Source organism: Cannabis sativa, chromosome X (genome assembly GCF_029168945.1).
Source record: "Cannabis sativa cultivar Pink pepper isolate KNU-18-1 chromosome X, ASM2916894v1, whole genome shotgun sequence".
NCBI classification, from domain to species: domain Eukaryota; kingdom Viridiplantae; phylum Streptophyta; class Magnoliopsida; order Rosales; family Cannabaceae; genus Cannabis; species Cannabis sativa.
In genome coordinates, this window is record NC_083610.1 from 75571647 (window position 1) to 75643735 (window position 72089).

The following is a 72089-nucleotide window of genomic DNA, read 5'->3' on the forward strand; positions in this document are numbered from 1 at the left end:
CTGAGAACTTACTAAAAGTGGACTAAGCAGACCGAACTCTGACTGAACCACTATAATTTATATTGTCTCTTTTATATTTCTGTATATTTTGTCTATCTCGTAGCCCAGACTTTGAGTACTCGCAATTCTAAGTGAGTACTTGCATAACTAACGATGATTATTCTTATCTAAACTTGAATACTCACCCTTTTTGGTATTATCAAAATTTCTCTGACATTTGGCGTCGTTTGTGGGAACCTATTTTAATAAAGATTTTTGGAGGAGAATTGAAATGGCTACGAAACAGACAAACAAAAACAACAACATTGGCACATCAATGTTCCAATTTTTGAAGGGGGAGCAACCCTCTTGGGTGTTGTTATGGGAGGAGTAGGGCATGCCAATGTGACTCCCCTTAACTTGTTTCCTCGATTCTCAAGCCATGGTGGAGAAACCTCAACACCAGCAGCTACTATGGGACAATTTCTACCGATAACACCTACCTTAGCCTCTGATGGCATCATCCAACTGATAACTTGACAATATACAGCAATGCAGGAGCAAATTTAGGCACTATAGGTAGAAATCGCAGGAAGAAACCAAACTCGTGCACGACATCCACCATGGGTCCCACCAAGTCGTTGCATAGATAACCATGTAACTAATGATAATAGGCATCGTAGTTATAAAACTAGTGTTCCTCGTAACCACAAGGAACATTCTAGGGAAAACAACCCTGATGGACTCAATTTGAACCAGCCTGTTTGGGACCCCACACGTCGTAAAAGGCCTACTGACCGTAACTCGAACCAGCAACCTAGTCACAAGGAACAAAGGCCGCAAGGAGAAGATAATGGTCGATGCAACCCATGCAATCGTGCACAAACTCAACTTGAGGTGAATGACTATGAGTCTCAATCACTGTCCTCAAGGTCTGACAATCGCACTCTTAGCGCTTACACCACGTCATAATTAGTTTTTACAAGACTATGATGGAGATATCGTGTGCATAGAGGTGATCTGAAAGATCGCCTCGATGAAGCATTTCTCGCACATTCCTAGACTCTAAGGAAATGTGACGTAGAGGAGGAACCTTGTGATCCCCTGTTGGCCAATCAAGGTGTCCCACTCAGAGGGCAACCCCCTACGCATGCAAACAATGCAAAAAATGTCGTCAACCTACCACTTGCACCAGATGTGCTCAACGATGTGGGGGTACCTAAAAAGATAGTAGCAATGGCTACTTTACCAACAGGAAACCAAGTCGTATCTCCTAACAACCCCATCCTTCCAAGAGGAATTGATCAATAGAATCTCTTGCGAGCTCTGAGAATGATCGAGCAATAGAGAAAGCCCATTTACAAATTGCATGAAACCTTGCCCTTCATGGAGGAAGTGTGGCAAGCTCGACTCCAAAAGGGTTTCAGACTCTTCAAGTCGTTGAAGTATAAAGGTACGACCAAGCCCATCAACTATCTTGATAAGTTTAACACTATTATGGAGGTTGATCAAGTCCCTCAATTGGCTAAATATCAAATTCTTGCTACAAATTTGGAGGATAACACACATGGCTAGTTTAGTCAGTTACCAGAAGCATCAATTTTGAAGTGGGAAACATTCGTGGACTTGTTTCTGACCCATTTTCAAGCAAACATGACCTACAAACTGCCTTACACCACTTTGGCAAACATTAAACAAGAACAAGGGGAAACCCTACAGGATTATTTCCAGCGCTTTAATCTCAAGGTTACAAAGTTGGAGAAGGCCCCTAAGTCTTTGCTAGTGTGCAAGCTCATCATAGGGGTATTTCCATGAATCGACTTTTTGAAAGAATTATAGACATGACGTCCTGAGACGTTCGTTGAATTCTTTGCCATGGCTGAGTCTCACAAAAGAATCGAGAATTCATTAGCAGAACTAGAGAAAGATAAGGAAAAGAATCGGTCTTCAACAACCAGGGCACGTTCCAGGAGTCTGCAAGGAAAATCTCGAGAGGACGCAATCCAAGGTGCAGCCCAAGATGTAGCCCCAAAAGATGTCAAAGCCAGAAGCTAGCAAAGTCCCCAATAGAAAAAGAAAGTTCACCCAAATGCAAAGGGGGTCCCCGATTTGTCAACTTCACCGAGTTAAGAATCCCTCACAACTGCATATATGCTATTGAGGAGCATACAGACATTTTCAAAAAACTGTCCTCCATTAGGGGAAACCGCAACAAGAGGGACCCGCAAAATAATTTGTAAGTATCATAAAGATATTGGCCATACAACCTTGGAATGCTGGTTTTTGCATGATGAAATCGAAGAATTAATTCGTCGATGTCATTTTGGCCAATATAAGAAGGAATGTAAAGCCAATCCCCAAATGAATAGAGCTAACCAAGATAAAGATGCAAGTGGTTCTAGGGCTCCTCACAAAATTTTGACCATCATCGATGGACCCCACATTGGTGGAGACTCGAGGAAAGCTCAGGATTGGTATGTGAAGGAAGCCAGAGAGAAACCACTGACAAATGTGAAGGAATGTGATGACATCACATTCATGGAAAGTGATGCGAGTGGGTTCACCACCCTCACTCGGATGCACTAGTGATTGTCACGAATATTGGAGGCAACAATATGCACCGCATCTTGGTGGACAATGGTAGTTTAGTCAGTATACTGAATTTATAAGCTTTTAAGCAGATGGGGCTACATGAAAAAAAATTTGAAACTAGTGACCTCGAGCATTTATAGTTTCATGAGAGATACTATCGAGTTAAAGGGAATGATCAAACTACCCATAACACTCAGAGAAGCGCCTATAACAGTGAAGTCCATGGCAGACTTTGTAGTAATTGATCAACACTCAGCTTATAATGCAGTGATAGGCCACCGCATTTTGAAAGAGATGGAGAATGTATTGTTAATCTACCATCTCACGATGAAGTTTCCTACGCATGCGGGTGTAGGTTCAGTGAAAGGAGTCCAGTCTAATTCAAGGGAATGTTACAATATTGCACTCAATATCGTAGAAAAGAAGAAATTGAGTAATATTATTTACATGATCAAGGCTCCACCACCTCGATATGAGTCATTCAGAATTGAGGAAGTACCCCATGTTGAGAAACCTGATATAGATCCCAAAATCCTCAATTACACGAACACTGCACAAGCTGCTAAAGAAACAATTGAGGTACCTATTGATCCTTAAATATTTCAAAATTTTTGAAGGTTAGATCTAAACTAATTATGCAACATTGAGAAGGGTTGATTACCTTCCTCAAGTAGAATCTGGATGCTTTCGCATGAAAATACTAAGATATGGTTAGAATATTGTCTGAGATCATGTGTCACCACAAAATGGACCCCGCGAGGTACCACTCTTTCAATAAAATTAAAAGTGTATTACACAGGAATCAACCATTCGTATGTCCAAGCGTTAAAAGAAGAAGTTGATCGCTTACTCGCATGTGGATTTATTAATGAGTCATTTTATCCGAATTGGTTTTGCTAATCCCATCTTAGTTCCAAAGCCTAATGAATCTTGGTGCACTTGTGTCAATTTCACAGATTTGAATAAAGCTTTTCTTAAAGACAACTTCCCATTACCAAGCATTGACCAATTTGTTGATGCAACTGTAGGTCATGTATTGCTCAGCTTCATGGAAGCATACTCGGGATACAACCAGATTTTGATGTATGAGCCAGACCAAGAGCACACCTTTTTTATCATAGATTGAGGTTTGTACTGTTATAAAATTATGTCTTTTAGTTTGATAAATGCATGCACAATATATCAGCAATTAGTTAACATGATGCTCGTAGATTTTCTAAGAAAGACCATGGAAGTATATGTCAATAACATGCTTGTCAAATCTCAACACGCGATCGACCATGTTGCTCATTTGGATTTGACGTTAAGAATCTTACGCCAGTATAAGATGCGACTCAACTCACTCAAATGCATCTTTGGCATAGGTTCTGGGAAGTTTCTTGGTTTCATGCTAAACCAGCGAGGCATCGAGACCAACCCCGCCAAAATAAAAGCTTTAGTAGAGATGCGATCTTGTACAAAGCCCAAAGAACTCTAGAGACTTACTGGTAGGGTAGCTTTAAACCGCTTTGTGTCACATTCATTTGATAAATGCAAAGAATTTTTTCAAATTTTAAAAGGTAATAAAAAATTTCAATGGACTAACACATGTGAAGAGGCTTTTTAGGCTCTAAAATTGCAACTGGTGCGCCCCCAATACTCTCCAAGCCGTTGCCTGGAGAGGTATTATCAATTTACCTCGCAGTATCTAACTATGCAATCAGTTCAGTGCTCATTCGTGAAGACCACAACACACCATCTATTATGTCAACAAACATTTGCTTGACGTAGAATCATGTTATCCTCAGATGGAATAGCTAGCCTTCACACTCATCATAGCTTCCAGAAAACCGCGACCTTATTTTTAGGCTCATACAATTGAGGTATTGACTAATTATCCTCTTCAACAAGTATTGGCCAAGCCTGATACATCTGGACGCCTTCTTAAATGGTCAATTGAGCTCGATCAATTTGACATTCGGTATAAATCGTAATCCGTGATAAAAAGCCAAGCCCTTGCTAATTTTATACTTGAATTTCCTTGTGAATAATCTCAGAAGAGCGACTTGATCTAGAAGTCCACAAAGGTACAAGATGGCTCTTTATGTCGATGGAGCCTCAAACACTGAAGGATCAGGTGGAGGAATTATGTTGATAAGGTCAAACAAAATTAAAGTTCATGCGGCTTTAAGATTTGAATTTAATGCTTCTAACAATGAGGCCACAATCGTAGGTTTAAAACTTTCTCTTAAAATGAAAGTCGAGTATCTCAAAGCTTTTAGTGATTCTCAGATTGTTGTTTGCCAAGTCAACAAAGACTATTTAGCCTGAGGTGGTTGCCTTACCAAATACCTCGCCTACACTTGCGAGTTATTGCCCAAGTTCAAGAAGGTTGTTGTTAGTCGAATACCTTCATGAGCTTACCACTCTCATGAAGATACTTTGGCCCAACTGTCCTCAACACGCAAATTTGAATTACTAGATGTCATTCCTGTTTAAATTCTTAAAAGGTTAACCATTGATCGAGAAGAAGTTATACAAATAGACAATGATAGTCAGGTCACGTGGATGACCCCTATCATTGAATTTTTAAAAATGGGGAAGCTCTGTGAGGACAAGAATGAAGCCAAAAAAGTACGTTATCAAGTGGCTTGATATGTTATCTATGATGAAAAACTACACCATTGAAGTTTCAATCAGCCACTCTTGAAGTGCATCGATAGAAGTGAATGCGACTATATTCTCCAAGAGGTGCACAGAGGCATATGCGGTAATCACACTACTAGAAATTCCTTGGCTTTGAAAATTATGTAACAAGGGTACTACTAGCTAACGCTTCGTGCAGATTTGGTCAATTTTGCCAAGAAGTGCAAAAGATGTCAGCGTATCGCGATGTATGTTCATTGTCCACCAAGTAATATGAACTCTATCACCAGTCCGTGGCCTTTCGCAATTTGGGGTATTGATTTAATTGGAGAGTTGCCCAATGGCAAGGGAGGAGTTAAATACGTCATTGTCGCAGTTGATTACTTTACAAAATAGGCTGAAGCAGAAGCACTCGCTACCATAACTGCTACCAAACTATGCGAGTTTATTTTTGGAGCTATAATATGTCGTTTTGGTATTCCTTGCAAACTAATTTTTGATAATGGTAAACTGTTCGATTGTAAGGAGATGAGATCTTTGTGTGAAGAGTTAGGAATCTAGAAGGCATTTTCTGCAGTCACTTATCCCCAGAGCAATGGACGAACCGATGCAGTCAATAAGATAATCAAACACATCATCAAAGGGAAACTTGAGGAAAGAAATGGTGTTTGGGCAGAAGAGTTTCCAAAAGTAATATGGTTGTACAATACGTGTAATATCCCGATAAGCCTAATGGTAAATAATTAGGGTTTATATTTATATTATGAATTAATCAGGTAATAAGTGGGATTATGATCCTACTAATTTATTTCAGCATAAAATTTAAATTTTGCTATAAGTGAGTAAATAATCGTAATTTGTTAATTACGGAGATTTATATAGCATGTGTGAATGTAATATGAGCTATATGTGGAATAAAAATATTTCAGGTTCGGCGACCCCGGAGACTCAATAAGTGGATATATAAGCGTAATTTGTTAATTACGGGGATTTATTTGAAATACGTGGATATAATATGAGTTATTTGTGAAATAAAAATATTTTCAAGTTTGGCGACCCTGGAGACCCGATTGGAGGCCAAAAATGTCACAACAGTTTTAGTTAGAAATATTGATGAGATTATTGGGATAAGTTGATTTTAGAAATATCGGGGTATTTTAGGGTACTCGAAGTTGACCAAATACCCTAAAAATAGAGATTTCTTAGTGGCTAAGAAATAATAAGATAATTATTAATAATAAAGTTTTTATTAATATTATTATATTATTATTAATATATTATATTATATTATTATTATTATTATTATTATATTATTATAATATTATTTATATATAAGTTAACGTAAGTTAACTTTTATATATATATATATATTAAGTTATCAGTAAAACAGAACAGAACGAACGACGAACGAAACCCTCGTTCTCCCTCATTCGATAAAACCTTCTCCCCTTATATCTATTTTCTTCAATTTTCAATCCAAAACTTAGCGATCTAAGCTCTGGTAGTAGCAGGATAGCAAATCTTTGAAGAGGGAAAGCTTAAGGGCCGAGATCATCGGGGATAGTTCTCCACTTGGGTTGGTCGAAATATATGAATCTGGATTAAAGGTAAGAAAAGTATATTGTACTGAATAGTACGCTGTATGTAATACAATTAGTATTGTTATGAATTGATCAATATTGAGATATAGTTAATATTGTTATATATAGAAAAGTATATTGTACTGCATAGTACGTTGTATGTAATACAGTTAGTATTGTTATGAATTGATCAATATTGAAATATAGTTAATATTGTTATGTATTGAAAAGTATATTGTACTGCATAGTACGTTGTATGTAATACAATTAGTATTGTTATGAATTGATCAATATTGAGATATAGTTAATATTGTTATATATTGAAAAGATTGATTGGTTGAGTATTGATAATGTGATAATATTATGCATGTGATATGTGGGCTCACCTGATTAGGTGATGCAATTTTTCTGGTAACGTACTGGGCGTAAGTACAGGCGTTGGTGATATATGATGAGTACCGAGTGTAGGTACGGGCTCACCTGATTAGGTGATGCGATTTTCTGACGACGTCTTGGGCGTAAGTACGGGCGTCGGTGACATGATAAGTACGGGCGTAGGTACGAGCTCGTCTAATTAGACGATGCGATATATTGGTGCCCATTGTGGCACGGGCTCACTCGATTAGGTGATGCAATTATATGATATATGGTGCAGGTTTTTAGGCATAGGCTCACCTGATTAGGTGATGCGGTTATGCGACATATGGGTGCCGTGCTATGGCACGGGCTTGCTGATTAGGCGATACAATATAAGATCATCGCATTTAAGCATCGACTTGCACGATTAGGCGGCATGATGTCATGAAGATGGTTGCTTTATAAGGTAACATATATATTATTTATATGATTAAATGAATATGAATTCCATTATTGGTATAATGGTTTTGTATTACCAAATATCCGTATACTAATGTTTATTCGTGACGGATGCCGGTAATGATTTGGATTTCATCTTATGAACAAAGTGTGATGGTTTGATTCTTATTGTGTATAAATGACAATATTCAAATAATAAACTATATGATTGTTATTATTACTTTTCTTCTTTGAGTCCTTGTGACTCACGGGTGCTATGTGGTGCGGGTAAAGGCAAAGAAAAGCTAGATCAACCATGAGGTGACGGTCTTCTCCAAAGAATGTACATATTGACCTCAACGCTGCGTCTTGCCGAGTTGCCGTGGAGTTGTTTTGAATTTGGTTGTATCTGCTTTGTGTATTTTGATTTTTTTATATTAAAATGGTTGTCGTATATATTTTTTTTAGCAAAACTTTTTATAACGGGGATTCCGGAACACACTTTTTATGCCGTTATAATGTCTGTTTTTAGTGTTTTATTTTAGTCAAGTTTTAAATATTATCAGAGTTTTTAATAATTAATTATTCTATTAGTATTAAACTAGTTTATAAAATCACACACGTGGCGTCCCTATAGATTAGGGCGTTACAACTTGGTATCGAAGCGACCATGGTTTTAAAGGTCCCGAAGGCGGTCGAATATGTACATTTCTTTGCGAGGACAGTCAACTCATGGTATACGGTAAGTATTTATATTATTTGCTATTGGATTACTCGCATAGGCAATTATAAAGTATGTTGGGAAAAGTAGCATACTGATAATTTTGATAATAATATGTGTATGGTATATGCATATTGATATTGATATCCGTCTGAGTTTTAAATAGTTAGAAGAAATATGTGATAAGTTATACAGTAAGGGCAATCAAATAGTCTGATTAGAGAGCTATTTGGGCTCAGGGCAAACAATATGGAAGACAATTATTTACTGCCATAATGCGGGAACATGTAAATTACATTAGACGGGATATGATTAGACGACAAGGAGAAAAAAATAAATGCGAGATTTGAAAAGATAACGAGCTCATCTTATGTCTGTTTTTATACTACCGACACTTCCTGTTGTACCACTAAATGTGGTGGAATATATGAAGCCAACTTACTAGTAGATCAGGAAGCAAAAATTAAATGATCCACAAGTTATGGGATAGAACGAAAGGTTCTAGGGTGACCATGATAGTGGTCAAAGTGAGTATAAGAGATGGTGACCTTATCTTGAGTGTTCAAGATGCAAAAAGGTGCCATTTGAACAAATGTAGAGCCAGATCTTGTTTTATTGTGGGGTAGTGGGTCATCTGAAAAGAGCCTGCCCACAGTTAAGAAAGATTGATGTTAAAGAAGAAAAGTGTACAGATCTTGCCCAAGCGCCAGTTATGATTCAAGGGGACCCGAATATCGGTCCTTCTGTGACTCAAGTTAGAATTTATGGGCAATATTATAATTGTTATTGATATTAAACATTGTACATTTAGTTAGAGACATCAAGAAATCTGAATGGACTGTGCATGTATGTTATTTAGTGGTAACCCATTTAACAGGGTAGACAAATTAGAAAGATGACAATATGAGTTAAATTGTTGATATTCCCTAGTGGAATATAGAAAATGAGCAGTTAATGGAGGCATCGATTTAATTGATTCAAATAACAAAATCTTTTGTTTAGAAGTGATCTAGCGTTACCAAAGGTGGGGCAATTTATGAGTAATGTTTGGAATCCTAGATGAATTGAAGGTGACGATTGTGTAGTAATTTTGAGATTATGTAGGAGTGGGACTACCTATGTTAGCAAGAAGCATCTTGTTTTGGTAGCTCACCATGACGGAACTCCATGGTTGAGTGTCCTTGACTTGGGGTGGTTTCATTTAAGAAAATTTCCCATGAAGCGTGCGAGTAAGAGCAAAGTATGTTAGAAACACTTGGATTGGTCCGTTGGACCAGTCGTCAGTCCAGGAAACAACTAGAGTGATGCAGTCATGTATAAAAGCCATTAATTCGTGGGAATAAGGGCCCAATGGAGGCTTAAAGCAGTGACGTTACTGAGGTAACGTATAAAAGAACATCAGGAAGAGTAGTGGTATCACTAAGGTAAAGAAGATTACCTAAATTACTTAAGGTGATACGGTAATGATGGAGAGTACTTTATAATTGACTAGATAGTCAATATGGTATATAAGGAGACCATTGACATTCTGGGAAAAGATTACTTTATTGTGCAATTATGGAAAGGCATACTCACCCAGAATGGAGAAAAGCTTATGAATTGAGATGCAATTTAATAGACACGTAATTGAGTGATTGGTGGATGTTGGATCACAAAGTAGGTTGTTTATTAAACAACGAGTTATATAATTGAGTGTAGAATAAGTTTTGAAGTGGTTAACGAAGTATGAAGATAGTGATGATTGCAGGAAAGCAATGGTATCATATGAACCAGGGAGTGAAACCTTAGTGGTGATGATGAAAAGAAACTTCAGGATCAAGGAATGATCTTTAATTAATTGTTATTAGTTGAGAATTCGGGAAATGGGTATTTCCAGTTTAGTTGTGGGTACCTGGTATGAGCAGTGTTGCCTCTACTGTATATATTTAATCAAATTACCTTATAATGGTGGTTAATCGTAAATGATTGGAAAAAAAAAATTAATTAAAAGTTCTGTCAATTCAAGGGAAATTGATACAAGTTAAAATAAGTGGAGATGAACAAGATTTAAGTTGACAATAAGATGGGAATTCCTCGAGTTTAAGTGAACAAAAACCGATGAGGAATTGCAAGAGGTTTATGAAGGGAGTGATAGCAATTGAATTTTATTAATGAAAGAATGAAAGCAAGAAATATAATTAAGAACGACAAAGAAACATCTACTTTCTGATAACCCACCATGAGTTTACTTTGGAGTTAAGCATATTTAAGTTGGGGTAATCTCAAGATGGGAAATCCTTCGGGGAGTCACCCCGGGAAGTGTATGAGTGAGGACAAAGTACGCTAGAAAGATTCATATTAGGATGCAAAATCGGTAGTCGTTCCAGAAATTATTAAGAGGAAGTGATGTGTTAATAAGCAGAAATTTACAAGGTATTGAGACAAGTAAGTGGGTGGAAACAAGAAGTGCTCTAATTGAATATCTATCAGAAATGAATACTTAACTTGTTACTAAGTTAAGTCAGTAGATCAGCTTAGGAGATCTCATAGAAGGAATAGAAAGACATAATTATGAATTATGTACTATGGGATCTTATGATTTTGACCGAGTAGTAACGATTGGACATACAGAGTTAATATGTTGTCTATCAGTGTAGACAATTTATACTATAAATGAGAATACAAAATTCATACAAAGGAATAGTCTAATCTTGTAAAATTCCAAGGTTGATATTTTTGGCTATGATGTTAAGAATTAAAGAAGGTTATTGAGAACCATGGAAGTTAAAGCGAAAATAGTATAATGCTTTATTCTTGAAAGGTGGGTAACCTGTGAAGATCAATAGAATATTAGAAGTATACTGTGAGCATATTTGATAAAGGTTAGAATATCTTAGAATAATATCTTCCCTTATGAGGTGTTTATTTAAAAAGTGATAATTAAATGTACCACTGGTTAGGTACCTTAATAAGTGTGGTACAAGAGAAATATTATATACATGTTCACTGGATTAAATAGGCTAGATAGCCTATTAGCTAGCCTTAACTTCTGCGTCGTCCGGAGTATATAATGTGTTTCATGTCTCCATGTTGAGAAAATATGAATCAGACTCGACCCATGTTCTTAGTTGTGACGATGTTAAACTTCAGACAAATTTATTATATGAGGAAAATATCTTGTCCAGGGTTTGGACTAGAAAGATGAAATTAGACAATTCTACTAGTTAAGAAAGTGCTATAAAAAAACAGCAAGATAGAAGTAGCAATTTGAGAATTAGAATCATAAATATGGGGGTAATATCCCGAATTGTTTAAATAAATTTCGAGGACGAAATTTTTATAAGGAGGGGATGGTTGTAATATCCCGATAAGCCTAATGGTAAATAATTAGGGTTTATATTTATATTATGAATTAATCAGGTAATAAGTGGGATTATGATCCTACTAATTTATTTCAGCATAAAATTTAAATTTTGCTATAAGTGAGTAAATAATCGTAATTTGTTAATTACGGAGATTTATATAGCATGTGTGAATGTAATATGAGCTATATGTGGAATAAAAATATTTCAGGTTCGGCGACCCCGGAGACTCAATAAGTGGATATATAAGCGTAATTTGTTAATTACGGGGATTTATTTGAAATACGTGGATATAATATGAGTTATTTGTGAAATAAAAATATTTTCAAGTTTGGCGACCCTGGAGACCCGATTGGAGGCCAAAAATGTCACAACAGTTTTAGTTAGAAATATTGATGAGATTATTGGGATAAGTTGATTTTAGAAATATCGGGGTATTTTAGGGTACTCGAAGTTGACCAAATACCCTAAAAATAGAAATTTCTTAGTGGCTAAGAAATAATAAGATAATTATTAATAATAAAGTTTTTATTAATATTATTATATTATTATTAATATATTATATTATATTATTATTATTATTATTATATTATTATAATATTATTTATATATAAGTTAACGTAAGTTAACTTTTATATATATATATATTAAGTTATCAGTAAAACAGAACAGAACGAACGACGAACGAAACCCTCGTTCTCCCTCATTCGATAAAACCTTCTCCCCTTATATCTATTTTCTTCAATTTTCAATCCAAAACTTAGCGATCTAAGCTCTGGTAGTAGCAGGATAGCAAATCTTTGAAGAGGGAAAGCTTAAGGGCCGAGATCATCGGGGATAGTTCTCCACTTGGGTTGGTCGAAATATATGAATCTGGATTAAAGGTAAGAAAAGTATATTGTACTGAATAGTACGCTGTATGTAATACAATTAGTATTGTTATGAATTGATCAATATTGAGATATAGTTAATATTGTTATATATAGAAAAGTATATTGTACTGCATAGTACGTTGTATGTAATACAGTTAGTATTGTTATGAATTGATCAATATTGAAATATAGTTAATATTGTTATGTATTGAAAAGTATATTGTACTGCATAGTACGTTGTATGTAATACAATTAGTATTGTTATGAATTGATCAATATTGAGATATAGTTAATATTGTTATATATTGAAAAGATTGATTGGTTGAGTATTGATAATGTGATAATATTATGCATGTGATATGTGGGCTCACCTGATTAGGTGATGCAATTTTTCTGGTAACGTACTGGGCGTAAGTACAGGCGTTGGTGATATATGATGAGTACCGAGTGTAGGTACGGGCTCACCTGATTAGGTGATGCGATTTTCCTGGCGACGTACTGGGCGTAAGTACGGGCGTCAGTGACATGATAAGTACCGGGCGTAGGTACGAGCTCGTCTAATTAGACGATGCGATATATTGGTGCCAGATTGTGGCACGGGCTCACCTGATTAGGTGATGCAATTATATGATATATGGTGCGGGTTTTTAGGCATAGGCTCACCTGATTAGGTGATGCAGTTATGCGACATATGGGTGCCAGGCTATGGCACGGGCTTGCCTGATTAGGCGATACAATATAAGATCATCAGATTTAAGCATCGACTTGCCTGATTAGGCAGCATGATGTCATGAAGATGGTTGCTTTATAAGGTAACATATATATTATTTATATGATTAAATGAATATGAATTCCATTATTGGTATAATGGTTTTGTATTACCAAATATCTGTATACTAATGTTTATTCGTGACAGATGCCAGTAATGATTTGGATTTCATCTTATGAACAAAGTGTGATGGTTTGATTCTTATTGTGTATAAATGACAATATTCAAATAATAAACTATATGATTGTTATTATTACTTTTCTTGCTGAGTCCTTGTGACTCACGGGTGCTATGTGGTGCAGGTAAAGGCAAAGAAAAGCTAGATCAACCATGAGGTGACAGTCTTCTCCAGCAATGTACATATTGACCTCACTGGCCTGCGTGCCGAGTTGCCAGGAGTTGTTTTGGACTGGTTGTATCTGCTGTGTATTTTGATTTTTTTATATTAAAATGGTTGTCGTATATATTTTTTTTTAGCAAAACTTTTTATAACAGGGATTCCCGGAACACACTTTTTATGCCGTTATAATGTCCGTTTTTAGTGTTTTATTTTAGTCAAGTTTTTAATATTATCACAGTTTTTAATAATTAATTATTCTATTAGTATTAAACTAGTTTATAAAATCACACACGTGGCGTCCCTATAGATTAGGGCGTTACAATACGACCCCACAATCAACGATTAGTGAGATTCCCTTCTCATTATCTTATGGGCGCAAATCCATGGTCTCAGTTGAGGAAGCCGCATGATCCCTTTGTCGAGATGTTTCAACCTTAATGATAACGAGCTAGGGCAACATCTAAATCTAGAATTTCTAGAAGAAAATCGAGATCAAGCTCAAGTCAAAGTTGCAGCCTATCAACAACGCACTGCGTGTTACTTTAACTCGAAAGTTAAGGAGAAAAACTTGTGAGTAGGAGATTTAGTCCTTCGTAAAGTGATGCCCAATACTTGCAACTCAAAGCATGGAGTTTTTTGCGATAATTGGGAAGGCCCTTATCTAATCGCAAAAAAAAAAAAAACGTCCTGCAACTTACTGCCTTTCTAATCTCGATGGTTCAGTTTTCAACAGAGTTCGGAACGCTGAACATTTGAAATTTTATTATCAGTAGTACTCGCATAAATATACTTAGTCAATTTCAGAATTTTTAATTCCCTAACTATTAAGAGGTTGTATGTATCCCCATGATTAATAACATGTACTACTGATTATTCGTAGATTTTCAAAATTTTCTCACATATTTATTTACTAGGTTATTTTTATCAATTAATGAACACCGAGATGTTCCTAGAATCACATTATTTAAAGATCGTTATCTTTAAAGGTTGCACCAAGCTACAAATTGCACTTAAATAATCAAAGAAGAAAAAGCTAATTGCACCAAGCTATATTTGTAATTGCATAAGCAACTAACTACTCAAGAGAAAATGTACTTAGAAAATATTTTCAATAAATAAAGGTCCTCAAAGAGACATGAAGTTCAAGATGTGCGATTAAAGGCACGAGGCAACTTTGTCTCTTAAATTAAGTACAAATTGCGAGTACCTATGTACCTCTAATAAAAAATAAATAAAAAAAATTATTTAAGTGTTAGGAGCATCAACATTATCCGCGACCTTCTCAAGATTTTATGTGATCTCATAAGCAGTATTTTCAAGAAAAGGAGTTCTCACGCCTTGGATTTTTGTTGGAGACATAGTGCGAAAGGCATTTGCCATCTCGACTGTTTCTGGACCAAAAACTGCAAAGTCAAAGTTAAGAATGCTGGTTAGGATGGTGTAGATATAATCATTGATCGCTTGGTCGTATGATTTCTTCTTCTCCACATCCAACGCCGCAACTTTTTCCTTTTCATCCTTCAACTCATTTGAAAAAGTGAGAACTTGGTCCTCTAAGCCTTTGATCTCCTTCTCCTTACCTGCATCTTCAATTGTGTGGACCAGTCTACTTATTTTGCTCCTACGAGAAACATTTGGAAATTGATTTGGAATTCTAATATCCATCCTATACTTGTAATAAATATTTGGATAAGTCTTAGTAGGGCTCTTCCTACAAAGAGTAGACTCTCTTTCTTGGCTGAAAAAAGAGTTATATGCTTCTTTTGTCGAAAATGTTCTACATCTTTTTTGAGATTGTGGATTCGCAAAAGCATTATAGTTTTCTGGCCCTTATCCAATTTTAGTTGATAAGATTTCGGGAGTTGATTTGATTCAATTCCTAGAAAACCTGCTTTCTAACCTCTCGGGCTGCTTGAGGTCTGAGTTTCTCATTTTTACATGTTGCATTTTTAACGAGATTTGGTCTCAAAAAAATATTATTTGCTTTAATGGGAGTCCTCCAAATATTTCTTACGCTGTTGCGAAAGTCAGATCCGCCTTCAAAGAGTTTTTTGAGATGCGTACCTTAGAGAACATTGACAAGCGATTTGGCTCTAGTGAGGTTCTTAAGAAGCTGTCAACTGAGGAGAAGCACTCAATGTCAGAAATAGCAAAGGTGATCTGCATTGATACATCTTGGGCTAATGACTCTGTTGGGATCGCAACAGTAATGATAAACAATCAAGATGGCTCTTGGGCCTTTAATTCCAATCAGGTGGTAGCCAGTTTTATCGTGGAAGCATAGTTAAGAGCAATTCAGGTAGCTCTTTCTTGGGGAATGGAGCAGGGATGGAAGGAAATTCATGTGCTTTCAGACTCTCAAATTGTGGTACAAGCTTTGGCAAAAAAACAAATGTCCTTCAGACTGGAAGATACTTAACTTTTCCCTTTCTATTTTAGATTTAATTAAACATTTTAAGTTTGTAAGTTTTCTTGTATTAAGCATACTGTTTTGCTGATGGTCTTGCGAAAAAGGTTAGAACCGATAGTCTTTCTGCTGGTTCATAAGGGGAGGGAATTCCCCCTGTGATTCCCAACTATCTTTCCTAGTTAATGAACATGAGTTCTTCAAAAAAAAAAAAAAAATAACTAAATAATACCTAATGTTAATTTGGTAACAAATCACAAAATTTTAGTAATTTTTTCTTTCTAATATGCTCTGAAATTGTCTATCCTACACCCATCTCTGAGTTATATATATGACTATATGCTTCAATTTAGTGATAGATGATCAGTACAATATAAGCTTGTTATAAAATACCAAACCCATTAATTTACATCAATAAAAATAGATAAATTTACAGTAAAAGTTTCCAAAAAGTTCTGTTTGATGCAAATAAGTCTCCAACATCGAAAAATAGCAGCAATAGTCCCCAACATCACATTTTTCGTAAGTTTGTTCATCCCCATTTTGTTAGAGTGACTAACTTTGCATGTGTACGCCTCTCATTTAATCTCAGTTGTTCATTTTTTATTTTTTTTTTATATTTCTCTCTTTAAACTAAAACTTAAATAAATTAAAAACTAAAACCTACAAAACTAATCATTTTTTTGTTTCTTCTTCTTCTTCTTCTTCTTCTCGCTGCCAGAAACAAAGCTTTCAAATGTTAGTTCAAGTCGATGATCTAGCCAAAGTATCATCAACATATCCACAAAATCTGTTCAATCTACTTGAGAGTTGTAATACCATTAAAAAACTTAAATAGATTCATAATAGGATCCTCCTTAATGACTTTACCTAAAAATTTTCCTTAATGTTAAACTACTATTTCACTGTTTTTAAAAGTGTTGGGAAGCCAAGCACCGCTCTTTGAAACCAAAGAATTAGAGGACATGGTCGAAGTAAAACCCTTAGAAAATTAGTTGAATTATATAATCGAATGGTGGGGATTGAAGCTAAGCCAAATGCATATTCTTTTTTCTTAATGCATGTGCGAAGTTAGAAATATATGGAGAAGAGGAATATATTCACTGGAAAGTTTTCTTAAATGGTTACTGCTAATATGAGGTCAAAGGGAGATGATGATGATGGCGACGGTAGGTTGAAGGGAAAGGGAGAAGTGGAGGACTTGGGTTTTTGGGGCTGAAAGCGATGGTGTGGGGCTAGTGAGATTGGGGTTCAAGAGAGATAGGATTGTGAGTGGGAAAGGCAGAATTGATGGCCGAAGTTTCTGGCCATGGTGGCTATGGAGGTTTAGGCATAGAAGGAAGAAGATGAAGGGGAGAGAGAAGAGAAAGGGTAGGGCTGAGAAAGTCTTAGAAGAAGAAGAGAAAGGGTCGTGGCTATGGAGGTTCAGGTGTGGTGGTAAGGGTTAGTGGTTGGTTGTTTCTAGCAGGGAGAAGAAGAAGAAGGAGACAAAAAAAGAAAAAGAAAATTAGTTTTAACTTTTAGTTTTGAATTTATTTAAGTTTTAGTTTTATTAAATAAAAGAAATAATAAAAAAAAAACTGAGATTAATTAATCAAAGGCGTATACGTGTAACGTTAGCACCCTAACAGAGTGGGGATGAACGAACTTATGAAAAATGTGACGTTAGGGATTATTGTCGCCATTTTTTAAGGTAGGGGACTTATTTGCATCAAACTGAACTTTTTGAAATTTTTTACCTAGGGCAGGGGCGGGCTAAGCATATGCCTAGGGCCCAAAATTTTTTTGTCCCCTTTTAAAATTACATTTTTTTTTATTGATTTTAAAAAATACTACATTTTTTTTCTAAATAAGAGCCCAAAAATATTTTTTTTTCTTATGACTCACTAAATTTCAGAAAACCCTATTTTTACTGCAAATTTCCCATAAACATATAATATTTTTAGATAATATTAGATATCACTAATATTTTTGTAGCATTTATCTTGCATTATTCACTACTACTTATTAGAAGTATCACAACCCAAACTAATAAGGAGTTATTTCACAAATATACCAAAAAAAAAATAGTTGTACAGAATTTTAAATATTTTGACATTTAAAATACGATTTTTTGATGTATTTTTATGTTGTACACTTGTTAATTTGTTGTTATTTGTATGTTATTTTTTGTTGTTGTTTGTATGTTATTTTTTGTTGTTGTTTGTATGTTATTTTTCTGTTACTTTTTATGTAATTTTATTATTGTTTTCGTGTTGTTTTTATAAAAAATCGTAAAAATATATTAAAAAAAAATTAAACGTAAAATTGTAAATTTTTACAAAAAAAAAAAATGTTTTATATAATTATTCCAACTAATAATGATACCTTTTTATTTTTATTTTATTATTTAACAAAATTTTTGTCGTTACTTTTTCTTATTAACCACTTTAATTTTTGAAATAATAATACATGTTAAAGTTTAAAAGAAAGGGGCTTTTTGGCAATATTAATCTAACATGTGATTTTCTTAATAAGTCAATAATATTCACATATGGGGAATGTATGGATAAGAAACAGTGTAAAATGAAAAAAAATAAAAAAGATTATTCAAAAGAATCAAAACTTAAAACACTAATAATTGTTGGTAGAGCATTATTATAGGAGTACTAAAGTGCCTAATACTACTATGAGATGACATTCTATAATTAGTTTAGTTAGCGATTTTGTATAATTTTTATCAAATTGAAATAAGTGCAATTTGATTTTAAATTGCATTAATAAAGATATTATACCTTACAAGGGTGTTAGACACCATGCGTGCCTTTTATATTTATGTTGTTGGAATTCGAGTAAGTATAAGATTTTTTTGGTTTTGTTTGTATTTTTTTCTTTTAGAATAAAAATTATGCGTTTGCGATGGTTAACGATGGTTAACGATGTTTTCAGAATTTTTAAAATGACATTTAATTGTGGTGAAAATGTTATTTTTGATAAAAAAAAAATGTAATGATGGATTTAAAATGCTTAACAATGAATTTACAATGATGACATAAAAAATTAATTTTTGACGCAAAAATAATTTCAAAAACGATACATTTATGATGATCTTTGCGATAAAATTAGATCATGGATTCATCATGCATATTGCGATAAAATTAGATCATGGATTCATCATGCATAACATAAAAACTTTTATGTAAGTTAAAGGTATTTTACTATCCGAAATCTATAATCTTCTTCTTCTTTTTTTTTTTTTGTTTTTTTGTTTTTTTTGCGAAGCCGAAATCTATAATCTTAAACGTATATAAGCATAAATTTAGCATGCTCTATTTCCTTTTTCTTTTTTCTTTTTTTTTTTTTTATAAATTTGTTGCAAATTCATATGACGATTTCGTCATTTATAAATAAAACATGTTCTAAATTTGTTGCTCTTGATAATAATGAATCGTGTAAATTTGCAATAAAGCATGTGTGTGATAATAATGGGTTGGTGGCTTAATATATGTTCTCGATCGTAATGTATAGCATTAGTAATAGTATATATATAAGTATACAACTAATAACTAAAACGGAAGGTCGAATATAATTAAGCATTATAGACTGGTACATAATATTCATTATTTGGAAAAAGATGAAGACACAAAATAAAATAAAAACTACGTACTGATCGATGTACATATATACGTACATGCAACATAAATAATTAATCCAAAGATAAGATATGGATTAATTAATAAGGATGTAGTTATTAATTAATTTAGATGACATGAGTAATAGCTGCATGAATTGCCTCTGCCAGGTAAGCAACAGTTTTGAAGCCCAGACCAGCCATGTTAATTCTCCTGCACCACAAAATAAATTTAATTATCCTCTAAAATATTCTTTGAGTTTTTATATATATATCATGATCATTGTTACCTACATATATATTAATAATATATAATTAATTATATTTATTTACCTCGCACACTTTATAATTTATAATTACTTATTTAGGACTTCCTCTCACATTTTTTTCTTAATTTTTCGTTGAAATATATTTTTTAATGCTCACACAAAATATAATGGAATTTAATGTAAGTCATATAAACTACTTTAATTAATTACCCATCTGAAGATGTATAGATATGGTACTCTTTAGTCATGAATTCGACTTGATCTGGATTTAAGCCTGTAAGAGAGTACATTCCCACTTGTTCGATTATGTGGTTCCAATTACCAGGTGTGCCTGTAAAATTTTGCCATTGAAATATAAAATATATCTTTATGCTTTACACTAGTTTTAAATTTTTTTTTTTCTTCCTTCTCATATTTGTTAAAAAATATAACTACAAAATAAAAATAAAATATATTTTAAATATTATAAACAAAAATTATACAAATTTATTAGAAAAAAATTATACATAATTTTAAAATTTTATTAAAAAAATTAAAAATAATTATTAAAATTAACACAAAATTATGTGAAAAATAAATTTAAAAAATATTAAAGTGAGTTTTAAAATTAATATAAGTTAATTATTTTTTAATATTGAAGTGTATTTATAATTTTATGGGTGAAAAAAAAATTACCTAACTTAAAATTCCTAGTTTCCATTAAAAAAATGCATGATTTATTAATTAATTATAATTACTTGCCTTTTTCATGCAAAGTATGAACAAGTTTTTGGCGCAAACAGATAAGGCGAGCAGTAGTTTTCTTCAACTCATTACTCCACTCATTATACATATCCCTGCAAATTAGCCATATATTCACTAATTTTCAACATAACAATGAAAAATATATATAATAAGACTAATAGTCACTGCAATAAAATAATAACAATGAGAATTTCTAAAAATACTTTTTTTATATATATGTTATTTATAATTTGACTAAAAATTTTATTTATAAAATATATTTTTGAAGTTTTAAAATTATAAAAATTTATTTTAAAAAAAAAATAAAAAAACAACAAAAAATAAACATCAAGGCAATTATAAATAAATTATAAAACAATTAATAAACTATAAAAAAAAAATATCATCAATAAACTATAAAACAAGGAAAAAGACAGTTTATTATTTTTATTGAAAAAGTATTTTTATAAATAAAAAAGTTTAAAATATAAAAATAAAAAAAAATTATATTATGTTAACATATTTTTGTATTTTTTTTTTTAAATTTTTGTTCTATGTAAATTTTTTTAATAGATTCTTGGCACAGATTTGACTTGGCCTTACATAATGAAATATATAAATTATAGTGACATAGGTAGATAAGTGTAAAGTATAACCGAAAATGATAAATTAGATATTGATATATTGATATTTTTCTTTATTAATTAAGAATAGAAAAAAAAAAAAAAAAAAAGTAGGTCGAAGATTATATACTCTATATAATTTTACAAGTTAAAAAACCTGTTCTTTAGGATAGTGGTGACTATAGAAGCCCCATGAATAGGTGGGCTAGAATACATGGGCCTAATCACAAGTTTCAGCTGGCTCTCCACATTGCTAGCCACTTTTGCTGTCTTACACACCTGAAATAAGAAGTGGAATTTTTAAAAATACCAAAACGATTTTGGGAAAAAACTAAAAAAATACGAAACATATAAATAAATTATATTTATAAAAATACAGAGGAGTATATTGTAAATAGAATATTTATTTTTCTGCAGACCAAATTTATAAATTTGTAAACATACTTTTTTGTTTGGTAACTTAAGTTTATAAGAGTGTAACAATTTTGTAAAAAACATTTAAAAGGGTAGGAAATTAAGATATTAAGAGTTTTGTTTGGCTTACAATGGTAAGAGCACCAACACGTTCTGGATAAAGACCCATGATCTTTGAATATGTTTGAGCAATAAGACACTCACCACCATCACCAACGAATAACCTTACAGATTCTGCATCTTCTTCCAGGCTTCCACTAACTAAACCCTACATAATTTAATTAACAAAAACCATATGTAATGTGACATTACATATATCCACATTCTCATTTTTATATAATTCACAGAAGAGATTTTTATGTATAGTAGGAGGTACTATACTTTGTTTTTTACTTTTATTTTTTGAAATTATAAACCAATTTCTTTAATATAAATATTCTACCTACTTTTAAGAAAATTTTAAATAATTTATTGTACTTAAAACAATGGATTTTTGGCTATTTTGAGAAAAACAGTAGAATTAGAATGCCTACTTATAATTTCTCAAAATGCAGAACTATAATATAATATTATATGTGTATATATTAATGTTATATTGTTTAACCTGATAAGCAGAATCAAAAAAAGGTAATAGGCCTTTTGATCTAATTAAGTGTCGTATTTGGTCCCACTGATGAATGGTTGGATCAACCCCAGTTGGGTTATGACCACTTGCGTGGAAAAGCACAGTTGCCCCACTTGGCACAAATGAAAGGTCTTCCAACAAACCTGTTATATATTAATTTATTTAATTATTAATAACAATAAAATTAAGAAAAATCATAATAAAGAGCAAGTAATGTAATTAATGGCATGGACCTTGAAAGTCCAATCCATTTGTTGCTGGGTCGTAGTAACGATAGGTCTTCACAGCCATACCCACCGTAGAGAAAAAATTTGGGTGGTTGCTATACGTTTGTTTAGGAATATATACCATCTTCTGCATAATTAAAATAAAATTATGTAATTTATATAAAAACCAATCAAATAATTAATTGATGATAATAATATTTACTTTGGTGTAATGTTGTGCCAAAAATTCAGCTCCAACTCTCAGTGCGCCACAACCAGCCACGCATTGAACGGTGGTCACTCTATTTTCTTTAATAGCAGGGCTGCATATATTATTTGAGTTTTCATTTGATCATCAAAAATCGATTTAATTAACAAATCATTTATTAGTGACAAAAGAAAATTGTAATAAAATAAAATGATTATATACCTGTCAGCACCCAAAATGAGGTTAGCGCTCAACTCATTGAATTCAGGTATTCCAGTTATAGGTACATATTCTTTAACCACACACCTATATATTTATATGTATAATAATTAATTAATCATGACCTTGCCTGTTCTGTTCATATATAAATATACGAAATTATATTACTTGAAAATTAATACAGTAATTAATTTATAAAAACATACGGGTCATTGAGTAGAAGCTGCTCGGCTCGATTTACTACGTCGAAAACGAAAGGTTTTCCATCCTGTTAATGAAACAAAAAATTTCGGTTTTTAAAATTCAAATTTGGGTACAAAATCAGTTACATCAGCTTCAATATACAATATTATTACTATTATAATTATAATGAATAATGATTGGATGAGAAATAATTAGATTAGAATAACAAGAGGGTCGTTTTCAAATACAAAATATATTTAATTCTTTTGCAGGTATATATGGTATCAGTATTAGCTTTACTTTTCGAACTACTTATATTACCTCTGTTCTATAAACTCCACTCCCTAAATTGAGTTTTAAAGGGTTGGTATCTTTGCTATAAGCAGCCATTACCTGTTGTTAAACAAATTAACCCAAAAAATTAATAAATAAAACACTAATTAAAAAGTGATGTATATATATTTTATTTTAAGAGAAAAATGATTACCGCATAGGTTGGGGTTTCAGGAACAAGAGGAATATGTTCAAAAGCAGACTCCCCATTTAATAATTGAGACTCTGACTCTGAACTTTCATGATCACAAACAAGTACCTTCTTCTTTGTTCCATTATTAGGGCTCATCATCATCACACAAGACTCCATTAATTATACACTTGTCAAACAAAATAACACAGGCTAGTCTTCCTTTGGTATATATATATATAGTACTAACCAAAACCCTTCCACAATAATAGTGTGTTGGTATAGTTAGTTGCCTTGGCCTGCCCTATCATATATAAATATATATATAGATATAAATATATATAAATAAATGAATTATTAATACAAGGGGGAAAGCAGCATGGCATTTGCTATTTCATTTCTAACCCCTTTTTATTTTGTTTGTTTGGTTCGATCATATTATTATTCGATCCATGCATATCGGATTACAACATGGTTTCTTCATGGATCATGGTGTGGTTTTCTTTGTCTCTTTCTTTAATATTAGTAGTTGTATATTTATTTTATTATAATTGGTATTTGTTACAGCTGGTGGATAATATAATACTCCATTAAGTAACCATGAGACATTTATAGATATCAATATTAAACGTAATTGTATTATAACTATTTTTTTTAAAAAAAAAAATTGCTCAATTCGAATAAAGAAACAAACAAATGATCAAACACTAGTATCACTAATATTGTTAATAATATATATGTATATAAATTGGCCTATCCGTAAAACTTTTGGGCAAAATTGTATGAATATTCTTTGGGAAATTTACATAGTATACTAACTTTTGTTATTTTTTTATAAAAATACTGCTAGACGGAATTTTTTACTTTTTTACTGTATTTTTTTATAAGTTTCATACTGCAATATATACTGTGTTACGTTTCACTGGTGTTCTACTGGTGTTTTTTAGTTGTTCTACTATTGTTTTGAGTTGTTCTACTTTGTGTATTACTGGTGTTTTATAAAAACACAGTATTTTTAAAAAAAATTCCATGTGACAATATTTTTGTAAAAATTTACTCAAATTCCAATACTTTTGTAAGTTTCCGGCCCTATTCTTTTAAAAGTTAATGTATAATTAAGGTTGTCTAAATTTTGCACTCTCTTTTGGCTGGTTGGCTGGCCCTTGCTAATTAAGTATCGTTAGAAATCACAATGTAATAATAATGATAACAATAAATACGTAAATGTAATAATTTAAAATTACAATGTTCACTAATTTTATGGCTTCAATTATGTTATATTCACCAGTTTCACTTTAATATTTATATATATATATATATATCTATTCTATATAAAGTATACCTATATAACTGAAATTCTTAGTTTTTGAGAATTTTATGGGTGATTTTTAATTTTTATTTAATAAAATAATAAAATATTATTTATCTATAATAAAATAATAATAAATATCCTAAATTAAATATTTGAATTTGAACTGATATTAACAATCACCTCAATTAAATATCCTAAAACAATTGAATCACCCCTGCCCTCAATTAAATATTCTAAAACAATCGAGAAAGAAAAGTTGTTTTGTTGAAATATGGTGTTGCAACTTGATTGAACCCAGGGTCACTTTTTTAAAATATGCTAATTAAAAACTCATGTTAATTTTAAAAAGTCAACCAATATGCCACTAGCAAGCTCTAATCAAGTCGAAATTTGTATACTGTTTTGCTGGTGATTTCTTGACGTATGTGAAATTTACAATTTATTTAGTCCATCTACAATGATTGGTAATCCAATCCACTAGCAAGCTCTGCTACATACACTGAAGCTCTTCCTGTAAATTGTTATTCCTTCATTAACTTTTTCATATAAGTGTTCGGGTTGAGCGACAACCAGCTGAAACCATTGTTGAAGATATTGAAAATATGGTTCCCTCTTATGTTGAGAAGGTGCGTATATGAAACATTGCTTTCTATCTCTCTCTCTCTTTTAATATTTTGTTAGTTTAATTTTGAAGAAGGTGGCTCTTATAAATATATTTTATTCGAAGGAATTAAACCACTCTTTGTTGATCATTTATAGAAGAATTGAAAATTTTGTTTTCATATTCATAATTTCAACAACAGTCTTCTTTTGCTCTTCCTCATACTTATTGATATGTTCTATTTTGTAGCCCAAGTCTATCATATTGGCTATATCTCCTGTAATTCAAGATACTGCTACATCAGATGCAATAAAACTTGCAAGAGAAGTTGATCCTTTAGGTAGTCTGATACTTCCGTGTCTTATTTTGTGTTCATCGGTTTTCATTTACAGGCTAAGAAATTATTTTTCTCCATTATAACTTATGTTTTAGGTGAAAGAATATTTGGAGTACTAACAAAACTTGATCTTATGGACAAAGGAACCAATGCAGTTGATGCAAGTATATTACCATCTTCAATGCAGAATTAAATTGGACAAGAAGGTGGCATCTGTTACGTGGCATCTGTTGATCGATTTTTTAAATTTTTCTTGGAGGTTGGGAATAGATGGAATAAGGTAAAAACTATTACAATACCTACTCTATAAAATCTTTGTTCCGATATCTTACTATTATCATTTTAAATTTGACTTTTCACTATTGATTTTCAAATAACCCCACACATTAATTAAAATTAGTTTTTAAACCATTTTAAATTATATGATTATTTATTAAATCTTTCTCAATTAAATTATAGAGCACCTGACATAAAACTAAGTATACGTATTTTGCACGTAACTTTCTTCTAGTATATATATATATATATATATATATATAACCATATGGAAATTAAGGTGTTATCGTTACATAATTATCATTAATATTATCTTCACTTTTCAACCTTATTTACAATTTGAGAACTAGAGTTATAATCAAAAAAGAGAAATGTTAGAATTCCGCTAGTGGTGATGTTATATCACCATAACCAGAAGGAAAGCCAATGAAAAAATAGCATTTATCTCGAAGTTCGCCTGATTTTTGGCAATTGGAATAGGTTGGGCGCATTTTTTTTTTCTTGAAGTGAAATTGGTTGTAGGGTTAGAATTAGAAGTGGCTACAGGATTGGGTGTAGAGAAAGATGCTGCTGCAAGAGGGGTAATATTCTATGGCCAAGAGTTCTTTGGCGTTCTTGATGAACAATCATAGAAAACACTTTATTCAAAGGTAGAGAGGGATCCAAAAGGAAAAAAAGATAGCAGAGGAGCATCGTCCACTGGATTGATGTTGGGATCAGTAGAGGTAGCAGAGGAATTGGCTCTCATGCGCACTATTATTGTAGGCAGTGGAAGCTTTGTGGATTCTATGATTCTTGGATTATAACATTTGATACCATATTAGAAGAATGAATCGAAAAACAAAGTAAAGTAAAAGAAACTTCGTATTGATTGAACTGTATTTAAATGGTACTTGAGTAGTGTTTATATAGTATTAAAATACAAGAAGTATCTACCACTCTCTCTTTTGATCTCTGAGTCTTCCTTCCCATTTCCTTTTTTTTTTCTTTCTCTTCTTCTCTTCGTTTTGGTGATCTGTGTTTTTATTTTGTTGTGGTTGTGGCAGTGTCCTTTGTGTTTGCTTCTCTGTTTTGTTGCTTCTTTCCCCTTAGTTGCTTTGGTCTTAGTCTTCCTTGTTATCCTTTAAGGGCGCTTGTTGGTTCTGTCTGTTAGTTGTCTCAGTGTGGGGTCTTTGTGAGTTTAGTGGGGTAGGGTGGTGTTCTGTGGTAGAGGGGTTGGTAAGGTTGGATTTGTTTAGTTGTTTGCTTTTCTTTGTCTGGTTCAATGGCATTAGTAAATGCTACCAGCTCTTCCAATAATGGAAAGTGTTTCACGTGTGAGGAAGCCTCTGTCAAGCTCATTCCTTGTGCCTCTTCTCAGCAGGCTTTATCTTCTTTTTGTCTTCTTGGGAAAGTGGTGGCCCCGATGGTAGTTAATGAAGCCACCATTATTGATTTTGTGGAAAAAGTATGGAAATTTAATGTGACAATGGTAGCTGTGAATGAGGGTGCCAACAACCGTAACTGTTTTGAGCTTGGTTTCACAAGTGCTGGGAACCGTATTTGGGCCCTTGAAAATGGTCCTTGGTGTGTCCGTGGGTATACATTCCTATTGAAAGCTTGGGAGCCAATAAAAGATCTCTCTGCTGTGTTTAACTGTGTGAGAACTTGGCTACACATTCACAATCTCCCTAGGGACTACTACTCAACAGATAACGGTAAAACATTGGGGGCAAAAGCTGGCCAAGTTTTATATGTGAATTTGGATGAAGGAAAACCTGCTCTCTGGAGTAAGGCTCTCAAAGTTTTGATTAGGTTGAATGTTAGTCAACCTATGTTCGCTGGTTGTTACTTCGGTCTGGAATCGGGCTCCCAAAGGTGGATACAGTTCAAGTACGAGAAGCTGGGCATCTTCTGTTATAACTGCGGCAAATTGGGTCATCAAAGAAGAGGATGCACTCTGTCTTCTCCGGTCACGGTGGCCAGTGTAAATGGGGTTCCTTTCCCTATGTTCGGGCCGTGGTTGTCTTTGGAGTCGACGTACCTGGACGTATTCTCGAGAGCAAACTCGTTCACTCCGGCGTCGACTCAAGCGGGTCTGGCGAGTTCTGGTTCTTTTCGCCCTGGAATTCGGCCGTTGGCCATGATTGCTGGTACGAAGGGCCACGGTCGGAAGAACTCTCGGCCTCGGACTTCGAACCGTTCTGTGAAGGCGACCGATCGTAGGGGCCTGGAGGGGGGTCAGGCTCGCAGTGTGGTCTGGGTTCCCAAAGAGCTTCCTGCATCACGCATGCTTGGAGCTTCCATTAAGGGTAAAAAGAGTACCGTTGGAAACCTGGAAGATGGAAAGGAGGTTGTACAATTTCCTGTTTTTAATTCAAAATTTAATGACCAAGGTTTGACTTTTGGTAAAGGAAAAGAGCCTCGGCTTGGGCTTAGTAATGAGCTTGTTGGGCCGGCTCTCTCTTGTTCTGGGTCGGGTTCCAAGATTGGCTATTTAAAAGATAGTGCATCTTCTAATGGGCCCATGAAAAAATGCAATGGCCAGTTTTTTTCTTCATGTGGGACCGAGCCCATCTTGGAACAAAATGAAACCGGCTTGCATCATCCTAAGAGTTTGGGGCCGAATGGTCTTGTTGGGCCTTTTGAGTTTTCTAAAGGACTAATTGAGGGTAAGGAGATTATTGGGTCGGCCAATTCTAATTCAATTGAGAGCTCTATTTGTGGTCAAGAGGTAAACTTCCACCTTGATGAAAAATTAGCTTTGACTAATTTTTTTCAAGCTCAAGGCACTACTCTTCAAGAGCTTAAGAAATTTGGGAACTTGGATCTATATGAGATTAAATCAATTGGAGGTGACATTGGGGTTCCTACTACCTCGGAGGTTAATGAACGAACTACTCCGTTCAAAAAGAGAAAGTTTGATGAGGCCACTGCATCGCTTTGTTCACGTCCTTGGACGCTTCTTCGTCCTCATCCCTGGGCTATCCGTGATTTCCCTTGGGATCCGGAGGGTCGCGCTAATGATACTAAGGTGACGGAAGAGGAGCCCTCAGAGGAGGTCTCCCTTTCTAATAACGATTTTACTGGCCCGGACGAGTGGAAGACTAAAGGAAAGAATGTGATCTCATCAAGACCAATGGAGGGCACTTTTGTGATTGAAGATTTTGGTTCCTTTGGGTCGGCTCACTCTCATACCCCTGTGGAGGAGAATACTACTCCTCCACAGGAGCCATGAGAGGTATCGCTTGGAACTGTAGAGGGTTAGGGCAGACCTCTACAGTTCGTGAGCTGAAGTCCCTGATTCGGTCGCGCTCTCCGGATTTCATCTTTCTGACCGAGCTAAAAGTTGATGCTACTTCTTTGGTACGTATTCTAAAATCCCTTCATTTTTATTTTCATATTATTGTTCCGGCTGTGGGTACAGCGGGAGGTATTATTTTAGCTTGGAAATTTGGTTTTGAGTTTGAATGTATTGAGTGCTCCCTCAATCACATCTCCGGTTTAGTGTTTTTGGACCCCCCCTCACACCCTTGGCTCCTATCCTGTGTTTATGGTCCCCCGTATTTTCATGCAAAAAAAGCGTTCTGGGAGAATCTAATGAAGGTAGGGGATAGGTTCGGTCGTTCGTGGCTTATTTTGGGGGACACTAACTTTGTCCTTAGTAGTTCTGAACGAGAGGGATCAAAAGGTAGAGACCAGTTTATCCCTGTAATCTCAAATCTGGTGAATGCCCGGGGGCTTATTTCTCTTCCCATCCAGGGAGACAGGTTGACCTGGGACAACCATCGTTCTGGGTCTAATCATGTTAAGTCGGCTTTGGATAAAGGGCTCGCTAATGGTGATTGGGTTAGGCTTTTCCCGAAGGCTGTCCTTTGTTCTGTCCAGACTGCCAATTCGGATCACCGCCCTCTGTGTCTATATTCTGGTGGTTTGGGGGAGAACGTCAGAAGAAATTTTAGGTTTGAGGAAGCCTTGACTAGGGATGAGCGAAGTAAACTTGTGGTTGATTTTGCTTGGAAGTCTGTCTCCTTTCCTTGGGCACCGGCCAGGATCTTTAAGAAGATTGGGGCTACTCGGGTTGCTCTTATGCATTGGAATAGATCCCAGTTTGGTAATTTAGATGTCCAAATCCGTGATCTCGAAAGAAGACTGGATAGTGTTCAGAAGCTGCCTGTGGGATCTAGAGATTGGGAAATGGAAAAGGAACTTCGCTACTCTCTAAATGAGGCCCGAGCTAGGAAAGAAGTGTATTGGAAACAAAGGGCTAGAATTTCCTGGATGAAGGAAGGGGCAAATGCACCAAATTCTTTTTCCTGACGGCGTCTATCAAAGGTAGAATAAAAGCCATTGAAAGCATCCTCAATAAAGACAATGTGTGGATAACCAAAAGGGAGCTCATTGGGAAAGAATTCATGGAGTTCTTCCAAGGCATCTTTAGGGGTACTGAAAACGCTATTACTCCTAATTGTAATGGCCTTGTCTGGAACCACCTGTCTTTGGATGAACAGACTGACCTCATCAGAAAGCCTTCACACGAGGAAATTCGAACAACCCTGTTTGCCATGAGCAGTGGCAAAGCTCCTGGCCCTGATGGTATGTCGGTTTTGTTCTTTAAACACTATTGGGACTCGGTGGGGTTTGACTTCTGTGAGGCCATTTCCAACTTCTTCATAACTGGGCGAATGCACAAAGGAATCAATGCCACTAATATCGTCCTGATCCCCAAGGTGCAGAACCCGAAAAGACCTAATCACTTCCGCCCGATCTCTCTTTGCAATGTGGTCTACAAGGTAATCTCTAAGATTATTGCTAATAGGATCAAGCCTTTGCTACCTCAGCTTATCTGCCCCACCCAAGCTGCGTTTGTACCGGGAAGGGCTATACAAGATAATAATGTGATAGCCCAGGAAATAATCCACTCCTTTAATAGAAAGAAAGGCAAAGAAGGTTTGTTTGCAATCAAGATCGATCTAATGAAAGCTTATGACAAAATGAGCTGGGGATTTATTGATCATGTTATGGAATGTTTTGCGGTTCCCCAAGAGTTCGGAACATGGGTTTCTCAGTGCATTGCTACCACCTCCCTTAATGTTTGCCTGAATGGAGGATCTGTTGGTAAGATCATTCCCTCGTGCGGTCTCCGGCAAGGCGACCCCTTGTCCCCTTACCTATTCATCTGGGGCGCGGAAATTCTATCTAGACTTCTGGAGGATGCCCAGAACTCGAGAACCATTAGTGGAATCAGGTTGAGTAGGGGAGGCCCGACGCTATCTCATATCTTCTTCGCGGATGACCTAATCCTCGTGGGTAAAGCCAATTTAGAGGAGGCCAAAGGCTACTGGGACTGCCTTGAAAAGTTTTGCGCTTGGTCAGGCCAAAAGGTAAATAAAATGAAGACCTCTATTTTCTTCAGTAAGAACACCCCCATTGCTATGAAACAGAGGATCAAGGAAACGCTGGGAATTGGATCACCTGAAGGTAACGTTAAGTATCTAGGGCTCCCTTTATTCAGATCAAGACAAAAAGATGCTGATTTTAACTTTATTCTGGATAACCTGACTGAGAAATTACATGGTTGGAAGGCCAAGACGCTCTCGAAAGTGGGGCGAGCTACTCTTATAAAGTCGGTGGGTTTATCTTTGCCTCTATACGCTATGCAAACTACTAAGTTATCCAACCGTCTTGCGTCTAAGATTGATGGACTGGTGCGTGATTTCTGGTGGGGCTCGGATAAGGGGAACCATGGTTTGTACCTAAAAGCCTGGGATAAAATTTGCCTTCCCAAGTCGTTAGGAGGCTTAGGATTCCGAAAATCCAAAGAAATGAATCAGGCTTTCCTTGCTAAATGGGGGTGGAACCTCCTTTCAGGTAATCAATCTTTATGCTGTCGTATGCTCGAAGCCAAATACCTGAAGGGTAAGTCCTTCTTAAATTGTGAACCGAAGACTTCAGATTCGTGGTTTTAGAAAAACGTGACTAAGTCCAGAACTATTATTCGAAAGGGTGCTTGTAAGCGTGTGGTTAATGGTCAGGAGACGAACATCTGGTCTGACCCTTGGATCGCTCACCTAAAAGGTTTTACTCCCACGCCGATTGGGCGGGCTCTGAATAGGGAGTCAAAGGTTGCTGAGTTATTTCAGCCTAATGGCGGATGGAGCATCCAAAAGCTTAATAGTTACTTCGATCGTAATACTGTCTCTGCCATCCTCAAAGGAGGTAATCCTATCGGCACGGGCAAAGACAGCTGGTTCTGGACCTTGGAAAATAATAGTCGTTTCTCCTGTAAATCTACCTATCGAGCCCTGGCTGAGGATAGAGTGAATCCAGGTGAGGTGGCCCCCTCCATGTGGAACAAGCTGTGGAATTCTAAAATCCCTAAGAGGCTCAAGGTTCTTTGGTGGTGTATTCTATCCAAAGCTCTTCCGATTCGCTCGGTTTTAGGTAGGAGATTTCCTATTGAGGATGAGAGCTGCCCCCTGTGTGGTACGGAAGCAGAAACTATGGAGCATCTTTTCCTATCTTGTAACTTCGCTTTCCACCTTTGGCGATCCTCTCCTTGGGGTATCTATCCTATTTGTGACACTGGTATACGTGTGTGGGATTGGGTAAAATTCTTATGGGACCTAAACAAAAAAGGCATAAATGATCAGGAAGCTTTTCTCTATGCATCGCTGATAGTTGACACAATATGGCGGACTCGGAATGACAAGGTACATAATAATTGTCCTGCAGATATTGTTAAATGTATTGACACTGTTCAGTTTTCTTTTGCAGATCATCATGCTCACTTGCTCCCTTGCCCCATACTGTGTCCGACGGAAGTTTGGCGCCCCCCGGAAGATTGCGACATCAGAGTGGGGTTGGATAGCATGTGTGCGGCTGTGGTTGCAAGGGATCACGTTGGCAAGGTGATCTGGGTGGTTACTTCTAAGATAGATTTTTCCAATGCTCTCTGTGGGGAAGCAATGGCGTGCTGTCTGGCCCTTCAGGAAGCTAAAGTTCGGGGTGTCAAGTTTCTTATTCTGGAGAGTGATTCGAGAGTGGTGATCAATGCTCTTAATGGGAAGGAGTCCTGGTGGGAGCTTGATAACTTCGTCTCCTTTTGTAAAATCACCTCCCCTTTCTTTATTGGTTGTATGTTTGAATATGTTAGTAGACGATGTAATTTTATGGCCCATAATGTGGCCAAGTGGGCGTTTTCTCATCAGAAGTTCGGCTTTGTGCCTCTATCCTCTATGCCCGAAACTATACTTTGTAATGACCGCGAGGTCTGACAGTATTTTTCAATCTAATGCATGTACGCTTTTCTTCAAAAAAAAAAAATACAAGAAGTGGTCAAAATAACTAACCGACTAAGTAATAACTAATTTAACAGAAAACTAACTAAACTAACTCTAATTATTACAGCAGGTATTTAATTGTATATATGGTCTATTTATATATAGTGTTTAGTTTTAATTTTATTTAATTTAAGAATTTATTTAGTATAATATTATTTTTGCATGCTATATTAACACCTAACACATTTAACTTATTAGAACTATTTTTAATATTATGGGCAGTCACTTTCAAAAGCCACAGTGGTAAAATGAGTCTTTGCATTTTGAGACATTAGATTTCTAAATTATTAAATTATGAAATTTTTAGCATAAATAAATTTTGTTGCTTCATAGTCACTATTTTTTTTATTGAATTCACAACTCTTTTTCCATCAAATTTTGTGACTTGTGGGAACAAGTAATATAATGAAGGTATAATCTCATTCCTTGCAACTTTTTGGCTAAGGTACATGGTATAAATAGGCTAGGAGTATTGTACTCAATAGTAGTAAGGCCAAACTCATAACATAGAGGTGAAAGAACGAAAACTATCTATTTATGATAGTTTAACAGTACAACTAGTACGATTGTAGAGTTTGTTAAGTGCTTATATATGCAGCAAATTAAATGTGTTGTCATAATATAATTGGTTGGAACATTTATTGGGACACAGTATTTGACTCCCTTATTTTGTGTCTTGTAAGACACACAATTCTAATAATTTTTGGACATAATGATCAGTTATTCTATTTAAATCTAGAACTAGAAAGTTTTTCTTTTCATAAAAACAATAATATAATAAGGGATGTATTACGAAATGGACAGAAAATGTAATATCATCTTATTAATGTGATTGAGATAAAGAACAAAATGAGGTACATAACTATATATAGATGTCACTCACAACTAAATCTATAGCGGTCATAATTAACTCTCAGCTAATAGAATTGGTTAGGTAAATAACTAAATCTATATACAAGCTGACAATATGCAAGAATAGTACAATCATATTCTTAATACCCCCTCAAGATGGAGCGCATATATTGTATATGGACATCTTGGATATATGAGCAGACAATATGGGATATGATAGAGGTTTAGTAAATGCATCTGCCAATTGGAGTGAACTTAGTATAGGAACAAGGCGTATGGTGGAGTGTTGATCTTGTCTCGAACAAAATGGCAGTCCAATTCTATGTGTTTTGTCCTTTTGTGGAAAGTCGACTTGTTTGGAATGTGAATTACAGACTAGTTGTCACAGTAAATAAAGGCAAGATGTGGCTGTGGTATCTGGAAGTCATGGAGAAGATATTGCAGCCATGTCATTTTACTTGTTGTTGCATCCAAGGCTCTATACTCGACTTCTGCAGAGCTTTTGGATATTATTGACTGCTTCTTTGCTCTCCAAGAAATGAGACTGTCTCCGAGGAAGATACAATACCCTGTTGTTGAACATCAAGTAACAGGGCAAGATGCCCAATCAAAGTCAGAAAAACCGCGTAGTGTAAAGGCTGAAGTAGGTGAATAGAAGAGCCCTTGACCAGGATTTTCTTTAAGGTAGTGTAGTAGATGATGAACTGCTTGGAGATGAGTTGTCTATGGATTGGCCATAAACTGGCTGAGACAGTTGACAGCAACGGTGATGTCAGGTCTAGACAGGGTGAGATACGGAAGCTTCCCAATGAGTTGTCGATAGTGCGAGCGGTTGTCAAGTGCTTCACCAAGTTCGTTGTCAAGTTTAAGCTTTGGATCCATAGGAGTTTTGCTAGGCTTGCTACCTACATAGCCTGTGTCTTCAAGGAGTAGAAGGGTATAATTCCTTTGAGAGAGAAATAAACCTTCCTTGGCACGGGCAATTTCAAATCTGAGAAAGTACTTAAGGGCAAGGGCCTTAAGCTTGAATTTTTGGTGTAGTGTGTTTTGAAGTTGATGGAGAATAGAGAGATTGGGTCCTGTGATGATGGTGTCGTCTACATAATCAAGTAGAGCTATGAATGTGTCTTTGGTGCCCCTTGTGAACAGTGTGTAATCTGCTTGTGATTGCCTGAAACCTTCTTAGAGTAATGGATTTGACAGCTTCTTGTACTATTGTCAAGAGGACTGTTTGAGATCGTAAATTGACCTGTGTAATTTGCAGACAAGGTTTGTTTTTGCATTAAGAGAAGAAGGGAGTGTTAGTCCTTTAGGAAAGGTCATATAGACCTCTTCATTGAGGTCACCATTCAAAAATGCATTGTCAATATCTAGTTGTAAGGTGTGCCAATGCTTGTTAGTGGAAATAGCAAGTAATAGTTTAAGTGTAACCATTTTGGCTACTGGAGAAAAGGTATCAATAAAAAAACAAGCCCTTCTTGTTGCGTGTATCCTTGTGCAACAAGTCTGGCTTTAAGTTTTTCCACACTTCCATCATTATTATACTTGATTTTATATACCCAATGGCATGCTTGTTTGGAGGTAATGGCACAACACTCCATGTTTTGTTACCGATGAGTGCCCTTAGCTCATATTGCATTGCTTTTTGCCATTCTTCAATTTGAATGGCTTCTTGATATGTTTGTGGCTCATTCATAGATGATACTGCAAATATGAAAGCTTTGTAAGGGTCAGATAATTGAGAATAAGAAATAAACTTAGATAGATAGTGAGGTGTAGATGATTTATCCTGAAAGATTGAGTAACACTCAAAATCTTTAAGGTATGATGGTGGTTTACTTGTTCTGTTGGATCTCCTTGGAGGATTTGGTGTACAAGCCTGAGGTGGTGATATTGAAGTTTCTACTACATCTGGTTGCACACTAGCATATACATCACTGTTTTCCTCAGGTGTTGGCATGTCATCATGTACCTGTGGTGGTAAAAAAACAATAGTTATGCGGTCTGTGGGGTAATCACAAACAAGTGTGTTGTGAATCATAGTGTTGTTAGAATTTATTTTACCAGGATCTTAGATCTACTCACAAGTATGTTGATTAACACCCTAAATATGAACTTTCTAAAACGATGAAATAAACACATATAAAGTTTAGGAAGCCTTACATTGGGTGCAGCGGAATATAATGACTCCTTCCGTTCAGATATCTAGCCCTTGATTCCTTTCTGTAGCAGAGCATTATCAATATCTGAACCTGGATCTCTTTCTCTGAATCTTTAGTGTTGAAACCTCCTTCTTGCTGAAAGTCTTTCTTCACGATCTTCCTCACTATGATTGAGGTATCACTTGCTGTGTGTGGGCACTACTCTTACACTAAGAATTTCGAAATCTCAATGAGGAAGAGAGAGAGAGAGAGTGGGTTCGGCCAAAGATAGGGAGAGAGAAGGCTCAGTTTTTTCTGAATGAAAAAGTAGAAAATTTAAGTGTAATTTTTCTGAAGCCTTCACTATCTATTTATAGCATTCCACTAGGGTTAGGTTTGAATTATTTGGCATTAAAATAATGAAAATATCAGTTTAAATTGCCTACAAAAGTGGCCAGCCATGCTTAGTGGATTTGGGCCTCACTTTTTGCAATTTTGCAGTTTTCTCAATTCTGCATCTGATTTTCTCAAAAACGCCAATTTTCAAATTCAACCATTTAAATGCCAATTCTAACTATTTAATAACTATAAATAATTATTAAATAATATTGTCATTTATCATATTTATTAATTGAACCATACAAAGTATAATAATTAACAAATATGCCCCTATAAACTCTTTCTTTACAATTTCGCCCTTACTTAGTGAAAATTCACAAATAGACATAGTCTAATTTGAGAATTATAATTGATTAATCAAAACCAATTATATGAGTCTTACAAGCAATATTATCTCAACTAGTGCGGGGACCATGGGTCTATATAACCGAGCTTCCAATAAGTAGATCAAGAATTTATTACTAAAATTCACTAACTTATTAATTCTTCGTTGAATCCACACATAGAACTTAGAATTGCACTCTCAGTATAATAGAATGCTCTACATGTTCCACCATATAGACGCATCATCAGTTATCCATTGTTATAATCCTAATGTGATCACTGATCCTCTATATGAATGATCTACACTGTAAAGGGATTAAATTACCGTTACACCCTACAATGTATTTATTCCTTAAAACACTTGACCCCGTATAAATGATATTTCAGCTTATGTGAAATGAGATCTCCACCATTTATTTTCGTTTGGTCAAGCTCGAAGGAGATCATCCTTTACTTACCATTCGCCAGATAGAAGCTATAGATTCCATGTTTATGATAGCGCTCCCACTCAATTGCACTACCGTGTTCCCAAAATGTACGTATCACCCTGACCTAAAAGTAGGCTTAACTAGGCGATTGAGCCTAATCATATCAGGATTAAGATCATTTGATCTAGGATCAACTAGGCGATTTTGACTTGAATAGATATTACGGTAAGTTTAATAAATCTAAGTCAAAGTTCAATATCGGTCCCTTCCGATGCATACTCCATGCATCCAACCTGAGCTTTACTTTAACCAATGCTCTGGAAAGAACATAACATTCCTCCAAATGCAAGTAAACTCTTGTTGTAGATTATCATATCAGTAAAACCCTATGTCTGATAAATCTAGGAAACTTTATTCACATAGTCATGTTTACTTTCCAATGTGTTGACGGCACAATAAACAGGATCAAGTATGTGAAAAGGGTTTCAGATGAATTCATACATTATGTACATATAATCATGAAATAAATCATGTGAACCATGCAACATTAAATGTTATTTCTGATCTATATTAATAAGTAAATCTGATTATATTGAAATGAGTTTTATTTAGGGCATAAAACCCAACAAGTGCTAGGGAGAACTATTTGAGAAAAAAGATCAATGTTAGATGCACCAGTGTTTAGTTTGTGAAAGGGAAGCACATTCACATGGAAGACAACATTACGAGAAATAAAAAATTATTTATTATTGATATTATATAATTTGTCTCCTTTAATTTCTTGAGGATAGCCCATGAAAACACAAGTACAAGCACGAGGTGAGAATTTTGTTCTGTGAGCAGATAGGGTAGAAGCAAAAGCAAGATATCCTAAAAATCTTAAGTTATTGTAATCAGGTGGCTTTTTAAAAAGACATTCATATGAGGTTTTATTTTTAAGTAAAGGGGTAGGTATCCTGTTAATTAAAAAAGTTGCAGCCATTACACACTTACTCCAGAATTTAATGGGAAATTTGGCTTGAAAATAGAAAGCACTAGCCACATTGAGCAAATGTTGATGCTTTCTTTCAACAATAGCATTTTGCTCAGGTATTTCCACACAAGTGAACTCGTGCAAAAGAGAAGTATTACATTGCAAAGTATCTTTAAGAAAATCTAAACGTTTGTGGGACAAATGTCCAAGTCGAAATCCTAAGTTTCAGCTGAGACAGATAGAGCTTGGGGGGATCTAGTGCGTATCAAGGATGTAAAGACCATTGATAGTGCTACCTCTTCCAATCATCCTCTTGTTGGCATTGTCCTGAATATAAAAAATATCAAAAGTGAAATTTATCGAGACAGAAGTATTTCTAGTCATATAACTAGTAGAAACAATGTTGTACTTAAAGTTAAGTGCATAAAGAACATCAGTAAGCACAATTTTATCATTCAAAACAACTGTGCCACATTAGTTAACATAAAAACATGTTGCAACTTGGAGGTGCGGGTTATTTATAGGGTCTTGGCTCGCTCAACTAACCAGCGCTCTAAGCGCTGGCAGCCGAACGCTTCCAAAGGCGACCCTCTCGAGTTTCTAAATGTTTCCCAAATTGAAGTAGCCTTTCCTCGCCCTACCAAACGAAAGAAGCCAAATAGCTCGCCCTACTGATGTACCAAAGGTGTGCTACGCCCGTTTCAAATGCTTCTCCGATCCAAAAGTTCTCATGAAGATAATAAGATGCTGCTCCCCCTCCCTCTATCTTTTCTCACTTTGCTAATTTCCCCTCTAATGCGGGCTGGGCAGCAGCAGGCTTAGGAGGAAGAAACCTAATAGAAGACGCTCTTCTCTTAGGTCCTTTTTTTCAATGCAACGCAGGAAAGTGCCCTATTTTTGTCATCCCTGCACCATATTTTGTATTGAACGCATGGCATAGCTACGACCTTCAAATCATGTTTGAGCCTATGTTCAAACCAATCCTCCCCACCTCTTTGAATAAGGCTGGAAAGAGTGCCCGCCAAGCTTAGATCAGGGAATGTTTTCCCCAACCATTAAAGGAAAGGCTCGATGAAGGGAGGGAGATGCAGCAGGGGAAGGAAAACGCTTTCGGAGATCGAGATTTTATTTGTTTTTCATCGAAAAATGAAGAAGGTCGAGGAGGGCCCATGGTTCGTATTATCTGAAGGGAACACACACGCTTTTTTGACTGCGATAGCCGACAGGACAAGCCGATGGATACAGGAAAAGATCTCCCCTTGCAATGAGCAAGGCGAGTGCGATGAACAAAAGAAGTGTGGACTCTTGGTTTAGGGTCACTATTAGGTAGAATTAGTTTAGTTGCAGGTATCTTACATATGCATTGGAAGAGACTCGTGTTAGAGCAAATATGTCTTGTTGCTCCAGAATCTATGATCCAAGAATTATGTAAAGGAGATTCAGAATTATGGGACAAAATGATACATGTGTTACCTGATGAGGTGCTTGGTTCTGAGTTATTCGTACCAGACTGTTGAGATGCAAGCAAGTTGAGTAATTGCTGATATTGAGTTGTGGTCAGTGGTGGAAGAAGTGCATGATTCTCTTGTTGACGGCTACCACTTTCATCAGTCTCTTGGACCTGATTTGCACTGGCTTCTTTAGGTTTATTCTTGTTGAAACCAGGTGGATACCCATGTATTTTGTAACATCTCTCAATTGTGTGTCCAAGAATGTTACAGTGAGTACAAAATGGCCTGTTCCTTTTGGGAGGTTAAGTCTTGGAATTCTGGTTATCACTCTTTTGTCCTGTATTCTTATTTTCTTGAAAAGCAAAAGCCATAGTAGAGTTAGAATTATTGGTGTTAGATACAGTACCTCTTTGGTGTTCTTCTTGTGTAACAAGATGAAACACACAGTTAGAGGATCCATAAGGAGGATGCTACCACGAACTTGAGAATACAAATCAGAAAGTCCTATCAGAAATGACATAATATGTTCCATGTGATAGTGATCTTGGAGTCTCTTAACTCCACCACATGTCCACCCATTACAAGTGCAAAATGGCCTGAAATTAGTTAATTCTTCTCATATAGTTTTAAGCTTAGTAAAGTACATGCAAACAGTTTGATTATCTTGTTTAAGATTCATAAAATCTTTTCTTAAGATGTGTATATGGGGGCCATTTCTTTGGTGGAACCGAACCTTAAGGTCATTCCAAATAGCAGAGGTGGATTCATCATAGAGGATGCTAGATGAAATTTCTTTAGAAATAGAATTCAAAATCTAAGAAATAACAATGTTATTATTTCTTATCCATGCATTATAAAGAATTTGATCAGAAGGTGAGGGTTTAAAGATTGAACCGTCCGAGAAATCAATCTTATTTTTGACTGAGATGGCGAGTTGCATGGCCCTGCTCCAAGACACATAGTTATCTTGTCCCGTGAGAGGTTGAGAAACCAAAGTATGTCATGGATTGTCTCCATGGTGATAAGGATTTGCAGGATCTTCGAGTGGATTCTTTGAAGTCGAGATTTGAAGAGAAGAATTCTAAGGATCACCAACAGTGGTTTGAATCTTGGCTTATTCATGAGTCTCTTGATTCGTTTGGTTGTTATCAATAGACATTGCAGAATCTCAATGAGGGGAAAGCAATTGAGATTCAACAAAAAGAAGAGTGCATCGGAGGAAGATCAGAGCAGATGCAGCTTCGCCGGAGAAGACAGATGCGGCTGGCTGGATAACTGGATCGGACAGGAAAGCCTATCTTTCCTACTCTGATACTATATTACGAAATGGAAAGAGAATGTAACATCATCTTATTAATGTGATTGAGATAAAAAAAAAATAAAGATAAGGTACATCACTATATATAGATGTCACTCACAACTAACTCTCAGCTAACAGTCATAACTAACTCTCAGCTAATAAAATTTGTTAGGTAAATAACTAACTCTATATACAAGCTGAAAATACTATCCTATTCCTAATAGGATGGTATATATTTTCTCAATATCAAAAAGTTTTCAAATTATTATTATTATTTAGTAGACTAAGTCACTTTAGTTTAATTTATCTCTACTTTTTAGTAGGTGGTTCTCCTTTCTTTTTTCCTCAAGTATTTTGTTTCACTTTGGGTAGCTCAATTGAACAATTTCAAGTTATTTTGTCTAATTTCTTTTTGATGTAAGTTAATTTTGTATTAATTGTTTGGTCGATTAATGACTCATATATATTATATTAATTTTGTATATTTTTTAACTAGATAATTAACTTGTTGATTAAGCAAAACACACTTTTTTTAATAATAAACATATCATTAAAATAAATAAATAGAGTGTACAAAAAAGATGGACCAAACCCATTCAAATAAGTTTCTAATTCACCCTTAATGTATGTACAACTAATCCATAAGATGACATGGTTTAGGAAAATTGAATAGCAAACTTAAAAAAATAACATATAAAATGGTTGGAGAAAACATTCAACGCTAAACAAGCAAAGACTTCAAAAGAAAATAGAGACAAAGATGCAACCACAAATTCTGCTCAAAGATAGTGTGCGCCCCCAACAAATTTTCCTCCAACTCCAACATTAGCAAACTACAACATGATGGACAACCTAAAAATCACACGCAAAAAAATAAATAAAGGTAAGAATACATCTTATTTCTAAATAATAATAAATAAATAAAATTAAAAAGTAAAATGTTAAAATAAGAATCGAACGAAGAAGAAAAATTTGGCTGTGAGATTTAATCATCTTTTAAAAATCTTCCGAAGTCTCCACATCTTCAAAAATTCACAACATAACTTAATAATATAACGCAACAATACATGAACAGAACTTAACACAAAATAAAATAGTATTGAAGAACACAATTCACACAATATAAAATAGGCAAAATACATTTTGTTTCTACTTCTATTCCTTGATATTTTTTTTTTTTAAAAAAAGTGCTTATTTTATTGTGTAATTAATAATCAATATTAGAATTGTTGAATATTTCCTATTACATTTATTTTTTATATTACTATCACTACTACAAATTACACTATTCACGTCGGTCAACGCTACTATTTATTTTTTTGACCGACGTGAATAGTAGGTCATGTATTTATGCGAGTGTTTGGAAGTGACACTAAAAAAATATTATTTGTGAGGGTTATATATTAGACGCTAATAACATAACCGACGAGAAGAAAAATTAAAAATTTAATGATGTTTATTTGCATCTGTTTTTAAAAGTTGAGTATTAATGTACCGCCATTTATAAGCACTCACAATACTTCTTTCAACTTTTATAAACTGACACTGAAGAGCCTATTTCCTCTAAACCCAAATCTCAAAATCAGCCCAAGCCCATTTACACCACAAAAATCCTACCATATATATTAAACTTAAACTTTCTAACCCTAATAAACAACCACCCAATGTTCTCTCTCTCTCTCTCTCTCTCTCTCTCTCTCTCTCTCTCTCTCTCTCTCTCTCTCTCTCTCTCTCTCTCTCTCTCTCTCTCTCTCTCTCTCTCTCTCTCTCTCTCTCTCTCTGTGATACCACCTCCGGCTCCACCTCAAATCCACTTCGAAGGCTGAAGCCCACCCCAACTCCACCTCGAATCCACCCCGACGATCGAAGCCCACCTCGACTCCACCTCGAATCAACCCCGATAGCCCCAAGACCTTCACCGGAGCCACTCGCCCGAGAAGACCACGATAGCCACCCAATGTTCTTCCTCTCTCTCTCTCTCTCTCTCTCTCTCTCTCTCTCTCTCTCTCTCTCTCTCTCTCTCTCTCTCTCCTTCTCTTCATTGCTAGCTTTCTCTCTCTCACCATCTCTCCGTTTTTGTAGGTGGTTGGTGGCGCATGGTCCGAGCAACAATAGTTGGTGGCGGCTTCTCTAAAAATATTTGATTTGTGCATTACACAATATATATATGATAATTTTCATGTAATATATATTGTGTAATATTTGTATTTACACAATATATATCTGATTTGTCTTATTTTTCATTTGATTTGAGATTACAAAATGTATAGTTTTTATTTGTATAATATATGAGATTTGTGTTTATTTTTATTTTTGATTGTGCTTAGATTTGGGTTCATATGAGTTGGGATGTGAGGTTTTTTTGTGTGACTCTTTAGTGTGTCTGTTATAAACAGACGGGATAAGTGTAAAAATTATTTTTTATAATTGTTTGCGAGTGTTGAAAATCTACGAAAGTAATTTGAAACGACGATTGATAACCGATGCAAATACAGACATTTTTGCGTCTACTATATACACGTCGGCTGGAGGAACCGACGAAAAAACTTTTAATAATGTCAATTAAAAACTGACGGAAAATGTACTTTTGTAGTAGTGTATATTAATAAAATTACAGTTTTTTGTTTCTAATTTTATAGCTATCGGAGGTTGTCTTTTTTTTTTCTAATCAAGCCTGCCAGCCTTCCTTGGGCTTAAGTGCGGCTTAGTCGGAGTTGTATTTTGCTACTGCAATTTGATTTTTGCTACTGCGATTAGTCTTGTCACTGTGATATGGTTTTGAGTATTTTAGTCTTATCTCTGTGACATAGTTAGCATTTTTATCTTGTCTTTGTGACATGGTTTTGAGTGTTTTAGTCTTGTTTGTGTGACATGATTTTGTTTTGTTTCGTTGTTGGTTCTTCTTTGTTCTTCGATGGCTCCCTATCAAATCGTTGTTAGTAGTTGAGAATAACAAGTTCTCTGATTGAATGGGTTGTTAGTAGTGCAATTATGTACCTTACACAATAGTTGAGTGTTCAAGCTTCGAGGTTGAATGAACCTACTGCAATAGTTTATATTGTCTTCTGAGCAGTGGATGAGACATAATATATGTGTTCTTAAGGTTAATTGTGATTTTGCAATCTTTTTCATCTGATTTTATTTTAATTGTTTTGTCAAATGATTTGGGAATTAGGTGACTGATTATTTCACTTGTTTTTCTAATTCTAATCCTGGTCGTATCTCCATCAAAAAGATGTCCTGATTGGATTGTATGCTATTATTTTAATTGATTACTATTAATAAAATTCTACTATTTATTTAAAAAAAAAAGGTAAATACTATTTTGAACCCTGTGTTTTGCAAAAATTACCAATTGAACCCTCTGTTTTGTTAAATGACAAAATGGACCCTGTATTTTTCAAAATGGTAAAAATAGGACCCTGAGCTTAATTTTTGACAAATTTTTTTAATATAACCAATTTGAATACAATTCCTAATACGAACAGATACAGAAAATATAAACAGTTTTGTCATAGCACTTTTAGATCGGATTATAATTAAATTTTATTTTGACAAAAAAATCAATTTATGGTCCTATTTGTATACTATTTTAAAAAAATACATGGTCTATTTTATCATTTAACAAAATAGAGGGTCCAATTAGTAACTTTTGCAAAATAAAAGATTCAAAATAGTATTTACCAAAAAAAAAAATACCATTAGAATTGTTGAAAAACTAGTCAACATTAGAAATGTGTATCAATGCATACTATACTAATTATTACCTTAACCCAAAATAGCGTGGAGTAAAAACAATCTGCATAACTTTTTTATATTATTTTTTATACAGATCTCCAAATTCTTTATTTCTTGAATAACAAAAAACATAATTTTCCTACATAAAGTCATGAATGTGATACATGACTTTAGTTTGAGTATTAGTATACGATATTTATATAAATGCACATAAAATTTAATTTATATTATACACTACGTAACGTAAAAACAAATGTCTATTATTGATCCAAGATGTATATTATAAATTTCATGATAGTTTATTAATTGTCCCCTTCTTAGTTGGCAACTTAATCGAAACCACCCACATATATTATATAGATTCCAATAACGTATCAATATTATATATATATGGAAGATGTTTCAATGGTTATATTTTTATTGTAACCATCATGGTTATATTTTTTTAAGCCATTGAATTACTATTAAATGATTGTGATTAATTTGGAAATTAAATAAAAATAAATAATAAATAACTTGTAACCTGAAAGTAACCTAACTAATCATTTATTTCCTTATAAAACTTTAATTAAGATTAATTATATTTTAAAATCTAATTAATTATAATTATTAATTAATTTTTTACAATTTATTACTATATAAGGATCTTTTAGCAATTTATTTTTTATACTTAAATTATTTAAAATTTTATAGCAAAACTTTTTATAATTTCAAATTATACACATAGAATTTCATAATTTAAATTTTATTATTCTTGTAATCTTAATTTTAAATTATTACACTTAATTATTTAAATATTTAAAAAGTAAAAAATGAAATAAGTTAAAGGGTTTTTTTAAAAAAAAAAATGGCTGCACTTGTTATCGATTGATTAGCTTGAGGCCTCATACTTAGTTCATATAATTGTAACAAAATAATTAAATATCATTTAAAAATAATTAATTATTTGAAAATTTATTATATGAAGAGAATTTTAATTTGTGTCAAAAGAAGTTTAATTTTTGTAAAAAAATAAATTATATTGTAAACATTATAATTAAATGGCTTAATTATTAAAATAATTCAAGTAAGGATTTAAATATAAATATTAATTGCTAAAAGAGGACTTGTTAAATATTTAATTAATTATTTTAAGAAAATAGTAAATTATAATTAAATATTCTAAAAAAGGAATGTCTATTTAATTAATTATTTTAAGAAAATAGTTAATTATAATTAATTAAATCTAAAAAAAGAAAGTCTACCTATTAATAACCTGCTATTACAGGTTAAAGAAAAATGTAACTATATGGTTACAATAAAAATGTAACCATTGAATAGTCACCCATATGTATATAAAGTGTGTCTATATAACCGAATTCTTGGTTTATGAGAAATTCATGGGTGACTTTTTATTTATATCAAAAATAAAATGGTTTATTATTAAAAATAAAATAGTTTATGAGAAATTTATTGATCACTTTTTATTTATATATAATAAAATAAAAATAAAATAAATCCCATTAAATCTAAAAAAAAAAAAACATCATTAAATAAAAACAAAAAAATGACTTAGCATCAAATCTTCAATTACACGCATGTAAATTACTCAACATCAAATCTTCAATTACACGATACATGTAATTACTCAAACATCACATCTTTCAATTATAAAAAAAATGACTTTTTAAGAGGAAAAATATGGTTGTCTAATAGAGCTAAAACAATATGTTTCCAGTGTGATGAAAAATTAAAGCAACAATTTTATTAATATCAAAAAGTTTGTAAAATCCGAAAGAGTTTGGGCACAAAGAAATGATGTTTCTTTTTCTTACTCTTTCTAGAATCAATATATGAACAATAATTTAAATTAATCTTATAATCTTAACTTTTTAATTCAATTAATAATTATTTGTCACGTAATTATTAAGTCTTTTCCCTTTAATTTTCCTTTTGTTGATGATGCTAATTTATTCATATTTTGATTTCTACAATTTTTGTATCCAGACCATTAAGGTAGTGTTCTACTAGGGGATCTAACGAGTTTCGTCCCTTCGCTAATGGCCTCTAAGAGTTCAAATTCCAGTATTGTATAAATCTTCAATTTGTTCTATTTCTTATATTAACTGAAATTTTGCTACTTTTTTTTTTTTAATTTACAACTTTATTGTTTATATCTTATTAAGGACATTCATGGAAATTAGGATTTTTTTGAAATATACAATTTATGAGCATTACTTTTTGATCATAGTGTGTTTTCCATGGCTGAAAACCTCAATAATCTCTATCATTTGATATCAAATAAAATAAAATTATCATGATGTATACATTATGGTTATTTAATGAGTAATTAGTGTGCTGAAATTGTCAAGCTGATATTTAGAATTATTTATAATTGAATTATTTCTTTGTCAAAATTAATATTAAGTATATATATATATATGTTTATAGGTTTATCTATTTTCTCTTAGATCAATCATGCTCATATAGCAAAAAAATCATACTCATAGAGACATGTTATTTTCATTTTGTAATTTAGATCTTCTTAGTCATTATTTAATTCACTTAAACCTTTTCCGATTATAGTAACTGAAGTTTTGTTTCTTTTAGGTACTCTATTACAAAGATTTGTATTACATATATTATTTATTTTTGACTATGAAGAGGTGGATTTCTTTATTGGAAAACATATAGTGTGACAAATTATTGTTCATATATTGAATAATTATTTTTGATTAATGGGATTTATATATATAATTGTGTATATTGAATTTTATTCAAATAATTATTTTTAATTTTTACGTGATTATTTATTGTTCATATATCTAGAACCCTATTTGATTAAAGTTAAGATTATAAGATTAATTAATTTGTGATTTCTTCATATACACATAATAATAATCTCACCTAATAACTAATAATATTTTTTCTTTAATTTTTAATTGTATAACTTTCAAATAACATAGAAAAAAATTAGCATAAAATTTAGTATACGTGCCTCGCACGTAGCTTTTTGCTAGTATATATATATACATCTAACTACTTTATTTATCATGATTTATGACATGAAAATTGCCTAACAAATCAGATAAGATAAATGCATGCAATATTGCATGATATTAATATGACACCACAACATTGAGATGAGATTGTCATTACCTTCACGTACGTACACTATACTTGGTATCTTAATATATAATTTGTCTAAATATGCTTCCAGGGTAGACATATCAAGCTTTAATTTATTATATCTTATCTACTATATAAAAAGATTGGAAACGTTTTTTATTTATTTATTTTTTAAATATTAATGTTTCTTTTTTGTTTTTAGTAATTGGCGGTAAAATCTACTTATATTTTAATTTTTATACACTTAATTATTTATTTTTTTTATGGCAAAATTCTCTCAATTTACTTTTCGTTGCAAATTTGAAGTGTCAGTTAAATATTACTGTTAAATACTAACTAAATGACCACTGTGTACACCTATATGTACGTGAAAGTAAAACTTCGAAGCTAATATAATAACAATCTAATTGATATATTTTAACGGATATATCCAAGTCACACCTCAAATTTATAAAAAAAAATAATAAACATAAAGGAGTTTTTCTAAAAAAATAAAATAAATGGTGTTTGGTTAGAAGTAATGAAATGGAATGGAATGGAAAGGAAACAATTTTCATTCCATTCCTTTGTTTGGTTGCATTTTAAAGTATTAGAATGACATTCCAATGGAATGCTCTTTCCACCATTTTGGTGGAATGGCTATTCCATTTTAAAAAGAAAGGAATGATCATTCCAATGTAACAAGAAAAAAAATTTAATTATATTTTTATCAATTTTTTTATGCATTTTAAATTTTATTTCATTCCATTCCTATTCCTATTCTCATTCCCATTCCTATTTCTATATTTTCATTCCTCACAACCAAACGCCTCTAAGTGTAAAAAGTCAAAATATAGCGGAGTTTTGCTGCAAATAACCTTTTTTTTAGTATCAATTTTTTTTATTATTTTATTTTCAAAAAAAAAAATTATTATTTTATTTTTTAAATCTGGAGTGTTTCTTTTTTTTTTTAAATCTCATTTTTTTCACCCTCTCTTTTGTTTTTTTTTTTTCAGAAATCTGAACTTTCCTTTTTCTTAATATCATTTTTTTTTATAAATGTCATTTTTTTTTATAAATATGAACTTTTTCTTTTTTATAAATCTCAATTTTTTCAATCTCATCTCTTTTTGTTTTTGTTTTTATATTTCCTTTTTTTAGTGTCTTTTTGTTTTTTTTTTTATAAATCTCAATCTTTTCACAATTGTATTTTTTTTTCTATAACTCTGAACTTTTCTTTTTATAAATCTCAATTTTTTTAATCTCATTTTTTTTGTTTTTTATAAATCTTTTTTTAATCTCAATTATTTATATATTTTAAAAAAAAATGTCGCCTTTTCTTGAGTTTTCTTACTACATTTTTTTGTACAAAAAATTTCATTTTTTTTGTTTTTTTTTTACATTTTTTTACCTATCTTTCTTCTCATGTGTTCCTTTCTCCAATTATGTTTGACCCAGTTTTTAGTGTGTTTTTTTAAAAAAAACATATATATATATTTTTTAATATTTGTAATATTTGAAGTATCGCAATTACCCTATATACTATTTTTTTAACTTTTTTAAAAAAAAATTTACGATTTCGATTGCTCCGGTGGTTTTTACGTGGGTTGTTATACAGATTGTAGTAATAATTTAGGTTGTTCTGTTAGTTGATATAGGGATTTCTGTGTTGAATTCCGTAAAAATACGAAAAAAAAACTGTTTTTAAGTGTAAAAATGAAAAACTCTCATTACCTCATACTATTTATTATGTTTTTAAAATTTACGGTTTGGGTTGCTCTGATGGTTTCTCTGGTAGTTTCTATATGAGTTGTTATGTGGATTTTGGTTGCGATTTAGGTTGCTCCGCTAAATGCTACATGGGATTCTATGTGAAATTCTGTAAGAATGTTAAAAAAAACTGTTTTGAAATGTAAAAATTAAAAAGCTGCTATTTTTTTACCTATCTTTTTTCTCTTGTATTTTTTTATTTCAATTTTGTTTGCTAATTTTTTTAATTTTTCTTCTTATTTTCTTATTAGTAAATAATAGTGTAGAAAATTATACAAGCTTAGGGAATGTATAATTTAGTGTAATATAATGGTAATAGTAATGGTAATATAATAATAATGAGAATTGATTACGATGTTTGGTTTCTTGTTGGAATAAATGTTAGAAAAGGGAGCTCAGCTCCTTGTCCCCTTCAGCACGCCACGCGGGCGTGGCCTCCACTGCAGCACCCCAACCGTGGGTGCTTCCCACACCCCAAGCCCACGACTGGGCTCCTCTCCCTCCAATTCCTTTTAGCTCCCAAAAATTCAAAATTGCTCCTTTTACAGCCAATCAAATGATGACACATGGCACCACCTCACCCAAAGCAACCAATCAGCATGTGTCACGTGTCATTCCGGTTTAAAGTTTGTGTAATTGTATTTTTTACTCCATGCAATTTGTAATAAGTTTAATTTCACATTAGTCCTTTTACCTTCCTATAAATAGAAACTTAGGATTTTAGGATTCAGTACAATTTTAGACAAAAAAATTCAGAGAAAACACTCAAAGCGCTCAGTGTTAGTTTACTGCTTTTCTTAGTTAATTTTCTTATGGATTTCTATGTTCTCTTATTATTAAGGCGGACGATGAATCCTAGTGTATTTAATTAAGTATTTATTTTTATTTTGATTCTCAGTGCAATATATATGCTTATGATTTTCGCTTCTTAAAATAATTTCTTTCATCTTTAATATCACGTATTTTTTATAATTAGAAATTATTAATGATTGGTTCTACATTTTATTAAAAATAATATTCTTTAATTTTTTGTATTTTTGTATTTACATTAAATTGTTTCACATTTAATGCTTAGAATATAATTTTAAAGCAAAAGATAATCTATTTTTTGTTAGGAAATAATTGGTTTGATTAATAATTAAATTATGAGAATCAATATAAACATAAATATTTTTATATACACTTAAGTAGATTCTGAACCCTTAATAATATCCTCAAGTATCATTGAAAATATATATTACTGTCATTTTTACTGTTAAAATACTTTATTTTATTTTGTTACTAAGAACTTCACCATTTTCGGAACTAGGTTAGAGTTTTAATAGCTTAGATTAAATAAGTATTTTTTTTTATCTCACGCAATTCCTATGGCTTCGACCTCGTTCTTCACAATCTCTACACTACAATAAAGATTCATGCGCTTGCAAGTTGATGAATATAAAACGCACCATTTTTTGTCACAACATGCAGTTTGAATTTTTTGTTGGGTTATTCGGATTGTGTTTTTTGTCAATTTATTTAGTTTGGTTTGGGCGATTAGTAAATTTTTTTTTAACACCTCTACTACTGATTGATAAGATTGGTGAGATGAACGATCAACTTAGAAGGTTCATCTCGGGAAATACAAATACACAACATAATGACAATGCTTAGAAAGTGTAGATAATGAATTATTTACAGAGCTTGCAGCTTATAGACTCACATACTCACGAGTATTGCTAAGAGACTAAGGGTCACATTCCTAGCATGATTCATCTTAAAATTGTTATACTGTGATGGTGTCTTGCGTTTACTTCGCCCAATACCTATGAAAGGACGCGAGAAGTATTATTTAAAGTATACTTAGACACTAACAACCCTCTTCAGAATAAAGTATATTGAGAAGATTATTTGTATTACAAATTTTTAAAAAAAAAAACTTGTCTAAAAGCTTTCCAATAATAACAAGTTCAATTAATTTACTATCATAAAAATTTTAAATAGTTTAATTAATTAAAATTAATCTCAAAATTGAAAAGAACATTATTAAAACTGAATCTTGTGAGATTCTGAACTAATAGTAGATCTGGATTGAGCATGTCATAGTCGGAGTTGTGGAAGACAAAGAAACAACTGTTCCATTGAATCGTTTACTTTATCAAAATATATATATACTGGTCAAGCATATATCGATCATTCAATATAAGCATCCAACAAGCTTCTCTATCAGGTTGTTGTCTCCTTATCGACCAGACGATAACTCACCCTTAAGGAAAATACCTCTTTGTACAATCTTACTGTACCAACGAGATACAATCTTATGATAACATGTCTTGCTACATGTTACAAATTTAATTACACGTCATACATGCCAAATTTTAGGATAACAATTATATTGTGCAATTATTGATCTTAAAATATAAGGGTAGCAATTCGATCATTCAGTACGTCTGAACATCTCATAGTTATCTAAATTATCATATACTATCAAATTTGAATGAGATCAATAGTAATCGAGATCATTCAGATCTTTTTTAAGCGTAAAATTTTTTATCTATTTATTATGCATGCTTTTCTTTGACAAAGAGCCATAACTTTTCATTTGAATGTTATTTATTAATACATGTGTTATTTTTATTATTTACTGTTATAATTCATGCAATACAATCGTCAATATATATTAACAATAAAAAAATATAAGATTTTCCACTACGATAATTACAACCTAGAAATTTTTATAGTATAATTTTTTCTAGGACTGAGCATCGGTCGGTTTGGTCTTTTTTTTATTTCAAAATCCAGATGTTGACCGAGGTTTTCGGCAACCACTAAAATAATAGAAGATTAGAGAACTGTAAGAAATTAAGAGAAGGATTTTTACGTGGTTGGGGCGTTAATGAGCCTTAGTCCACGAGTCTGTGTATTTATGAGTGTATTAAATACAGAGAATGTTCTTGGTGAGTATTTACTCTTCTTGCACTTATGCAACCCAAAATTCTCGACCCCATTTAATGAGCTTTGAGGGGGTATTTATAGTGTTTTTGGTGGGGTGACTCCCAGGATTATAGTACATATTTTTCCGTAACTATCCATAAAGTTGGGTATTCCCAATGAATATACCATGGGTAATGCATGGTCAAATCCCTAGGTGCTGTAGGGTTTTTATGTGGAATGTCCTTATTGCCTTTTGACTGACGTGACTCTTCGCAGTGTAGCCGTCAATAGACTTAAGTGATCATAGCTTCGTAGGTGCAGATTAGGGGTTGTGTCGTCAGACTTTATTGCGTGTGGCAGTCCCAACACGTTTCCTCCCATGCGGCATTAAATGCGAGATGACTGCTCAGGGGAAACCTGACACCTCGCGGAGATGCTTTGATGTTACTTAGGCCTCCGGGAGCATAGAGGGCTCCGGACGCCTTTCTTCATCAAGACTTAGCGATTAATTTAAATGTTAAGATCTTTTGGTCCACGTGTCCCTGTCCGGTTGGTCCACGTATATTGAGCAAAATCAGGGGCAACATTTACCCCGCAAGCCTTGTTTATTTGAGAAATGAATCAAGGCTTGTTCAAGTGCCTCCGGTTGACTCCTCGGTCTCCTGGCACGTGCTTTGGGCGCGTGAAGGTGCTTTTAATGATCACCATTAATGCAGTGATTCACTTTTTGCAGGCGTCGATTCGTTTTATGCCCATTGATTGATACGGCGCATTTAATGTGTGTCAGACGGATACTCAAACGTTTCCACTGCCTTAATTACGAATCAATCCAACCGTTGATTCTTGAGAATTCGAATCGTGCGCCTCCCCAACCGTTCGATTGGTAGGTGATTGTGCCTGTTCCACATGCACCTTGGCCTATAAAAGCCACCACCTTTCCTTCATTTGGTTACTTTCATCCTTTCGCCAAGTTTCTTCGAGTTTCCCAGAGAGAAAGAAATCCTCAGACCAGAAAACCTTCAAACACTTTACAGATTTCTTTGCTAACCTTTGCTCGTTACTGTCAGTCTACATTTCTTTGTTGATCAACAGCAACCCCTAGTTTCAACACTTCATGTAATTTTCTCGCATCCCTCACTTTACTGTTTGGTGTTCGTGGCATGCTTTACTGTTTATTTGTTTTTCTGGGTTTAGTGTTTGAAGTTTCTGGGAATGTTTCACCTTGAGTTTTTACGTGATACGTCTAGATTTCCCTTTTCTGGAGTTAGGGTTACTCTTGTTACACATTATTATTATATTTTTTGTAAAGGCTCACTTATTCTTTGTGTGATGACCTTCGAGGGTATAGAGAAGACTTTGTCTTTCTCGATTTTCTGTCCCTCCTCTTTCCTTTTCTTTTATGCGCAGTGTCACTATCTGTGAGACTTTTGCACCCGACTTTTGTCCAGGAAATCCTTCTAGGGCTTTCTTGTTGACAACCGTCCGGAGGGGGCCTCTTTCCAGCGGTTAGGGGACCCACATTCCCTTTTTTTATTTAGGGTTTTGTATGGGGCCTAATTGTTGGAATTTTAACTCTTTTTTCAGAACCAAAATGTCTGCATCCGGTTCCAAATCTTCCAAGAAGGGAGGGAAGCGTCTGGCTACCCTGGAAGAAGTCATGGTGGGTCCCGTTGCCCAGGAGGGGTATAGACCCCGTGCCACGGGATGGGAAGCGGCCGAGCTTCACTCTACTCTGACATGCCCTCACCAACTAAAGAACATCGTGGAGGTGGCTGGCATCAAGCCCTTGACGTCCGGGACGTACCACCGGCCGCCCCGAGACGCGGAGACCCCTAACCACAATTACAGAGGCTTCGGGGCTTGGAGCCAGACGCATCTGATGACCGGGGCTATGCTTCCCCTTCAAGACTATTTTATTAATTTCCTTGTATTTGTCGGCCTTGCGCCATACCAACTTATTCCTCAAGCTTACCGTCTGCTTTCAGGCTTATTTATTTTTTACTCCGCCCGGGGATGGGGCTCTCCCAGTTCAGCGGAGATTTTGTATTTTTACGAACTTGTTTCTGTCCCCAAAAAGGGGGACAAACTTAAGGATGGTTTTTACGGCTTTCGGGCCCACCCTTCGAATGAGGGTGTGGTCCCTTATAACCAGCAAATGCACGTCAAGAAATACCGCCGTCGCTTTTTCTTCTCCTCCGGGTTCCGAGCTGTGGAGCACCCGGAGCTTCTTACAGAGTGGGTTAGGATCCCTCCGTACGAGCGGACCGCGCCTACTCAGATCTTTCTTCAGCGGGCCAAGACCTTTGCGACTTATGATAGGGCGGATCTCGATGTCGGGGGATTGATCACGATGGAGAACTGCCGGAAGGCCAAGCTGATCCTGGCTCATCAGTCGGTGGAGGACTCCAACCTTTCTAAGGTCATCTTCCCGAATGTGAGGGTTCCGGCCGCGGAGAAGACCTTCCGGGATGAGATCATTGCCACCGCAGAGAAGAAGTACCAAGATTATCTCTACCGGAAGGCCCAAGGGAAGGCTTATACTATGGCCCAGGCGGCTTCCGAGAGGCCCCTTCGCGTTGGGAGCCCGGTCTAGAAGAGAAGCCAAACGGCTGCTGGGAGATCCCTTCGCATTGGGAGTCCGGTCGAGAAGAGGGCTCCCAAGCCAAGGCCTATCGTCCAGGTGCCGAATACAGGGGCTCCTGACGCCAGCACTTTCGGCTCCAGTAAGTCCCCTTTAGCAATACATTATGTCCCTCCTGTTAGCGAATATGCTAGCCTTAGGCTGGTAGGGTTCGATGAACGTCTCCTTAGGTTTAGGATGCCCTCGACCCGGTGGGGGGATCATTCCAAGGATTATTATTTCTCCAACTTAGGAGATTCTTTAGGTCGGTCCCGGATGGGTTCTGGACCTCCGGAGCCCGTTCCCCTGGACCCTTCGGCATATCTTTCTTCTAGCTAGTTCCGGCCCTCGGACAGCTATCTCGGGGATGATGCAGCTAGCATTAAGATTCGGAACTTTGCTAGGGTTGAATTAGAGAGTCAGGGTAGGACTAGCTTGATTGCTTTTTTAAGTGTTTACTGCTTTCACAGATATTCTAACACTTAACTCTTTTCTTTTGTTGCAGCAGCTAATCCCATGGAGGCAATTTTGGCCACCCTTGCCGGAGCTCACACTCCTGATGCTCCCCTTCTTCCAACTTCTTCCCAGATGGTTACCCCTTCGAAGGCTTCTTCCAGTGCCCCTCCAGACACTATTGACTTAGTGGATGAGGAGGAGGTACTTCCTGAGGAAGCTAAAGAAGGTCAAGAAGAGCAATGGGCTCTTCCTGAGGAAGTTGAAGAAAGTGAAGAAGAGCAAGAGGTTGCTCTGATCCGCAAACGCAAAGGCAAGATGGTAGCTGAGGAAGCATCTAAGCGGCCGCGGAGAGCGGACACTCCAGCCCCGAGCCATGATCAGAACTATCAGAACTATCAGAACCCGTGGGATCTAAACTTGGACCCCCTGTCGGACTGGTTCAATCGTTTCCTCGGGCCTACCTTGGCTCCTTTTGCCGCGGAGATGACCGGTGAGTTTGTTTCCCAGCTAACCCGGTGTGCGCCTAAGCGGTTCGCTGCTTGTACATCCTTGAACTCCGTCTTTCAAGTTCAGGATCTCAGCCATTCCTTGACTGTGGTAAGTATTCCGTAGTTTACTTCTTTCCCCATTATTTTTCTTAAGGACTTCACTCACTCTTGCATCTTTTTCCAGCTTACTGCAGAGGCCGGCTGCCTTTCCAAGAACCTAATCAACCACGGCTTCGTCTTGTCCGAATTTGGGGGCATAGATGAAGTCATGAAGACCCTGCAGGACTTGTCTGCTGAAAGGCGGACTTTCCAAGAGGAGGTTGCGCGGCAGGAGGCCCTTGCTAAGGCCAAGTTCGAGGAAGAGGCTAAGCAAAGGGAAGCCCAAGCGGAGGCGATGATCTGAGAGGAGGTCCTTCGGAGGGATAGGCTAGAGCCCAAGCACCGGGAGGCATTGAGGGCGGAGGGCGAGGCTGTTGCCAAGGCCAAACGCGAGCTCCGGGAGGCTAGGGAGGCCTTAGATGAAATGGCCGCCAAGGTGAAGTCCTTAGAGGAGGTGCACCAGGCGGACTTGGAGTCTAGGGCTAACCTGGCCGTGGAGCTGAAGGAGTTTAAGGATTTTAAAGACCAAGCCTTGAAAAAGGCTAAGAGAGATGAGCTCCTTTCTCCTGTCTCCTGCAGCCGGTGCATTAGGCGCTTCGATGATGGCGTTTATATGGCCTGGTCAACAAATGGCCAGAATATCAAGCTCGACTTCTACCCAAAACCCGCAGAGATGATTGCTAAATTCCGGGAGAAGAAGAAGAAGCTTGACGCCATGCTGGAGGCGCGCATTGGTCCTCGCCTTCCTCCTCGAATTGACTAGGCCGTTCTGAATACAACCCAGATTTTTCTTATCTCTTCTTTTTTTTTATATATTTACAGCTAACTTGCTTTTACTTAAGACAATCTTTATTTACATAGTTGTTTTATTTTCTAAGGGGAAACAATGGTTAAGGCCTGTCCCCGGGCCCTTTGTATATATTTACAATTATTTTTTGACCTGCCCTTAGGGCTAGGATTTTTATATATATATATGATCCTTCTTGATGCACATATTTTTCTTTTTTGGACCTGCCCTTTGGGTCAGTTTGTTTATACATATGCTTTTTTTTTTCTGTGCATACTCTTTTTTTTCCTTTTTGGACCTGCCCTTTGGGTCAGGATGTTTTACTTTTGGCCTGTTTTTTGTCTGTCCGTGTGGTATGCCCTAGTACCCCCCTGAGTGGCATAGAAACTTTATTTTTAAGGCACTCAGTTTTATTTAAAATACAGAGGCTGCATACACTTAGACGGTACAAACCCTTTAAACAAAGCCTAAGTTATACTTTGGACTATTGGTAATATTTTCTGAGGTGATCGGCGTTCCAGGCCCTTGGCACAATGGTTCCATCCATCCTTTTTAGCTTATAAGTGCCTGAACCGATTTCGTCCTCGATTTCATATGGTCCTTCCCAATTTGGCCCAAGTACCCCCACTCCGGGTTCTTGGGTGGCTGGGAAGACTCTTCTTAAGACCATATCCCCAATAGCAAATTTTTTATTTTTAACTTTGGAGTTAAAATATTTGGTCACCTTCTTTTGATAAGCTGCCATCCGTATTTGTGACTCGTCCCGGAGCTCTTCAACTTGATCCAGCGCTTCTTGTAGTAAAGTTTGATTTGTAGCTGGATCATAAGTCGCTCTCCTGTGGGACGGGAATAACGTTTCTACCGGGACCATCACTTCACAACTGTACGCCATTGAGAAAGGCGAGTGGCCGGTCGTGGTTCTGGGGTCGTCCGGTAGGCCCATAACACTCTTGGCAACTCTTCGGGCCAGTTGTTTTTGCAGGCCAGCAGCTTTTTCTTTAGGGTGACCTTTAGGATTTTATAGACTGCTTCTGCTTGTCCGTTTGTTTCCGGTCTTGCCACCGCGGAGAAGCTTTTTACTACTCCGTGTTGGTTGCAGAAGTCAGTAAACTCTTCGCAATCAAATTGCTTTCCATTGTCAGAGACTATTTTGTGAGGCAAGCCATATCGACACACTATGTTTTTGATAACAAAGTCTAGTGCTTTTTTAGCAGTTATAGTCTTCATAGGCTCAGCCTCCGTCCATTTGGTGAAGTAGTCTACTACTACTATTGCATACTTTACTCCTCCCTTTCCTATTGGCAGGGACCCAATAAGATCTATTCCCCAAACCGCGAAGGGCCAGGGACTAGTCATCAGGGTAATTTCATTGGGAGGAGCTCTCGGTATGTTCGCGAACCTTTGGCACGAATCACACTTTTAGACGTAGTCTATGCAATCTTTTTTCATTGTTGGCCAGAAGTATCCCTATCTCAATATTTTCTTTGAGAGACTGGGTCCTCCTGTATGATCTCCACAGAACCCTTCGTGGACCTCTAGCATAATTTGTCTAGCTTCAGTGTCCGATACACACCTTAAATAAGGCATGCTGAGTCCTCTTCGGTAGAGAATTTGATCCATCATTACATAACGATGAGCATGATACTGAATCTTTCGAGACAGCGCCCTTTCTTGGGGCAACTCACCTTTCGTTATGTATTCTATGATGGGGACCATCCAGTTGGGTTCTTGCCCGACCGTTATTATGGCCTCTTTTACTTTGATGCTTGGCTCTGCCAAGCGTTCCACGGGTACCACCCCCAGCCCTTCGATTTCACTATCTGAAGCTAACTTAGCCAGATAGTCCACGTGAGCGTTCTTTTCCCAGGGGATTCTTTCTACTTTGTAGTCCGTGAACTCGTGGAACAGCTCCCGGACTATTGTTACATATGCGGCCATTCGCTCGCCGTGTGTTTGGTACTCTCCCGATATCTGATTTACGACCAGCTGGGAGTCGCTGTAGACTTCTACTCTTTTGGCCCCTACGGCCTTCGCCAATCTCAGCCCTGCTATCAAGGCTTCATATTCGGCCTCGTTGTTTGAAGTTGAGAAGTCGAACCGTAGGGGCTGCCTGGAGTCGAAGTCTGGTTGGGGATATCATCGCAACCCCCGCTCCGGATCCATTTTCATTTGAGGCTCCGTCCACAAACACTCTCCATGTGGGGATCGATGGTATCGGCACATTCGCGGTTGCCTCGGCTTCATTGCATTCGGTGATGAAGTCCGCCAAGGCTTGCCCTTTTATGGAGATGTGGGGGATGTAGTGTAAATCGAACTGACTTAACTCCATTGCCCATTTGAGGAGCCTTCCGGATGCTTCTGGCTTTTGCAGGACTTGCCGGAGCAGGTGATTGGTCAGTACCTTAATCGAGTGTGCTTGGAAATACGGCCTTAACTTCCTTGAGGCCGTTAGGAGGCAAAAAACTAGTTTTTCGATAATGGGATACCGCGTCTCCGCTCCTATCATGCCCTTGCTGACGTAGTACACGGGATGCTGAGTTTTCTCTTCTTCCCAGACTAGGGCAGCGCTGACCGCGTGTTCGGAGACGACCATATATAGGAATAGGTCCTCTCCGAGAACGGGTTTTGACAGGATCGAAGGCTGTGCCATGTGCTCTTTCAACTTTTTGAATGCCTCTTCGCACTCGTCCGACCATTCAAATTTTTGGCACTTCTTCAATATGTTGAAGAAGGGGATGCACTTGTTTGTAGACCGGGAGATAAAGTGGCTCAGGGAAGCAACCTTTCCGGTCAGGCTCTGTACGTCTTTATGTTTCTTGGGGGATGGCATGCTCAGGAGAGCTTGGATTTTTTTCTGGGTTTGCCTCAATCCCCCTTTAGTTGACGATGAAGCCCAGGATTTTTCCCGATTTGACCCCAAAGGTGCATTTCTTTGGGTTGAGCTTCATTCCGTATCTCCGGACTACTTCAAAACACTCTTCTAAGTCGTCTGCATGGCTATTGCATGCTTTAGACTTGACGAGCATATCGTCCACGTACACCTCCATATTTCGCCCCAAGAGGCCTTTGAACATCCGGTTGACCATTCTCTGGTAGGTCGCACCGGCGTTCTTCAGTCCAAAAGGCATGACTAGGTAGCAGTATACCCCCTTATCAGTCCTAAAGCTAGTGCACTCTTGGTCCGCCATGTGCATCTTTATTTGGTTGTACCCGGCGTAGGCGTCCATGAAGGATAGCAGTTTGAATCCGGAAGTGGCATCTACCATCTGGTCGATCCTGGGTAGCGAGAAGCAGTCCTTCGAACAAGCTTTGTTTAGATCAGTGAAATCTATACAAACTCGCCAAGTCCCATTCGGCTTTGGCACCAGGACCGGATTGGCTAGCCATTCCGGGTGGTACCCGTCGCGGATCATGCTGTTTGTCAAAAGCTTATCCACCTCTTTCTCTAAGGCTTCGGCCTTTACTGAATCGAGGGGGCGTCGCTTCTGTTGGACTGGCGGCATGTCCGGGTTGACGTTGAGGACGTGGGTGATGACGTGGGGACTTATGCCAGTCATGTCCTCTTGGCGCCATGCAAAAATGTCGATGGCGCCCTTCAGTGTTTTTATTATTTTTTTCTTTTTCCTCCGGATCTAGGCTCTTTCCTAGCCGGAGTACTTTGGTGGAGTCGAGGTCGCACACTGATATCTCCTCGACATCCTCCATTGGTTCTACAATTTTTTCGGACCCCACTCGGGGATCCAACTCATCTTTTTCAGCCATTTCTGGCTTAATGGTTTCCCGGACCATCAGTACGGGCAGGTGGGTTGCAACGTTGTAACATTGCCTTGCCTCCCCCTGATTTCCTCTCACCGTCCCTATTCCAGCTTCCTGGGTAGGGAACTTTAAGCACAAATGTCGTATGGACGTGACTGCGCCAAAATCTACTAGGGTCGGTCGGCCGAGGATTGCGTTGTAAGCGGTCGGGCAGTCCACCACCACGAAGGTGCAGTATTTGAATGTGCTTTGGGGGGTGTCCGGGCACAAGGTGACAGGAAGTCTCACTTTCCCCATCGGGATGAGCGTCGTTCCGTTAAACCCTGTGAGTTGGGAACCACTGGGTGAGAGGTCTCGGTCCGTCAGGCCTATTGCAGTGAAGGCCTCCTTGAAGAGTAGATTCACGGAGCTTCTGTTGTCGATCAATACCCTCGCCACTACTTTATTGGCGATGGGGGTCTCGATGACCAACGGATCATGGTGGGGGAAGCGCACCGCCTTGGCGTCTTCTTCCGTGAACGTGATGGGTTGATCCATCAACCGGGGCCTTTGAGCTAGGAGTTGAGTAACCTCCCAAACCTCATTGTGTTTCACGGCCCCTGCATACCGCTTCAATTCTTTGCGGGTAGTTCCTCCAATGTGGGGTCCTCCTGAGATCATGGCCACTCTCCCATTAGGTCTGGGTGGCAGACCGGGGATATGTTGGGCATCGCCGGTGGGAGCAACTGGAGCCAATACTCCTGCTGCACCCCCTAGTGTTCCCTGTGGCAAAGCCCCTGTCGCCTGACCCGGATTAAGGTGAGGCAGCCGATTCTTGATCCATTCATAGAGATGCCCCAATCGGATTAGGTTTTCAATCTCATCCTTGAGATTTTTACATTCATTGGTGCTGTGCCCAATGTCATTGTGGTACTCGCATCTCTTGTTGGGGTCCCTCCGGGAGCTATCCTTGTATAAGGGAGGTGGTCTCCGGTAGTGTGTATTTTGCCTAGTAGAAAAGTACACACGTTCTTGGGAGTATGTTAACTCCGTGTACTGGGTGTATTGCAGAGTGTATCCCTTTTTTTGTCGCTTCTCCTCCGTCCGGGTACTGCCCTTGGAGGATCGTTTACTCCTCGAGCCCTGGGAAGGACCTGCCAGGCTGGCGGTTGGAGCGGAGTGCGAGGGAGCTTGTCCATTTATCCCAGAGGGATTTCTAAAATGGGACGATGCGGGGGCCAAGGCCTGGCCCTGACTGTATCCAGGAGTAGCAGAGAATTGTATGCCGCTCACCGGTGGAGCCGCGGTCGGGACAGTACCCGACGGCAGGGCTCCAGGCATATACCCTGCTATCCCGGTGGGATAGTATCCTCCATAGGCCACTATTTGGGCCTCTTCAAGGTTGATGTATTTTTGGACTCTTTTCTGGAAGTCTTGAAGGTTTGCGGCTCCTTTCTGTTGTAATTCGTTCCAGAATGGAGTCCCTGTACGGATGCCTGCCTGGAGAAGGGCAAGGTGTAGCCCGTCATCAACTTTCTTGGTCTTCGAGGCTTCCTCTCGGAACCTCTTTATATAGTTTTTCAAGGTCTCTGTGGGCAGCTGCTTGATATTAGTCAAGGCACTGACCTCCAGGTTGACCTTTCTTGCGGCGAGAAACTGTCTCCGGAAGTTGGTCTGTAACTTGTTCCAACAGCCCACGGATACTGGTTCCAGCTTCTTGAACCATTCCTCCGCGGACCCGCTTAGAGTAAGCGGGAAGCACAGACATTTTGCGTCATTGCTGACTCTCATGACCGTCATGACACGGTTAAACCGCAAAAAGTGGTCGCTCGGATCGGAGTTCCCGGTATAAGCTGCCATTTCGGGCATCTTAAAGTTCTTGGGGAGCTCTGCTTCCAGGATGTGCTTAGCACACGGCTTCCGGTCCTCACAGCCTGAGTCGGAGTCGTCCCCTTTTTGTCTCCGGGAGACTCGGGCGATATCTTTTTCGGAGTATGGCGAGTTCCGCCATGATTCCTTCATTTAACGTTCCCGTGGAGACCGCGGGTCCGTACTTCTTTTGGTCAAGGTGATCCCGGAGGTCACCTTGATTCCCATTGATTTGATTTCTCAAATCGACGGGAGGACATATCTGTCCTCTTCTTCCTCTACCCCCGGGCTCCTGGTGCACGGAAACGATTTTTCGGTCCTCTCGATCCTGAGGGCCAAGACTCCCTTTTTGGAGTTTGCCCCTCTGCGGACCTTTCCCTTTCGGGAAATCAGAGCGGACCTTTCGCGGATCCTCCTCCTTTTTCTTTCTCCCAGGGATAGAGGTAGGGTTTTTCTTTTGGTCCCCTTCAGCGGGATACCTTATAGGGCTAGGTTCCCTAGACTTCTGCTGTTGGGTACTAGGCGAGGATTCCTCTGGCTCCTTGCCAAGTCCAGCAGTCATTGCCTTGGGATGCACGTGGATGCCATCCGCCTCCATGGCTTTTTGCATGCCCAGCATTACCTCTTGCATTTTTTGGTTTTGTGCCTTTTGGGCTGCAATCTCAGCTTCGTGATCGATAGTCTTTTGTCTTAAAAGCACCAACTCTGAGTAACTAACTTCATCGTAGGCATACTCATCGAGGCTTCCCTCGTAATCATCATCAGGAATTCCTTCTTCTTCCTCGGAGCCCTCAGTTGCTCTTGAGGCTACGTCTTCCTCATTCGGGTCTTGAGCATCTTCTAGAGGGCGAGGTTGACGAGTGCTTCTAGTTTCCACCATTGTTGTAATGTAAAGTGTGTTTATAGAAGCTTTCTTCAGCTCTCAATGAAAGCACCAAAATGTTGACCGAGGTTTTCGGCAACCACTAAAATAATAGAAGATTAGAGAACTGTACGAAATTAAGAGAAGGATTTTTACGTGGTTGAGGCGTTAATGAGCCTTAGTCCACGAGTCTGTGTATTTATGAGTGTATTAAATACAGAGAATGTTCTTGGTGAGTATTTACTCTTCTTGCACTTATGCAACCCAAAATTCTCGACCCCATTTAATGAGCTTTGAGGGGGTATTTATAGTGTTTTTGGTGGGGTGATTCCCAGGATTATAGTACATATGTTTCTGTAACTATCCATAAAGTTGGGTATTCCCAATGAATATACCATGGGTAATGCATGGTCAAATCCCTAGGTGCTGTAGGGTTTTTATGTGGAATGTCCTTATTGCCTTTTGACTGACGTGACTCTTCGCAGTGTAGCCGTCAATAGACTTAAGTGATCATAGCTTCGTAGGTGCAGATTAGGGGTTGTGTCGTCAGACTTTATTGCGTGTGGCAGTCCCAACACGTTTCCTCCCATGCGGCATTAAATGCGAGATGACTGCTCAGGGGAAACCTAACACCTCGCGGAGATGCTTTGATGTTACTTAGGCCTCCGGGAGCATAGAGGGCTCCGGATGCCTTTCTTCATCAAGACTTAGCGATTAATTTAAATGTTAAGATCTTTTGGTCCACGTGTCCCTGTCCGGTTGGTCCACGTATATTGAGCAAAATCAGGGGCAACACCAGATTTCAACTTTCGGTCTGGGTTGGTGTAATCCGAAAACTGACCGACCAATATAGGAAACTCTTTAGAACCGACCAATGTAAACCGCGGTTTGGTCAGTTCAAACCGCCGTAACCAATTTTTTTTTTTGTTTTTGTAAATATTATCAAAAAAAAAAAAAGATTGTTGGAATTTATTTTTTGGTTGGTTTCTTCTAGCCAATTTTCTCTACTGTAGTAGTTTAGCATCTTTAAAATTAAGAGAATGTATGAGAAAAAAATTTATTTTGTATATGAAGGATATATAGAAAGATGATGAATAAAAAGATACTCACTGAGATTGATTTATGGAGTGGATGCTTAAAATTTTGTAAGATGTGATCAATTATTATGATTTATGAGATTGAGATTGAGATGACAATTGACAAGAGATAAATTTAGTTCACTTGCAGCTTGCCTTTGGAATGGAAAACTGACAGAAGCAAAAAAAAAAAAAAAAATCATTGAGCGGGAAAGAGAGAGAAAAACAGAATTGAGAGAGTATATATGTACACATAAATTATTTTTTTTCATTAATACTAATATAATAATCATATAACTTTTATATACATTATATATACATACATAAACTTTTAAATTAAATAGTATATATATAAATTTATTTATGTTTTATGTAAATTCGGTCAGCTTCAGTTTTTTCGGTCGGTTTGCGAAATAAAAAATCAACCGTTTAAGGGCGATTTTAACCGTTAACAGTTTTTTCAATTTTCGGTTTGAACGGTTTCGATTTTAGCAGTGTTCGGTAGGTTGATTTAAACAGTCTGAACGGTTTTTTGAATTTTATGCTCAGCCCTAATTTTTCCATACATTATTATTTAAAAAAAAATTAATTATTAAATTAATTTAAAAGAAATTAATAATAAATAAAATAAAATAAATCATGTATATATTTACAAGGGTAGCTATTCGATCATTTATAGTACGTTTGAAGTACCTCATAATTATCTAAAGTTGTCATAGACTATCAAATTTAGATTAGATCGAAGGTAAATCGAGATCGTTCAGATATTTTTTCAGTGCAAAAATTTTCTACTATTTATAATGCATTTTTTATTTAAAAAAAATTATTATTCAATTTTTGAGATATTATTATTATTATTATTGCATGTGTTATTTTATTGTTCACTATTATAGTTTTTGTAATACAACCATCAATATATATTAATAAATAAAAATTTAAGATTTTCTACCATAATAATTATAAACTTTACAATTTTTATAGTATAAGAATTGTTCCAAATTAGTAAATATTAAAGAAATTTATTTTATTGTTTAGAAAAAAATAAAAATTTTAAATTATTAAATTAATTTAAAAGCTTAAATTAAAAAAAAAAAAATCATGTATTTTGAAAGAATTGAACTCATGTTATTGTACATGATATAAGGTAATTTTACCATTTATACCATAATTATATTATTAATTTTATTAATTATTGTAGGATTAAATAACTTAAATATTTTATATTTTTCTAGCTACAATTAGTGTATTAAGTAGAAAGTAAAATTAATTAAAAATAAATATATAAATTCTAAATTAAAAAGTAATTAATTGAAAATTATAAATAGTCATATGTAAGTAAGAAAACTATAGGTTTAAAGTTAGGTGTGAAGTTTTATTAGTTAGAGTTAATTAATAATATTTAAAATTAATTATAAAAAAATTTATTATTTATGTTTAAGTTTTCAAGAATTAATTTGAGCCATTTAATTAAATTAATGACTATAAATTACTATACTTATCAATGGGTAAAAATACGAGAGGAAATTACACTTTATACTCTTTTTATATTGTTCTCTTTTATTTTTACCCACTTTTTAAAAGTCTATCATTTTTACCTCTTTTTTCAAATATTGTACCAAATTTACCCTTATCACTTCAAGATACTCTTCGTCTGACTCTCTTATGTAAGAGTATTTTGGGTACAATACATATAAAAAGAGGTATGTTTCAATTAAATATAAAATTAGAGGTAAATTTGATCAATTGATTAATAAAAGTAGTATTTTTCAACTTACCCCTATAAACTACAATACTTATTATATTAACTCCCTATATATAAAAATATATATAAACAGGCCCTGGGTAATAAAAGCCCGAAAAAGAAAATGGACCAAAACATAATCTAATAGTAGAAATTACCTGTAGTATGGATTTTTATTAAATGTTTAGATAAATATGGATAAATTTTAATTTTAGGTAAATTATGGTATTTTTCTATTTTAAATTATTATGTGGGTTTTCTTTTCCATATTTTTAACTTTTTTTTTTATATTTTCCAGAAAATCATTTTCTCTCTTACCTCTTTGTCTTCTCCACCACTATTGTTTTTCTTCACCTCTCTGTCTTCTCTTCACCATTGTTCCATCTTCACCATTGTTTTCTCTCTTACCTCTTTGTCTTCTCCTCCACCATTTCTCTTCACCATTGTTCCATCTTACCTGAAGAGGAGGCATCGATTTACGCCGTCGAAGCGAAAACAGGAGCCTATAAAACATCGTGAGGTCCCGTCGTCCCTCTGCGTCCTCTGACCCCTTTTCTTCGGACAGCTACCTCTGCCCTCTCCTCTGGTTAGTTTTCTTGCTTCTACTTTTCATGGAACTGTTCAACTATTACTCAATGCTCTGCAAGTGTTTGATAAAATGTTTTAAAAGACCCCAAGAAAAATAATATGCTTCTGCATTGAATATCCCTTCTTCTCTACTCAAAGTTGACCCAAGCCATCACTTTCATGTCTTTGCATTTAAATTGTATTTTGTACCTAACATTTCATAACCATGATAAATTTAAAGCTTCTCTGAGTTTAACTTTCAATATAAGTGTACAGGATTTAGTTTATAGCTTGTAGAGCACACTTATCAATCATTTAATCGCGAAAACATTTTTATTATGTAACCTTCCCTTTGTTGGGTAACCAACATGTATGGTTGTGATTTTCCAAGTCATGCAATTAGCATTTGATTATACCTTTTAATCTGAATGTTTCTATTTCAGGGTTGGGTAACACTACAATTGACCCGAGATCCCACCTTTGCAAGAGGATTCTTGTCTGCTAGATCCGTCACTAGGTTTCTTTCAGATGTTTATTCTGTAGCTGCTGATGAAGTTGGGAAAATTTTTGTTATTGCTGATGAAAGGGTATGTATCTATCTACAATATGGTGTGCTTATCTATTCTTTGAGCTCCTATACACATGATAAATTTGTGTAGCATTTTTGGTAACCTGAAGTTGAATTACTCACTGCGAAGTATTTTTGGAGCAGGCAGATCTTAGCAAACCAGAGATAATTCCTGTAACGTTGGTTGGCATTCACACTGTTATTGATTGTGCCACAGGGCGCCCAGAAGAGCCTATAAAGACGGTAGGATATAACTAATAATTTTCTCTACAGTAGTTTTATATTGATTGGTTTTTGCATTCTTTTTATGCTATATTTCTTTTTTCCTAAAAACAAGTAGAGGAATTCATGTGTCATTCAGCAAGCTCAGTATATATCTTTATGGTAAAGGTGCAAATATTGATTCCAGACCTTTGCTAAGCAATCATTTTTCCCTTAAACTAAGCTCTTTATTGTGTCTTCTTTATTTTTCAGGTCATTAATCATATTTAGAGAATGTCTTCATCTGATTTTGAATCTCCGAAGAAAACATCTAAAAATACGCAATCCCCTTCTTCTACTCGTGGTGTGAAAAGAAAGTGCATTGGTGAAACATCTAAATGGAACAAGGTTTTTTCTAATTATTCTCTTAAAGTACCAAGCTACTTATTTTCCATGCTCTTTTATTTAATATCAGTTTATTCATGATTTATTTTCAATGATCTTTTATATTGAAATTTAATATTAATTCATCTTAGCTACTTATCTGCAGTGACTGTGGTGCATTTGTGATTGCTTTTGCTGATCACATAATTCATGACACCATAAATGGCATATCTCCTAAACTCAACATTGCCAATTATCGTGATGACCTTGTTGTTTGTCTTTACCATCATGCTAAAAAGAAGCAAGAGGATGGGTACAAGACTGATGTAGAGGAACCTGAAAAGCCTGAGAAAACGAAGAAGAAGACTGATGTAGAGGAACCTGAAAAGCCCGAGAAGGAAAAGAAGAAGGCGATGCGAGAGGCACTGAAAAAGGCGAGAAGAAGAAAAAGAAGGATGTTGAAGAGGCACCTAGAAAACTTGAGAAGAAGAAAAGGAAGGTTGTTCAAGACGCACCTGAAAAACCCGAGAAGAAAAAGATGTAGTAGTTTTATATTTTTTGTGTGAACATAAATTGAGTTCTTATTCTTAATGTCTCAGGCAGGCTCTTTGAGATTTCATACTTTGTTTCAAACACACCCGGTTACTTTCTTATATTGTTAGGTTACTTTGTAAAGCATGACAAACACACCTGGTTATTCTTTTTTCCTAATCTTTTTCAATGAATAGGTGTCTTCTAATTCTTGTTTCAGTAATAAAAATTGGATTTAGTAATGATGAGCTGTATTATGTACCAGGTTACTTTATAAATCATAATAGACATACTAAGTTACTTTTTTTTATTAAATCAAGACATCAAATTTTATAAGTAAAAAAATTAAAATTATACTTGAAACAAAAACAAATCTGTATAAATTGAAATTTTAATGGTACCAGGTTAATTAATTTTCTTAATTGAATTTCAAAATACTGATATTAGGTTACTTTCTTATGTAGTTAGGTTACTTTGTAAAGCATGACAAACACACTAGGTTACTTTTTTCTTCTTCATTTTTTTTATTATTTTGTTTTTAAAAAAAAGTATTCAAAGTTTGATCAATATTCATTTAAGCAAAAGAACTAATGTTTTCCCAAGGTAAAGAATGTAACAAATCATTACAACCTTATGTAGTATGATGTCCATAGTAACTTGTTCCTTTTTTATGAATGAATATAACGAGCAACATCCTTAAGTAAAAGTAAATGAATCATTCTCTTGGCTTGTGTGGCTTCTCCATAGGTGGGTTTCTGCACGTTTTTCTATTATGACCTGATTTGCCACATCGTCCACACTTCATAACCACTCTTGGCTCTCCCCGTGCTCTTATCCTTCTCCTCCTTGGTCTACCGGGAGGAATTTTTCCTTTTGGAGGTAGGACAAGTATGTCCAATTCTTCTGGTAGACTCCATTCATCCTCATGTGGCAAAGGATAAACTGTTTCTGCATAAGTTGCTTTCATTGTTTCAGTTTTGTAGTAAGCAGAACAAAACTCATGATTGTCCTTCTACTAATGTTTGCAACTTGTGAGTTTCAATGATTGTCTTATCTTCTTCCCTTTTTCTTTTGTTTCTTGTAGTTTCTTCAATGATGAAGTCAGCAACTTCATTAGTATAATCAGCAAGTCTTCTGGAATTATGGTTACTTGAGGTACCATCTTCAAATATCTCACTTTCAATTATTGTTCTTGCTTGTAGTACCAAGGAACCAATCCCCATGTTGTGTATTGCAGCTTGATTTTTTTCTGAATGTTGGTAATGTGTTTGGATCAATTCATGATTAGTAACCTGTCACAAAAACTAAAGTTATTCTTTTAATTAACATATAACATTATTTCAAAATTATATATGTTTAATTGTTACCGTATTTTGGAATGAAGTATAATAACATTCTTCTATGCACAATGGTAACTCAAGTATAGAATTGCAACTCTTCTTCAAGTCTATGTAAAAAAGCACCGAGTTGTTAGTCAACATCTTTATCGGTGGCTCACTTTTAGTTACTTGGTATGAGATCTCAACATTGTCCCAAGTAGTGTTTATTTCATTTTTGATCAAATTTCCAAGATCAAATAATGAACAATTCTCTGGAATATGTACACCAGCCACTTTGTAATTTGAGTAGCAGTTACTTTCATTCCACTCTCCTCCATAATGAATTAATGCTTTAACAAAATTCATTCTCCAAGAAAATTACAAGTATCAGGTCACTTCCTGAAGTAAAAAGAAAAAATAAAAATCATTTATACAGATTTGTGGTATAAGAAACACAATCATATTCAAATTGTACCCACAACACAACGAACACAACCATATTCAAATTTAAAGTTCCAGGTTACATTCAGAGGCAATAAAAAACCCTAAGATTGAACTAGCAGGTGACTTTTTTCAAGGCATGGTATTTTTCTGCTATGAATTGCAGCCACAACACAACAAACACAACCATATTCAAATTTAAAGTTCCAGGTTACATTCAGAGGCAATAAAAAACCCTAAGATTGAACTAGCAGGTGACTTTTTTCAAGGCATGGTATTTTTTTGCTATAAATTGCACCCACAACACAACAAATACAACTATATTCAAATTTAAAGTTCCAGGTTACATTCAGAGGCAATAAAAAACCCTAAGATTGAACTAGCAGGTGACTTTTTTCAAGGCATGGTATTTTTTTGCTATAAATTGCACCCACAACACAACAAACACAACCATATTCAAATTTAAAGTTCCAGGTTACATTCAGAGGCAATAAAAAATCCTAAGATTGAACTAGCAGGTGACTTTTTTCAAGGCATGGTATTTTTTTGCTATAAATTGCACCCACAACACAATAATAAACACAACCATATTCAAATTTAATGTTCCAGGTTACATTCAGAGGCAATAAAAAACCTTAAGATTGAACTAGCAGGTGACCTTTTTCAAGGCATGGTATTTTTTTGCTATAAATTGCACCCACAACACAATAATAAACACAACCATATTCAAATTTAAAGTTCCAGGTTACATTCAGAGGCAATAAAAAACCTTAAGATTGAACTAGCAGGTGACTTTTTTCAAGGCATGGTATTTTTTTTGCTATAAATTGCACCCACAACACAACAAACACAACTATATTCAAATTTAAAGTTCCAGGTTACATTCAGAGGCAATAAAAAATTCTAAGATTGAACTAACAGTGACTTTTTTCAAGGCATGGTATTTTTTTGCTATAAATTGCACCCACAACACAACAAACACAACCATATTCAAATTTAAAGTTCCAGGTTACATTCAGAGGCAATAAAAAACCCTAAGATTGAACTAGCAGGTGACTTTTTTCAAGGCATGGTATTTTTTTGCTATAAATTGCAGCCACACCACAACAAACACAACCATATTCAAATTTAAAGTTCCAGGTTACATTCAGAGGCTATAAAAAACCCTAAGATTGAACTAGCATGTGACTTTTTTCAAGGCATGGTATTTTTCTGCTATTAATTGCAGCCACAACACAACAAACACAACCATATTCAAATTTAAAGTTCCAGGTTACATTCAGAGGCAATAAAAAACCCTAAGATTGAACTAGCAGGTGATTTTTTTCAAGATATGAGAGTTCTTTTGTTAAAAATTACAATCACAGCACAACACATTACTATGAGAACCAAAATAAAAACCTAAAATGAAAATTCCTTATCATTTTTCCTAAATAATATGTTAACTACATCAAGAATGTAATCAAATTCAATAGTTTGTTACCTTTGTCTATTTTGACTTCAGATTTTATTGATTTTCGTCATCGGCGGCTGTAGGATCATGAACAATAAGATGAA

The 72089-nt window shown here is 35.5% G+C and overlaps 5 protein-coding genes across 8 annotated transcripts; 3 read left to right on the top strand and 2 right to left on the bottom strand.

Moving 5' to 3' along the window:
* Positions 1-19563: 19563 nt before the first annotated feature.
* On the bottom strand, positions 19564-23889 carry LOC115697874 (aspartate aminotransferase, cytoplasmic isozyme 1). Its single transcript, XM_030625042.2, has 12 exons — positions 23589-23889; positions 23423-23494; positions 23125-23186; positions 22922-23005; positions 22715-22814; positions 22519-22639; positions 22265-22428; positions 21791-21928; positions 21404-21525; positions 20642-20736; positions 20111-20231; positions 19564-19845 (listed from the first exon to the last, which is right to left on the bottom strand). The coding sequence occupies exons 1-12, from the start codon at positions 23742-23744 to the stop codon at positions 19761-19763; spliced, it is 1320 nt and encodes a 439-aa protein (XP_030480902.1). The 5' UTR covers positions 23745-23889; the 3' UTR covers positions 19564-19760.
* A 5780-nt stretch (positions 23890-29669) lies between these two features.
* Positions 29670-30389, top strand: LOC115695288 (uncharacterized). Its single transcript, XM_030622365.1, has one exon. It carries the CDS (start codon positions 29670-29672, stop codon positions 30387-30389), a length of 720 nt encoding a protein of 239 aa, XP_030478225.1.
* A 95-nt stretch (positions 30390-30484) lies between these two features.
* On the top strand, positions 30485-34919 carry LOC115695280 (uncharacterized). The gene is made up of 3 exons (XM_061106282.1): positions 30485-31988; positions 32148-33340; positions 34740-34919. Exons 1-3 carry the CDS (start codon positions 30485-30487, stop codon positions 34917-34919), a joined length of 2877 nt encoding a protein of 958 aa, XP_060962265.1.
* A 31714-nt stretch (positions 34920-66633) lies between these two features.
* LOC133028903 (DEAD-box ATP-dependent RNA helicase 3, chloroplastic-like) lies at positions 66634-68644 on the top strand. 4 transcript variants are annotated; one of them, XR_009685066.1, is made up of 4 exons: positions 66634-67675; positions 67801-67899; positions 68131-68289; positions 68408-68644. XR_009685066.1 is itself a non-coding variant. In XM_061106368.1 (3 exons), exons 1-3 carry the CDS (start codon positions 67517-67519, stop codon positions 68146-68148), a joined length of 276 nt encoding a protein of 91 aa, XP_060962351.1. In that variant the 5' UTR covers positions 66634-67516; the 3' UTR covers positions 68149-68388. The 4 variants fall into 4 exon arrangements, 1 of the variants encoding a protein (XP_060962351.1); XR_009685065.1 differs by having other exon boundaries at positions 68131-68265; XR_009685067.1 differs by having other exon boundaries at positions 68131-68242.
* Positions 68645-69374: 730 nt separating this feature from the next.
* On the bottom strand, positions 69375-70737 carry LOC133032641 (uncharacterized). The gene is made up of 2 exons (XM_061106710.1): positions 70140-70737; positions 69375-70064 (listed from the first exon to the last, which is right to left on the bottom strand). The coding sequence occupies exons 1-2, from the start codon at positions 70455-70457 to the stop codon at positions 69771-69773; spliced, it is 612 nt and encodes a 203-aa protein (XP_060962693.1). The 5' UTR covers positions 70458-70737; the 3' UTR covers positions 69375-69770.
* Between the last annotated feature and the right edge of the window lie 1352 nt (positions 70738-72089).

What these genes read in the sequence shown, in the direction of transcription:
- LOC133028903 (XM_061106368.1), top strand. Translation starts at nt 67,517, where the DNA reads ATGTTTCTATTTCAGGGTTGGGTAACACTACAATTGACCCGAGATCCC. An exon ending in TTGTTATTGCTGATGAAAGG is followed by an intron (nt 67,676 to 67,800) that starts GTATGTATCTAT and finishes TTTTTGGAGCAG; the next exon opens with GCAGATCTTAGCAAACCAGA.
- LOC133032641 (XM_061106710.1), bottom strand. Translation starts at nt 70,457, where the DNA reads ATGAATTTTGTTAAAGCATTAATTCATTATGGAGGAGAGTGGAATGAA. An exon ending in ATACTTCATTCCAAAATACG is followed by an intron (nt 70,065 to 70,139) that starts GTAACAATTAAA and finishes TTTTTGTGACAG; the next exon opens with GTTACTAATCATGAATTGAT.
- LOC115697874 (XM_030625042.2), bottom strand. Translation starts at nt 23,744, where the DNA reads ATGGAGTCTTGTGTGATGATGATGAGCCCTAATAATGGAACAAAGAAG. An exon ending in CTGAAACCCCAACCTATGCG is followed by an intron (nt 23,495 to 23,588) that starts GTAATCATTTTT and finishes GTTTAACAACAG; the next exon opens with GTAATGGCTGCTTATAGCAA. An exon ending in TTTTTGATTCTGCTTATCAG is followed by an intron (nt 21,929 to 22,264) that starts GTTAAACAATAT and finishes TAAATTATGTAG; the next exon opens with GGTTTAGTTAGTGGAAGCCT.
- LOC115695280 (XM_061106282.1), top strand. Translation starts at nt 30,485, where the DNA reads ATGGAGTTCTTCCAAGGCATCTTTAGGGGTACTGAAAACGCTATTACT. An exon ending in CGAAGCCAAATACCTGAAGG is followed by an intron (nt 31,989 to 32,147) that starts GTAAGTCCTTCT and finishes CTCACCTAAAAG; the next exon opens with GTTTTACTCCCACGCCGATT. An exon ending in TACTTTGTAATGACCGCGAG is followed by an intron (nt 33,341 to 34,739) that starts GTCTGACAGTAT and finishes GTTGCATCCAAG; the next exon opens with GCTCTATACTCGACTTCTGC.
- LOC115695288 (XM_030622365.1), top strand. Translation starts at nt 29,670, where the DNA reads ATGAAGGTAGGGGATAGGTTCGGTCGTTCGTGGCTTATTTTGGGGGAC.